The 72,089-nt window shown below is 38.2% G+C and overlaps 1 non-coding gene across 1 annotated transcript; it reads left to right on the forward strand.

Moving 5' to 3' along the window:
- Window positions 1-25,952: 25,952 nt before the first annotated feature.
- Window positions 25,953-26,058, forward strand: LOC132298072 (small nucleolar RNA R71). Its single transcript, XR_009479508.1, has one exon. It is a non-coding gene; the product is annotated as a small nucleolar RNA R71 (small nucleolar RNA).
- The last annotated feature ends 46,031 nt before the right edge of the window (window positions 26,059-72,089 follow it).

Consider the following 72,089-nt stretch of genomic DNA (forward strand, 5'->3'; position numbering starts at 1 on the left):
ATATTTATGAAAAACACTCCAAGAAAAGAAAAAGATTCTAAAGAACTGTGCATCCATGCCCCTATGGATACCGGGAGCAACTAGAGTACTTTTTTGCAAAAGTAAAGATACGTATTTCATGGAAACCACTTAGGATGAAGATACGTGAAGTCAAAAATCAACTCCGAACACAAGGAGTGAGGTTATGTCAACAAAGTGACAAATGGGAAAAAGACAAAATAGGAAAAAGGACGAAAAGTGAATAGTGTCAAAAAATGAAAAGTGTGGAAATGACTCGGTCCTCAAAGAAAGTTGTCAATCCAAAGAAAAGAGTCTCAGAAACCATTTCCGAGCACTCGAGACGATACTAAGCGACGAGAAACTAAACTCAGAAAAGAAATTTCAACGAAAAAAATTCATCCATAAAATTCTGAGGAAAAAAGAAAGGAAGGAAATGACCGGACCATTACAGCTATAGTGCTATCCCTACAGGGGTTGAGTTAGTTTGAAGAGATTGCTTGCAGGATCTGGTGTGCCCGAGGTGTGGGTTGGACGTTGAGGATATCCTTCACATTTTTTTCCGGTGCACTCACTCTGTCCAAGTATGGAAGCTCACGCCTCTTCGCTGGGATTTTTCTCAGCATTCTCCTTTGTCTTTTATTGGTTGGTGGGAGAGTATTTCGAGAGTTTCTTTGATTTCCATAGAAAATAACAATGTAGTGGGAGGGTTGGCTGCTTTTTGTGTGTGGATGATTTGGAAGGCTAGAAATAAAATGGTGTTTGAAAAGGAAGTTTGAGATCCTTTGGTGGTGGCTAATCTAGCTACGGATCGGATGTGGGAATTTGTACGTGTGCAGAAAAAATGACAAGCGTTTGTTTCTTCTATAAATTGTTTTGTGTCCTCTAACCATTAGACACACCCGCCGCCTGGTCTGATTAAATGTAATGTGGATGCCAACTTTAAAAAGGCCTTGTTATTAGGTGGTGAAGGGGTGCTTTTTCGGAGATCTGATGGATTGTTTCTTCAAGCAGTGATATTTAAATCGGTCTCTTCATTTTCCGTAAGCGAAGCTGAGGCTTTTGCTTTGTCTCGTGTTGTGTATTGGGCCAAATCTTTTAACTTTCATGATGTCTGCTTTGAGACGGATGCTAAGGTGGTGGTGGAAGCTATTGCGGGAGTGCGATATAGTGATGGTGTGATACCCCCTAATTTCAAAACAGGGGTTGATGAAATCCGCGCACACAATCAAGAGATATCAAAACAATTAAAGTATTTCAAATAAGTACAGAGTACAAAAAGAAAATAAAAAGAATAAATAACTCGCTGAAGGAAAATCTATTAAATAATAAATTCATTAATAATTCTCCAACGGATACAACTCGGGAATCCCATAATTCAAGGACCCCTAAAAACATTATCCAATAAATAACAATATTACTTAAAAGTACACAAGATGAATAGATGAATGACAGTCACCCAGCTGCAGATCCTCAACTTCGAGACTGGATCTTCTAATAACTTGAAAAATAAATCGTGGGTTAAATCCTATGAGAAAGTTCTCTCTACCAGGCCTTTGAAAACCAATAAGCAGATCATCTTTGATCAAAACCAAACCTAATAAAGTTTTATTTTTAACATACAATGATACGCATATATATAAATAATTATAATACTACAATAATCATACCCATTAATATGTTCACTAAATTCAAAACCATTAGATGATGATTAAAACATAATCATACCAAAACCAATCCACAATATCCTTTTCTTTTAAAGAGAAACTCTTTTAACCTTAATTCCATTTTAAATAATTATTTAATCATTTAAATAATAAATCATAATCCAATAATTCCTTTAATCCAAAAACCGACAACCACTAATGAATGATTTTATTTATTTAAATTATAAAGCAAAGATTTATGCTTTGGTAATTTATTATAATTTATTAGTATAATAAAGTAAATTATTAACCTGTAAGTACTAAATTATTCTAATCTAAGAATATCTAATCCTAATCCAACTTACAAATACAATAATCATAGATGAAATTTTAATCATCTAACACATAGCGATTTAATTATGCTTTAGCAAATTAACCATGCCATTATAAATATATTTATTTATATATTGACAACTCAACCATGCCTCCTTAAGTATATTTATTAATATATTGGCAATTCAACCATGCCTCCACAAGTATATTTACTTATTTATACCTTGGCAATTTAAACTTAACGATGAACTAAATCACACATAGACATCATATGCATATTATAAGCATAATATTAATTTAACAACCAGCCTATCCGGATATATCAAATATGAATAATTAATATTAATCATCTTAAATGATATATACATATACACATATATTATTTAATATATATATATGTATAACACATTCCTTAATAATCCTTGATTATTTAAAATCATATATACATATATATCAATAATTATATATATATATACATATATATATATATCCATCCATACAAAACATACATTAATAAACCCATATGTACATGTGTGTGTATATATATATATATACACCTTCTCCCATCATTAATTATTAATTAATTATATATACACATATTAAATACCGTAGTGATATTCTATGACTCAGAATACTAAGAACGCATTCTCTAATGGTTGGTTCCAACCCTAACAGGCTTAAAATCAATTCTGGGACATCACCGGACTCCATAGGAACTTTTCGGGACCCTGCACGCATTCCCACGCGCCTCCACACAGGCCCAGAATGTCCCCACGCACTTGGACGTGCTTCCCTTCACTTGCAGGCGCGTCCACACCCGCCTGATTGGGCATTCTGCGTGTGTTGTCTTATTTTGGTTGGTTGACTTCTGCATGCTTGTGCACTCACCCACACCAGATTACTCTTCTGCTGACCATACCCACTTCATGGTCCAAATCTACTGCGCACCTATTTTCCATGGAACTCCACCACATCGGATCAACTCCCTTATACTAAATTAAACCAAGGGCCTAGATCAGCGTGTGTATCCTCTCCCCATGCACACGCCTACACTGGAACATAAAACAAACATTAGGACTATGGAATGGTCCTGATTTGGGCACACCAAAACTTAGTGAGCCGCGCCGCATAGGATTGTACTCCTTTATAGACACACCGTTGTATATATAACAGCCTCTGGTGTGTATTATGTTAATTAAAATAAGTCCAATTTAATTATGAAACCAATTATAATAATTTTAGAAAAATATAAAACAAATCCAGAAAATTACAGAAAACTTCCAAAAATTTTATAAACCCTAATTAATCCTCTTGGGTCACAGATCAAGTATAACAGTTGAATATAAAAATAAATACAACACATACATCAACAATTTAAAATTCAAAGTTAAAAGAAAACAAAATATAATAATTCATTATTTTAATTAATCCGATCTAACCATGATTTAATCAAATAAATTAAATTAATGCTTTTGATTAATCCGTTCTAACCATGATTTAAATTAATAATTTAATTAAAGTCTTGATACTCAAGGTGAAATCCTTATGGGTTCTAAGAGGAAAGTTAGAGAAGAACTCGCCTGAAGGTTTCAAAACGAAACCGACGCTTCAAGCTTTGATTGTTTCTTTCAATCCCAACATCCTCCTTCTCAGATCTGGCCTCCTCTTTGTCAGCCCTTCTTCTTCCTCTTTCTCTACTTTTCTTATTTTTCTAACGTGTAAAACTTTTAACCCTAAAGCCTCATGTGTATATTTATACACATTAGAATTCGAATCCTATTCCTACTAGGACTACAAAATAAAATAATATAATAATAATCTTTAAATAATATAATATATATAAACATATATTATATTACATTCATATATATATATATATATATATATATAGATATCTTCCATAATTAACCATTGGTTAATTAAATAATATATCCTATATATATCCATAAATATATATCTATATATATATATCCTTCCATAACACTTATTAATTAATTATATTTATATATTATTAAATATATATATTTATAATTATACAAAAATGATCATTTTAATAATCAAATAACCATGGGCCTTTATTAATTAACCCAATAAGGCTTCATACAAGCCCAAGACCACATCTTTTGGTCCAACTTCCCTTAAGCCCAAATTCAATTAATTTAAATAAATCAAATAATTAAATAAATACTTAAATTAAAATAACTAATTACATGAAACACATAAAAACAAAACAAGAAATTACAATCAAGTCATACTATATCAATAAAATCAGCACATCAATAATTCAATCAATAATTAAACACACACACAACAATCATCATATCAATCACAAAATATAATTTAATTAAAATAAGACAATTAATCTAAGCACTCAATTTAAATAACAAAAATTATTTTTTAAAAAAATAAAAACAATTAATCATAATTAAATCAAACAAACCATTTCAAAATATAATAAAATTAATTAATCCCAATTAATAAATCCTTTAAAATATTGGGGTATTACAGATGGTGCGTGTTTGCCTTTGGTGTCTGAGCTTTGGAAGGAGTTGCACACTTACTCTTTGTTTACTTTTGCGCATGTTCGAAGGGTAATAAGGTAGCTTATTGTCACGCCCCGCCTATGGAGGTTGTACCATGCAGGCGACACGCAGACGCTGAGGAGGACGCTGCATGGCAACTGCATGGCAAGTGGAGTTTCTAGAGTCTTCCGGAGTAGTCTAGAGTTGTGTGGAAGATTCTAGATATGTGTAGTATATTCTAGAAGTGTGTGGAAGGTTCTAGAATTCTCCAGAATTGTGTGGAGTAGTATGGAGGGTTCTAGAATGTTGTAGATATGTATGGAGATGTGTAGAAGGTGGAAGAAGATTCTAGAGAATCAATCTCCACCGTTAGTTAGAATGCATCCTAGCCATCCATTAGGGATGGGGATGCTTATAAATAGGAGTAGGACTTCATTTTGCAACCAACAAGTCCTAGAGTGAGTCTTGAGAGCCTTGTAGAGAGCTTGAGTGTTAGCCTTGTACAAAGCATTCTTTGAAGTAATAGAAGTGTTCTTTCCTTGCCAACTTAAGTGCCTTAGTGTGTGTGAGTGTGCAAGCCAAGTGAGGAGAGGGCGAGGGCAACTACAACACTAGTAAGCGCACGAGGGGAGTGTGTTTGCTAAGGTGTGCACGGGAGTTAGGCTGACCAAATACTTGCGAGAGTGGAAGCAACGTCTTGGTGCCGCACGGGAGCAGCTAGAGTGGTGCTGAAACTCTAAGCCCGTGACAGTTGGTATCAGAGCCAGGTTCGTCAAGGGAGCTTTGTTGGAGTAGACATGGCTAGCGGAGGAGACCACCAAGTCCACATCTTAGAGCATAGCTTGGAGGAGAAGCTTGCCACACACTTGGTCCATACAGAGACCAAGTTTAATAGGCTTGAGAGAAGGATGGCGGAGCTCTACGAGCTGATTGATGGCATCGCCAACAAGGCGTAAGAGAAAGAAAGGGACTTGTATGATCGGGTAGACGACTTGCGCATGGAGATTGCCGAGTGTAAGAAGGAGTTCTCCCAGGCGCGTGAGGTCGTGGTGAAGCCAAGGAAGAAGAAGGCGCCGGAGCCCAAGGAGTACGATGGGGAAAGGAATGCGTGCCAGATTGACAACTTCTTCTGGCACATGGAGCGGTACTTCGAGTGCATGGAGATCGAGGATGATGAGGAGAAGGTGCAGACAAGCACTATGTACCTCACAGACACAGCCGCTCTATGGTGGAGGCAGCGCTTCACCGGTAGGGGCGCAAGAGCAGTTGATACATGGGAGGAGTTCAAGAGGCAGCTCAAGAGGCAGTTCTACCCTGAGTGCATTGAGGACCTCGCCATGATCAACCTAAGGCGCCTGAAGTAGAAGGGCGGCATAAGGGAGTATGTGAAGGAGTACTCCAATTTGATGCTGGAGATCCCAGAGATGCCGGAGCGACAACGCGTATGCTTGTTCATTGATGGGTTGCAGTCTTGGGGAGCCACAGAGCTGAGAAGGAGGGAGCCTAGAGACTTGGCATCTGCAATGGCTATAGCGGAGCACCTTGAAGACTTTAGGCGCGATGACAAGAGGGCCACGTCTCCCAGGAGGGACCATGGCAAAGGTGGGGGAGACCGTCGCTTCAAGAAAAGGGACTCGCCCAAGTCAAGTGATGATGAGCACAGCAATGAGGAGAGACGCCCACACCATGATAAGGGCAAGGACCATGGAGAGAGGTCTAAGGCTAGTGACAAAGGGGAGCGCCGCGATAAGGGCAAGTGGGAGCCAAAGTGCTACTTGTGCGAAGGGCCGCACATATTGCGACACTGCCCCAACAAGAAGACCATGAGCGCCCTTGTGAAAGATAAGGGCAAGGGCAAGGTGGACGATACGGGCAGCGACGAAGATAGGTGCATGGAGGCAATGCAGATGCTAAGTAGCATGGCGCATGACACCAAGAAGAAGGGCAAGGCGAAGAAAGTAGCTGGGGTGCGCTATGTGGATGGGCAGGTTGGTGGCAAAGCCATCAAGCGTTGGTGGACACGGGCGCCACACACAACTTCATTACCCCAGAGGAGGCGCAACAACTTGGCTTGGAGATGCGCAAGACGGAGGGATAGATCAAGGCCGTCAACTCCGAGGAGGCACGCGTGAGTAGAGTGTGCAAGGAGGTGGAGCTATGCATGCAAGGATGGAAGGGCAAGGCCGACTTCCAGGTTGCGGAGATGGACGACCATGACATGGTGCTGGGGTTGGAGTTCATGGACAGGAACAACGCCGCGCCACTACCATGCCTTGGTGCGTTAATGATACTTGGAGGTGAAGAAGGCAAGGTCGCATGCATGGTGCAGCTCATGGGCAGGAAGGAGAGTCCAGAGGTGGCAGTCAACACGATGGAGCTCGTGAAGACCTCACATCTCCCAAAGGGCGCTCGTACGTTTGGGCCAAGGACATATGCACAAGTGCTGATGACCTGCGAGAGGCTGGGTCAGCTGAAGAAACCGTGACGAGGGCGTCACGGAAATGGGTGAGGGAGAATGTCACGCCCCGCCTATGGAGGTTGTACCACGCAGGCGACACGCAGACGCTGAGGAGGACGCTGCATGGCAACTGCATGGCAAGTGGAGTTTCTAGAGTCTTCCGGAGTAGTCTAGAGTTGTGTGGAAGATTCTAGATATGTGTAGTATATTCTAGAAGTGTGTGGAAGGTTCTAGAATTCTCCAGAATTGTGTGGAGTAGTATGGAGGGTTCTAGAATGTTATAAATATGTATGGAGATGTGTAGAAGGTGGAAGAAGATTCTAGAGAATCAATCTCCACCGTTAGTTAGAATGCATCCTAGCCATCCATTAGGGATGGGGATGCCTATAAATAGGAGTAGGACTTTATTTTGCAACCAACAAGTCCTAGAGTGAGTCTTGAGAGCCTTGTAGAGAGCTTAAGTGTTAGCCTTGTACAAAGCATTCTTTGAAGTAATAGAAGTGTTCTTTCCTTGCCAACTTAAGTGCCTTAGTGTGTGTGAGTGTGCAAGCCAAGTGAGGAGAGGGCGAGGGCAACTACAACACTAGTAAGCGCACGAGGGGAGTATGTTGGCTAAGGTGTGCACGGGAGTTAGGCTGACCAAGTACTTGCGAGAGTGGAAGCAACGTCTTGGTGCCGCACGGGAGCAGCTAGAGTGGTGATGAAACTCTAAGCCCGTGACACTATGCTCTAGCTAGTCTTTCGTGTGTTGACATGGAGAAGGATTTGGTGCTCCATTCGATCCCTCCTTTCCCATCTCAGCTTTTGGCAGATGATGCTTCAAGTTCAGTTTGAGGGTTGGTTTGTTTTTTTTCGTGTGGTTATTGTCAGGAAAAAAAAAAGATGAATTTTTAGTACAATATATATATATATATATATATATATATATATATATATATATATATATATATATTAACAAGACAAAGAGTTACAAACAACAAAGAAACAGAAACAAAAACAACCCCTCAATCAGGAGGAGGCAAAAAATCCCTATCAAGAACAGAGAGAAGCCATATCGGCCAGACATCCCAAATCAGATCAAAGGAGCTAGATCGAAGGGAGAAATGACTGATGGCGTGCGCCATACCGTTGCCAGACCGAGGGGTCCAAACCAACCTACACTACACTAAGGAAGCCAATAAGAGCTTAATATCTTGAAGAACAACAGAAAGAGAGGAGGACCGAGGAGATAAAGTCATCACTGAAAAGCAGTCCCCTTCAATATCCACATTAGAAAAACCCCAGCTACGAAGAAAAGAGAGACTTTCGAGAAGAATCACAGCTTCTGCCATCTCGGCTGAACAGATGAAATGTTTAAAGAGAAAGGGGACTTTCAAGGGGTGGCCTAAAGATCTCTAAGGACTAAACCACCTCCACACCCTAAACTGCCACCTAAAAAAGATGAATCAAAATTAAGCTTCACCCTTCCCTCAAGAGGAGGAGAGCAGCAAGAAGGGAGAGAATGATAAGGATTCGGGGGTCTAGAAAGCAAAGCCCGTTGCGCCACAATCTCAGAGAATTCCTAGAAAGAAAAAATTACGCTATGGACGGCCTCTAAAACATTAGGACCAGTATGGTTAAAGAGAAAATCATTCCGAGCAAGCCAAGTATGCCAACAAATAGAGGCCCCCAAGCTGCAAATGTCATTGAACATAGAACTCTGAGACCACGAAGACATAAGGGAGGACCAGAATTGAGACTAAGACCCATCCTCTGCATCTCTGAAAATGACCCTGAGGGCGAGGCCTTCCACACCATCCTAGAAAAAGGGCAGGTGAAAATCAAATGCCCACCAGATTCTACATAGAGACCACACATCTTGCAAATAATATCCACATCCACCTCTCTAACTTTTAGCTTAGATAGGACTGGGATTCTTTCATGAAAACATTGCCACAGGAAAAAAAGACACTTACGAGGAGCCTTAATTTTCCAAATGGATTTCTAAAGAGACAAACGGTCATGAGAATGACTAGAGGATGGACTATGAGAACAATCAACCACACCAAGAGAGCGAGCCAACCTGTAAGCAGACGTAACTGAAAAATTGCCGTCCGGAGAAGGAGACCAAATACGATGATCTAAAACCCTCAAGAGGTCGAGGTGAACCTGCAAAATAAGCCGAGAATCTCTAAGGTTGAAGTGTTGGCTGATCAAGTCACGTTTCCAAGATCTAGTGTCATGATCAATGAGCGCTTCGACTTTCTGGAGACTGGGATTAATCGAGGGAGTGGAAATAAAAGGCTTAGAGGGATCCAATAGCCAGATATCCGCCCGGATATGGTCGGAAGAACCATCCCCAACAACCCAAGAAATACCTTTTCTGAGAAGGTTTTTAAATGCCAAAATACTTCTCCAACCCCATGAAGCATGGGATGGACATTTTGAAGCTAAGAAAGAGGAATCACAAAAATACTTTTGCTTGAAAACTGTTTAAAAAAGAGAGGTATCATTAAACTCCAAACCCATCTCTATACGCCAACCAAATTGGGCTAAGAGATCAGTGTTAAAATCTTCCAAATCTCTGAACCCCAGGCCCCCAATACCCTTGGGACTACATAACGAATCCTATTTCACCTAATTAATAGGATTCCCATCCTCTTTACCAGACCACCAAAAGGTGCGCAAACTACTGGTAATATCCTTAGCAACAGAGTAGGGAATTTTGTAGCATTAAAGGGCATAGGTGGGGAGAGCGGCCAACACTGACTTAAGCATAGTTTATCTCCCATCCCCAGAGAGCATCTCACCTTTTAAGGATTTGACCTTAGCAACCAAGAGCTCTTTTATAAATTTGAAAGCTTTAGATTTGGAGCGATGAATCAGCGAAGGAAGACCCAGATACTTGTTAGCCCAATTAGAGAGTTGTATACGCATGATAGCGCACAGAGAGCGATGCAAAGACATAAGGGTATTTTTACTAAAAACACTCCAGATTTTGCAAAATTCTCCCGCTGGCTTGAAAGAGCAGAGTAATGATCTAACAAACTCATGAGATCGGAAACTTCCGCAGCTTCGGCTCTGCAAAAGAGGATAGCATCATCCGTAAAAAGCATATGACTAACTGGCGGGACAGATTGGCCAATTTTAACACCATGGATAGATTGATTACTTTCTGCTCGTTTTAACAAAAAACTTAGGCCTTCAGAACATAAAAGATATAGGAAGAAAGACGGGATCGCCCCGACGAAGGCCCCTAGATGGTTGAAAGCAACCCCAGATTTACCATTAATAACAATTAAAAAAGAGACTGAAGTAACACAAGACATGATCACTGAAACCCATCTAGGATGAAAGCCAAACCCTTTAAGCATCCCTTCAAGGAAACTCCACTCGCTTGAAGGCCAGGAACCCCCTCTTCCCACTTGACTTAGACTTGAGGTAATGCATGAACTCGTGGACCAATAGGATATTTTCATGGATAAGATGGTTGGGAACAAAAGCAGATTGGTGATCGGAAATAAGGAGCTACATGAGAGGCCGGAGGCAATTTGCTAAAGCTTTAGAGAAAATCTTGTAAATAACATTACAAAGGCTGATCGGCTGGAATTGCAACATTCTCGTTGGGTGTTTAACTTTAGGGATAAGCACAAGATTAGTGTGGTTAATGCTGTGGAGCATGTGGCTAGAGTCCAAAAAGGCATTGAAACCATCCAAAAGACCAGCTTTGAAGACTTCCCAATTCTGTTGAAAGAAGAGGGGAGTGAACCCATCAGGACCAGGAGCTTTGAATGGCCCCATGGAAGATATAGAAAACTTTAATTCCTCTTCAAAACCAGGCTTCAATAACTCACTGTTCATACCATCTGAAATAACATTAGGAACCAGACCCCAAAAACCTGAAACAAGGTCTGAAGGAGATGATGTGAAAAGGCTCTGATAATACTGCACAGCAATGCCACGTACAATGTCTTTTGAATCCTGCGAAATGCCTTTATCATCCTCGATGCTAGAAATCTTTTTTTTACGACGCCGAATATGGGTTTTGCAATGGAAAAAAGCCGAATTTGGTCTCCGAGACTTAACCAAGAGAGTCTCGATTTTTGTTTCCAAAAGATTTCTTCATTTCGTCATGCCTCTACCAACTCCTGTTCAAGATGAAAAATTTCTGAACGATTAAAAAGATTACAATTAGATTTAAGGGAAATCAATTGGGCCTGTAAGTGCTGGATTTGGAGATGAGAATTGAGCTTTCGACCACTATTCTAACTCTTAAGATTCGCTTTGCAAGATTTGAGCTTTTCTTTGAGACAAAATAACTTGGATCCCTGCACATGGGTACTCCAAGAGGAAGAAATAATCTTGGAACAATCGGAAACTTCAACTAGCGAGCATCAAAATGGAACTGGCGCGAGCTTTGGTGATATTGAGCATTTAAATCGAGCAAAAGGGCTGCATGATCAGAGCCTGAAACTTGAAGATGGAGAAGAGAATAAAAAAGGATAGTCTTTCAACTAGTCCTGGGAATAAGACCTCTATCAATTCGAGTCCAGATAGTATGAGGAGCCTCCCTATTATTGCACTAAGTGTAAGGAAAGCCCTTAAAACCTGTATCCGATAAGTTGCATTTGATTAAAAATTGGCGAAAATCTAGAAGAGTCCAGGCCTGAGAGAAAGAGCCCCTCACTTTTCATCGGGATAAAGCATGGCATTAAAATCCCCGAGCAACAACCACTGAGGATAGAGGCGAGGTTGAATGGCTTGAAGGTTCCACCATTGTCTAGCTCTGGTTGGATCATCCCAAGAAGCATACACTACAGTGAAAGCCCAAGAGCCAGAAGAAAGGCCCTCATTGATCACACAAGAAACTTGGAAATCATTGAAGTCTGCCACTGTAACGTCGAGGTCTCTGTCAAAAAAGAGGGCAAGGCCTCCCGCTGTGCAGCGCGGAGGAATGACAAACACTTTATAGTGATAAAAAATTCTATGGATACGATCAATCTCGTAATCTTTATTCTTAGTTTCTAAAAGACAAAAGATGTGTAGAGAATGGAGGGTGATGAGCCTCCTCAGCTGGGAAATTTTTAGGGGTTTCCCTACACTGTAATGACCCGGTCGTTTTCCTTCCTTTTTTTTTTCTTAGATTTTTTTTTTTTTTTGATCTTTTTCCTTCCTGGGTTCAGTTCCTCGTCGCTTAGTGTCGTCTTGAGTGCTCTGGAGTGAGTTCTGAGACTCTTTTCTTTAGATTGACAACTTCATTTGAGGACCGAGTCAATTCCACAATTTTTTTCGTTTTTTGACACTATTCACTTTTTGCCTTTTTCCCTATTTCATCATTTTCCCTATTTTGTCTTTTCTTCGTTTGTCACTTTGTTGGCATAACCTCACTTCTTGTGTTCGGAGTTGGTTTTTGACTTCACCTATCTTCATTCTAAGTGGTTTCCACGAAATACGTATCTCTACTTTTGTAAGAAAGTACTCTGGTTGCTCCCGGTGTCCATAGGGGTATGGATGTATAGTTTTTCAGAATCTTTTTCTTTTCTTGGGGTGTTTTTCGTAAATATATTTTGAAGATATTTATTTCAGGGGTTTTTAAAAAAATATTTTTGGAAGATATTTTTATTCTGGGTCAGTAGTGCAGTTTCACTTTTTGGAGGAGCCATTGTGCAATTAATGAAAGTTATTACTAAATGCCTTGTTTTGAGCCTGGACTTGGATCGAGCAATGTTAAAAGAGATAAAGCACAAGAATATTCTACCTGTTGAAGAAAAAGACGCTTCGGAAAATAGTTGAAGAAATTTGGCTAAGTGTCAAAGTGAAGATCAAGCACCAATTCTTGAAGCTAGAGCACCAATCCAAAGAAGCTCGAGCCTTGTTCCCAAAGCTCGAGCCCGAACCTTAAAGCTCGAGCCTTGTTCCTAAAGCTCGAGCCTTCCACGACATGTCAAATTTAAGTTGTGGGATTGTTCTCTTTACAAGTCGTATCTCATCCCAGATGGCCAGAAGACCTAAAAGCCCACCAAGCCTTTATTTTCTACTATAAAAGAAGGCATAGGACTTGATAGAAGAACTCCTTTTTTCTCGTATTATTTTAGAAGGATGATACTGTGGTGGAGGCTTTAAGGGTTTCCTTAACCTTAGACGGTGAAGATCTTGAGAAGAGAAGTGCCGTCCATGACGATGGAGACAACTCCAACACAGATGATATCCGGCATCGCCATGAGTAGCTAATTCCTCTTTTAGGGCACTAATGTAACCCAATCTAGTATTATGGTTTGATTGTTCTTAACTCTGGGATTTTTTAATGTATATTATATTTTTGATTATATGACTATGAACAATTGAGACAACTTAATTGGATTTAATGCTTTAAATAGATTACAAATTGTTATTACCTTGTCTTAGATATAACTGTTTGTTCTATATTCTCAACCTATTCTTACCGGACGGTATCTGGCGGAGCCCTACTGGACATCGGAATAGAGGTCATATAATGGCGTTCCAACGTTTTTATCAAAGAATGTTTTCATAGTCTATGCTTAGGAAAGATGGCTTATTTACAAAGTAGTTAAAGTAGGTAGGTGGATAGTCCATGCAAAATTTTCTCAATTTTCTCAAATTACCTTACCCCCAAACTTATTGTGCACATTGTCCTTAATGTGTGAGAATAAAAGAGAATTAGAAAGATATTATCAGATAAGCAAACCAGCAAAGATAGACCAAAATAATACTCAGAAGGGTAAATTGGGACATCACCCCCAAACCTAATCTGTAGCATCTGGCAAAATCAACCAACTCCAAAACATATCAGAGTATCAAGCATATGGAGTAATAATAGAGAAATATCATATGAAGTATAAATAATAACACAATGATAGTATAAGCAAAAAAACATCTATATAAATGATAATGAGTAGTACAATGCTTTCAAAATAACAAACTTAGGGCAGATATACATCATAAAGAAATAAATACATCAAAAGACTGCCCAAGTCTACAAAAGTGCCTATATAACAAAAGAAACTATAGAAAAGCCCTAGTCAGCTAATTTATCTTTGGGGGAGGATCTGAAGAAGTGGATGGAGCAGACAGAGTACGACGTAGTAACTCCTCTAATATGCTCTGTTGCGTAGTCAGCATCTACCGCAACACTACCTGGCCATCTTGCAGCTTTGTCACTTGTGCCTGTAGCACTCTAATCTCATCTCAGGCTGTGCTACAGGTACGGGTCTCCTCCTCGGCGGGGCCTGGCTATCGGAGAGATCTATCTCATCCTTTGTAGCCTCATTATCATCTGCCCTCCTAGTAGCAATTGCTATATATCCCTCATCACCAAACTCTACTGTATCATGGCGATGTGCCAGCATATGTGTCCACACTTTATTCCATTCCTTCATTCCAAACTTTGGAGATTCATCACATGATTCCTCTTTCGGACCTACCACAAAACCTTGTAGCTCTAACAGTCTAGTAATCATATATGGAAAAGGTAGCATATGTGTAGGAACAGTCTTGTGTGGTCCAATTTCTGACCAAAACTGCAATAGCTGACAGAAAATCATCCTAGGAAACGAATACCAATAATCAAACTGAATAGCATATAGTGCCTGGAGAAAATTAGTATTCCTAATATTCTTATGTCCAAGAGGATGGACATTAGCAGAGATAATAGAATCTAAAATCCATAACCTCTTAGGAATTTTGGCTTTGGTAGTACTACTACATTTTCTCCTAGCAAATCGACCATCACACAGCTTTTGAATTAAATTCTCTACAATCGGTACCCTAGGGAAAGGTGTGAAAGTTGGACAACTATGCCTCTCATCTACTACCTCAGGAAGTGTATGATAACATTCTAAAGCTACAACAATGACACAAGGATTGATAATCATCTCATACCCATCAATCATAGTCCTCATCTCCCAATAGCCATCCTCACTATAAGTAAGATTGAGATAAAATAAGCGAACAAGACGAGGATATGCAATGTTAGTTACATGGATCATAAGATGCAGAAGATGCCTATAACTGAAAGACTTCATAGCCCATCTAGTGTGAGGATCATTGATGAACGCCTGATAATCAAAGGTCGTCTCATAAGAAATTGAAATTTCTTTCCAAGCACTTGGCAAAACATCTTTGGTCACCCTAGCATGCTTAGAAGGAACAGGACGAACCATCGCTAGTTTCAATTAATAATATCTTGTAATAAAATCCCTTAAATCACCTAAAATTCCCCAAATCTGGCAATGTGAAAATTGAGGCTCGAGCTTTACTCTCTGGGCTCGAGCTTCGATCAATACTTGAGCTTAAAGTTGTAGAGCTTGAGCTTTACCAGGACTTCACCAAAACAGATCTCAAAAATAATTCATAAATCAAGCAAGAATTGATCTAAACAACTAGCATACGGTGATGATGTATAAAATTCTAAAGAATCACACATCCCCAACGAATCTTATGTTCTCCTATTATTGATCTAGAAAGTTAATTTTCTAAGGAGAAAACAATGGAAAGAGATAAAGAAGAATATCTTTACCTGAATGTTTCTTGTAGATCTAGATGGAGAATGTCGAGTATTATGCAATATAAACATGGGAAGAGAACTTGGAGAGATTTTATAGGGGAGGGATGTCCTTTATGAAATAAGGGACGGAGTACTCAATTTCCTAGTTTTAAACTTTTAGAACCTAAGGCTCGAGCTTAAAGGATTCGAGCTCGAGCCTACCGCCTCAAACCTTAAAGTTCACGATGACGGAGGGCTTGAGATTTGAGGTTCAAGCTCGAGCCTTTAGTAGCTAATGCTCGAGCTCCAAAGTTCAAGCTCGAGCATTGAGAGAAATTTTTTTAATTTTTTCTATTTTTTAATTTTAATTTTCTTTTTCTATTTTATCTAAACCTAAACTATTCCAATCATAAAATAAACCTAAAACCTAGAAAAAAAATAATTAAATCACAAACTAAAATAAATAAATAAAAATAAAACTATGGTACAACATACAAATGCTAAGTTTAACGTCGATAGCTCGACAGCATACTAAGTTTAACATCGATAGCTCGACAAAAACTGACCTCTCTAGTCTAAGTAAATAGGATCATGAAGTTCTATTGTCTCCACTGTGCCTCTCTGCAAACTACCCTCTATGTAGGGCTTAAGTCTCTATCTATTGACCTTGGACAGTTGTCCAGTCTTGCAATCTTGTATCTCAATCGCACCATAAGGGGTAACAGAAATGACCATATATAGACCTTCCCAATGTGACTTCAGTTTGCTAAGAAAAAGTTTCAGTCGTGTGTTAAACAACCAAACCTTTTTCCCAGGCTCAAAAGTCTTACACAAGATATGCTTGTTATGAAATGCCTTAGTCTTTGATTTGTAAACCTTAGCACTCTCATAAGCATCATTACACAACTCTTCGAGCTCTTTTAGTTGAAGCTTCCTATTAGATCCAGCAGAGTTCATATCAAAGTTGAGCTTTTTTATGGCCTAGAAAGCTCTATGCTCTAATTCTATAGGAAGATGACATCCTTTACCATAGACGAGACAGTAAGGTAACATACCAATCGGAGTCTTAAAAGTTGTTCGGTAAGCCCACAAAGCATCATTCAGTCTTGAAGACCAATCTTTACGTTCTGGCTTAACCATTTTTTCAAGAATTCTCTTAATTTCATGATTGGCTAATTCAACTTGGCCACTTGTTTGGGGATGATAGGGAGTAGCAACTTTATGAGTGATGGAGTATCTTTGTACCAAAGTACGAAAATACCTATTACAGAAGTGAGCACCTCCATCACTAATAATAGCTCGTGGCATACCAAACCGACTAAAAATGTTCGTTTAAATGAACTCAACCACGACTGCGTGATTGGCAGTTTTAGTAGCAACTACTTTAATCCATTTAGACACATAATCTACAGCCACAAGAATATATTCATTATGATTTGACTTAACAAAAGGACCCATAAAATCAATACCCCAGACATCAAAAACCTCAATGACTAAGATTGGATTTAAAGGCATCATGTCTCTTTTGGAAATTGATCCTAACTTCTGACATTGAACGCATGACCTACAGAACAAGTATGTATCCCGAAAGAGTGATGTCCAAAAGAAACCGCATTAAAGAATTTTAGCCGCAATTTTTTTTTGCACTGAAATGACCTCCACAAGCAAAACTGTGACAGAAGGTTAGAATACTATGAAATTCACTCTCAGGAACATATCTATGAATGATTTGATCAGCACAAAATTTGAAGAGTTGAGGATCTTCCCAATAATACATCTTAATCTGAGAGAAGAATCGATCTTTTTCGACCAAGACAAAGGAATTTTTCCTATTATGAGGTAATTCACAATATCAGCAAACCAAGGCAAATATGTATGAGAAACCCCACACAGTTGTTCATCCGGAAAGGATTCACAAGCTGGAAGTGAAATTGAGGTATCCTTAATAAGAATTCTAGAAAGATGGTTAGCTACCACATTCTCTGACCCTTTCTTATCCCGGATCTCATAATCAAACTCTTGAAGCAAGAGGATCCAATGAATCAAATGGGGTTTGGTTTTCTTTTTGGAGAAAAGATGTCTCAAAGCAGAATGATCAGAATAAACCACTACTTTAGAACCCAACATATAAGATTTGAATTTATCCAAAGCAAAGATCACTGCAAGCAACTATTTTTCAGTAGTGGTATGATTCAATTGTATTTCTGAAAGAGTTTTGCTTGTATAGTAGATAACATGAGGAAGCTTATTTACTCGTTGTCCTAAGACAACACTCATAGCATAATCAGATGCGTCACATAGGATCTCGAATGGAAGAGCCCGATTTGGAGGATTCATGATAGGAACTGAAGAAAGAAGAGAGCGAAGCTTGTGGAAAGCTTCTAGGCATGACTTATCAAAGACAAAAGGAACGTCCTTTGCAAGTAGATTACACAAAGGACGAGAAATTTTGCTGAAATCTTTAATGAAGCATCGATAGGCGTGCCCAAGAAATGATCGCACTCCCCTTACGGAGGTTGGAGGAGGCAATTTGGAGATCAAATTTACTTTGGCTCTATCAACTTCATTACCTCTCTCTGACATGATATGTCGTAAAATGATCCCCTCTTGAACCATAAGATGACTCTTTTCCCAACTAAGAATAAGATTGGTTTCCCTACAATGCTGAAGTACTAGGGACATATTTTGGAGACAAATCTCGAATGTGGATCAAAAAACAAAGAAGTCATCTGTAATGACCCGATCATTTCCTTCTTTTCTTTTTTCCTCAGAATTTTACGGATGAATTTTTTTTGTTGAAAAATTCTTTTCTGAGTTCAGTTTCTCGTCACTTAGTGTCATCTCTAGTGCTCGGAAATGGTTTCTGAGACTTTTTCCTTTGAATTGGCAACTTCCTTTGAAGATCGAGTCATTTCCACATTTTTTTTTTTTTGACACTATTCACTTTTCGTCCTTTTCCCTATTTTGTCTTTTCCCTGTTTGTCACTTTGTTGGCATAACCTCACTCTTGTGTTCGGAGTTGGTTTTGACTTCATGTACCTTCATCCTTAGTGGTTTCCATGAAATAAGTATCTTTACTTTTGTAGGAAAGTACTCTGGTTGCTCCCGATGTCTATAGGGGCATGGATACAAGGTTCTTCAGAAACATTTTTGTTTCTTGGGGTATTTTTCGTAAATATCTTTTGAACATATTTTATTTCAGGGGTTTTTAAGAAAATATTTTTGGAAGATATTCTCATTCTGGGTCTTAGTGCAGTTTTCACTTTTTAGAGGGGCCATTGTGCAATTAATGAAAGTTATTGCTAAATGCCTTATTTTGAGCATGGATTCTTGTACGGGATTTATTTTCACTTTTCGTTGAGTCATGTACTCTTAGAATTGCCTTCTGGTCATTTTTCTCTAGTTTTAGGGTTTCTGGCCCTAGTTAGCGCCCAACTTGTTTGGGGCATATCTATCTGATCGGGACTCAGTTTTTGATATCGTTTATTCTATTATTCATATTTTCTCATTTTGAATCTTTTTTGTTCACGGAGTTTCGCCATTTGAGCGCGTTTTCTCAAATTCCACTTTTCCAGACCCGGCGGGACCCTTTCGGGGCACTTTTAGGGTTTTTCTATAAATAAGGGACTTAAAGATGAAAAATTAGATTTTTCTCTCTCTCTCCTCTATCTTGGCCGGCAGCCATGGCAGCCAAGGGGCTGCCACCCTTCTTCTTCATTTTCTGGCCACTTCCCTTTGTTAAAACATCGTAGTGCCTTAGCGTTTAATGCTTGTCTTGACGACGTGCATCTTTCACCCTTATTAGAACTCATTTCTGACCATTTTTCGAGTTCGGATTTGAGGTCAAGTTAGGATTTTGGTAGGTCCTCTTTGGAGTTTAATGTTCACCGTATTGTCCCTAACAAAACCCCAGAGTATCGTCGGATTCTGAACGGTTTTATTTTGGTGGCTTTTGAGATTTTCACCTCAAATTGAGGTAGAGGATGTATTAGGATTTTATATGTGTTATATTGATTGTTTTATGAACTTATACAACTTGTATGCATGCTTTGTATAAATCCTAAAATTTAATTTAATTATTTTCTTGTATAGGATTTAATTCTAATGGATGTATGTGGCTTAGAATTGAATTGTGGCATGCTAGGAAATTAAGCCTTGATAAATTGAGTAACATATATTAAATTTGGAGCATTTGAATAAGAATTGCAAAACTTGTAATGTGAGATTAAAATAGGCATTGGCATGTTCTTTAACCTATGTTAAATTGAGAGTATTTCGATAAGTTTAGAAATCTAGAGATTTTAAATTAAATGAATTAATTAAAACTCTAATTAATGGTTCCACTAGTTTGATTGAGTTTTTAACTTGATAATGGTAATGACTTGGGCTTGTTCACTTGTATATACCAATTTGGGGCTATTTGGAAATGCTTTAGAGTCTTGAGATTTAATTACCGCATTTTAATTAAACTTTATTTTGTTGTCTTAATGATCCAATTTAGTTTTGAGTTGGTTTATTTAGTGACCATACCATGTTGTTTAACATATTTAAATTAGGGATCGTTTGGATGAGATTACATTTTAATTTTGAAATGAAATTGTCATAGCATGTAACGAATCGCACACTGAAGATTCGACATTGTAGATGTCATTGTAGACTTGAACTCTAGGACATGGTTTGTGTGGATTCAACCTTACTTGTGCATGTAAATTGATTCCTAGACATTATTTGAGATGTATAAGTTAGGTTTAACTTATTGATTTTGCATAAGTTTTGAACTTATTATTTTTGGAGGCTTGTAAGGATCATGTTTATGTGATGGCTAGGGTTTGGCCCTAGTATGGATTCGAGAGTTTCCTAAGTCATATGAAGTGCGTAGTAGGTAGTACCTTGTGGGTCATAATTACCCGGAATCACTTATACACGTGTGCACTAGGTACTACCTTACGGGCTAGTAACTCAGAATAACTCGATTGGTCTGCAGCCAAGGATCCTAGTCTTTCCACTATTTAATTTCGCATTTAATTTCAAGTTGTTAATCATGGATTACTTGTAGCTTGAGAATTGATGCTTACTTTGGGTATTTGAATCCTATTTAGTATACTTGAACCTGTATACTTGCTCCATGTTTCATTTTAGTATACTTGTACCATGTATACTTGTTTTATGCGTATTTGTTCAGCTTAGTATACTCGTGTTTGTATACTTGATTTCTGAGTACTCTATATGTATATCGAATACTTGTGTATGTATGTTGGATATTGCTTTTCTTGTTTAACATGATTTGGGGTACTTGAACATATATGCTTGTATGTCGTGAATTATGTTTTAATACGGTTTAGTGTACTTAAGTATGTATACTTGTATGTCATTGTTCATTTCAATTGCATGAGTAGTTTAGGATGATCCCTGAGTCTCATTTTGACATAGACGCTAGGTGGCATAAGCCCCTTTAACATGTTTCACCTTAAGGTGATAAAATCGTAAAATGCTGGGTCTATGCATGCTCATCTCCTACGAGTAGCTTTATGTTACTCACCCACGTAGTGGGGACATTTTTTAGGTACATGAATCAAGGTTCGAGATTCTCATATTGCTTGGATGATTTGTAAACTTGAAGTTCTCATTTCTTGTAAAAAGGTTGGCTTGAAATGCCACTTGTAGCCATATTTGTTGAATGTGCATATTTGATTCCAAACTTGTAATGTGTGCCTAAGCATACTTTTTGATGCTTATTTCATGTATATGATATGAGGCTAAGGGCTGAACTTCATTTGAAATTCATGTAGATTCATAAATGTTGAATTTTGCCTTTAATGAGAATTTTATGAAAATTATGTGTTTTAGTATGCTATTTTGCACCGGAGTATGCATTATGTATGAAATTCATTATTTGCCATTCATTTACTATGTATGAGGTGTGGCCAAGGGCCAAACACTATTTAGTTTTCATTTTTGCACTTTAGTTTCATATTTTTCATTTTAGGCTAAAATAGTAAAATCCGAGCCTTTAAGGGTTCATTTTCAAATTGGGTGGTGCAAAGTGTGATCCGGCACATCCACTAGGACCTATTTGGTATGCATGAAGTGTGGCCAAAGGCCAAACGGCCTTTTGAAAGCATTTAAGTCCGGTTGATGCATGGTTTGTCCTTAAAAGGCATTTTTCTCGCATTTGAGGTTTGAGAGGTCAAATTTTGCATCGGTAGTATTTTTAAACCATGGATCCCTATAGTGCATCCTAATAGGTAAGTTACTTCTGCGTGCATGATCGTTTTCGAGAAAAACCTCTTCCTTGGTGAAATAAGCCCCCTTTGGATTCATTTCACATTTTACTTGCATATTAGGGTTTAAGGGCATTTTGGGGTTTTCCTTTAGGAAATAAATTCCGGTCTTGACTCTACCACATAGAAAATGTGATTTTAGAGGTAGTTTCTTCACGGCATTTTTCTAGAAAATGTCGTCTCGGCCTCGAAAATCCCAAATGTCCTTTCATTTTTCTGTTTCGGCTATTTTTTTTCTAAAAAGCTGTTGCAGTATGCCCTCAGCCCAAAAGAGCCAGCTTGGTTCCAAAAGAGCCAACTCTTTCATTAACTCAGCTGATTGGGTTCACAAAAGAGCCGACTGAGTTCATCTGGGCATCATTTTTATGCTCTCGGCCTAACTCAGTCAACTAAGTTCTCAACTGAGCCGACTAAGTTTGGTTGCAGCGATGACATGTTTTCAAATGGTCATAACTTGCTCATCCAAGGTCCAAATTAGGTCATTTATGAGTCTAAACTTAAGAGCTTGAAGTCAGATTTCCAATGGTACCAACCACACCCTAAAACTCCAACCATAGTGAGAGTTATGATGGTTTTAGTGAGATAGGTTCCCGGTGTCGCTTAGTTGCAGGATGCCGCTTTGTTCTATCTTCATATCTTTGTCATCCGGACTCCGAATCAAGTAATTCTTGAGTCTATCCTTATTGTTTTTTGTTGTCTTTCCAACGGTGTGCATGGTGGCACCCATTTCAATGTGAAATGATAATTTTGCCCTTGGTTCATTTTTTTTTCGGGTTTGGCATTCTTACTTTATTGCTTGGCTCATTTGAGTCCCATGGCTTCATGTGGAGTTATTTTGGTGCCTTAGGAATGACGTACATCTCTAAAGGTTAGCTTTCTTCTTTTGCTTTCGCATTTCGGATCCGTTTCAGGTCATCACAGGACACACTGGGTTGAAAAATCCAGGGTCATCACATCATCCATAAGGACCTCAAGAAACTTTTCAACCATATCCAAAAAGATAGACATCATACACCTCTAGAATGTTGCTAGCGCTTTACACAATTCGAAAGGCATCCGTCTATATGCAAATGTACCGATTGGACAAGTGAAAATAGTTTTCTCTTGATCCTTAGGATCAATGGCTACCTAATTATAGCCGAAATATCCATCTAAAAAGCAATAATAGCTCTAGCCAGGCAATTGGTCTAGAATCTAATCAATAAATGGAAGAGGAAAATGATCTTTTCTAGTAGCGGAGTTGAGTTTTCGGTAATCAATACACACACGCTATCCAGTGGTGGTGCATTGTGGAACTAATTCTCCCTCAGAATTCTCAACTACTGTAATACCTGTCTTCTTAGGTACTACCTGAGTAGGATTCACCCACTTGTTATCTGAGATATGGTAGATTATTCCCGCATCTAGCAACTTCACAACTTCCTTCAACACCACCTCCTTCATATTAGGATTCAATCTTTTTGGAGTTCCCGAGATGTTCAGGAATCCTGCTCTAAATGAATTTGATGCATGCAAATCGTGGGGCTAATTCCTTTCAAATAAGCCACACTCCACCCAATAGCCTCTTTCTAGGGATGGCAACAGAGCAGGGCGGGGCGAGGATTCCATTCCTCATCCCCATCCCTGATGAATTTTTCAATCCCCATCCCCACCCCCATCCTCGCTTAAAATTTTTCCATATTCCCTATACCCGCCCCCGCCCCCGTCCCCGACTCCTTATCCCCATCCCCGCCCCACCCCGCCCCGCCCCGGCCCCGGCCCCGGCCTCATAATTTTTTTTATTAAAAAAAAAACACATTTTTTCTTATTTTTATATATAAAATAAATCTAATTTAGTAATAGATTATTATATGTAAGGGTATATTAGTAACTTCACACTTAATCGGGGTGGGGCGGGGCGGGTTTACCCCATCCCCACCCCCGGCACCGGCCCCGCCGGGGATTCGTAAGTTGCCCCCATCCCCATCCCCATTTAGCTAAAAGGATCCCCATCCCCGCTATAAACGGGGTGGGGTCGGGCGGGGCCCCGGCGGGGATGGGGAATTTGCCATCCCTACCTCTTTATTTTGCTCAAGAACTTTTAAGAGACCACTTTCTTGGGAACTTGTAAGATTGGAAGCAACGATCACCGGGAGGGTGTCATTCAAACCCAAGAAAGCATACTTGAGCTTGTCCGGAAGTGCCTTAAGCTCAAGCTTAGGTGGAGACTCTAAAGGAGGAATAGGCGGAGTACTAGAAAGTGGAGGAAGAGGCTCAAGTCTAGATTTTCATGGAGAAAAATCTATGATAGGAGTGGAATTGAGTAAAGAATTGACTTCATCTATTAAAGATTCGACATCAAAATCTTCATAATTGAAGTGATTCAGATAAGCTTCTAAAGGATTCTTGGATAAAATTGTTGGGAGTGATTCCTCAACCAACTTATCAATAACATCAAGGAAGAAGCATTCACTATCATCGTGGGCATGATGAATAGCATTGAAGATGTTTAGCTTGACTTTCATATTTTTACAAGATAAATCCATTGCTACAGTCCTACAGTTAATGCAAGCATTCACTATGGCTAAAAAAGGATGCCCAAGAATAACTGGAATATACTGTTTGGAATCGTGGACCGGTTCTATATCAAGAACTAAGAAATCGACCGGAAAGAAGAACTTGTCCACTTTTATGAGTACATCTTCAACAATACCTCGTGGTTGTCTGACAGAACGGTTAGCAAGTTGTAGAACAACCGACGTAGGGTTTAACTCACCCAGACCTAACTTCTTATACACCGAGTAAGGAATAAGATTAACACTTGCTCCAAGATCAAGAAGTGCTCACTCTATCACATTGTTTCCAATGATGCAAGAAATTGTAGGAACACTAGGATCTTTAACCTTAAGAGGAGTGTTATACTTTAGAATAACACTGACTTGCTCGGTGAGATAAATTTTCTTAGGAACTTGGCTTTTGGATTTCCTTTTTAAAGTGCATAAGTCCTTTAAAATTTTGGAGTATGCTGGAATTTGCTTTATAGCATCGAGCAGAGGAAGATTAATTTTGACCTGTTTAAAGACCTCCATCGTATCTTAAATATTCTCCCCTTGTTTACCAAAGTGGGAGGGTTCCTTGAGATATTCAGGATAAGGTGCTCTTGTCTTATAAGCTGTCTCAGGAATAGGAGCAGATAAAGAAGGGACTCCACCTTCAACTCCTGTGGTGGATTGTGGAATAGAACTTGAGGAAACATCCTTGGGATGTGGATTATGAATGATAGGAATAATGGGAACCCTAAGCCTTTCTTTTTCTTCCTGTCCCTTTTCAACTTGATTATCAACCACTCAACCACTCCTCAATTTAGTAATAGCCTAAACTTGCTCATGATGAATACCTGAGGAATTAGTTTCATCAATCATGTAATTTTGCCCTTTCGGGTTAGCTACTGGTTGACTAGGTAGCTTTTCATCCTCTCTTCGAGATAGAGTACTCGTTATTTGCCTAACTTATGCCTCTAGCTTTGCTATGGCTTGTGAATGAGAATTAAGAAGTTGGGTATTGGCTTTAAAATCAACAAAAACATTAAGTGTTTGATCCTTAAAAGCAGAATTTCTAGGAGGATGTGGAAGATTAAGAGTTTGAGTAGGTTGATTCCTAAACTGAGGTGGACAATAGATACCAAATTGGTTGAAAGAATTATTTTGTGACATAGGATTGGATGAATTTTGATACTGTCCCTGAGATTGAGGAACAATGGTTCCTTGGTTTTGATAACGCCATGATAGATTTGGATGATCCCTCCAACCAGAGTTATGTTTAGAAACATATGGATTGTATGCTGGTCTAAAGAATGCAACATTCACTTGCTCCTGTGGGATCTCAGATGATTGTCCCATCATAGGGCAAGTGTCAACAAAATGGGAAGGATTAGCACAGATTGAACAAACTTCCTTTAGCAAGGTAGTTTATAAATTAGCAATAGGAGCAAAGCCAGATGATAGAATTTGATCAAACCTATGGTTCAAGGCTTCTATTTGAGCAGCTAATTCACTAGATTTGTCTACCTCAAAAAGTTTTTTAACTTTATGCATTCTAGGTGAAAACCTAGACCTAGAGGAAAACACATGCTGCGTTGAATTTTCACTTAGGGCCTTAAACAGTTCCCAAGCTCCATTACTAGATGCATTAACCATGTTTCTATAAGAATCGGAGAGACTATCATAGAAAATATGTTTTAAGTGCCATTGAGCAATATCATGGTGTGGACACTTTCTTAGAAGATCATTATATCTTTCCCATGCATCATGGAACTGTTCTTCCGGGATTTGGGAAAATGCCATGATTTCACTTCTCATTCGACAGGTTTTACCTACTGTGTAGTACTTTTTCAAGAACTCTTGTTGTAATATCTCCCATATAGATATGGAATTTGGTGGAAGGGAATGCAACCAAGTTCTTGCTTTATTCTTGAGAGAGAATTGGAAAAGTCACATCCTAATTGAATCATTGGTAAGAGTGGTTAACTTGGTAGTTGAACACAATTCCAAAAATACATCCAAGTGCATATAGAGATCCTCTGTTGCATACCCATAGAAGGTAGGAAGCATTTGGATCATAGCAGGCTTGATCTCAAAATGGGATGCATCAACATCTGTAAATATAAAGCACAAAGGAAAAGTGTATGTGGTAGGAATAAAATGGTCCCTCAATTGTGGTTGTGGAGGGACAGGTAGAACCCGTCCTCCATTAACATTGCCATTACCCGGTGCATCACGATTATCAGCCATGTTATTAGAGAAACTACCTATTATATTCAAATGTTTTTTAAGCTTTCTTAATTGACTAAGAGTTCTCTCTATTTCAGGATCATACACTAAAGGTTTTGACCGAGAATGACGAGTTAACATGCATGAATTCCACTAATCCTAAAAAGTGACAAAAATAAAATTTCTTAAGTAAAAGAAAACAGTAAAAACTCACAGAAGGTTTAATAAACTGAAGTTTTTATCCCTTAAGCGTATTTGCCCTCACTGCTAATTTCCTGTACCTGAAAAGAAAAAGAATTAAGGTAAGATATCAGAAAGTCCGAAGACTGGTAAACTAAAAATAACTAATTAAAAACTAAACTAAATAGCAAATCTCCCCTGTAACAGCGCCAAAAATTGATGTGTGTATAAATTTTACTACTGGCAATAGAACGAATCCTTGTAGGATAGCACTATTGAGAGGATGTCGAACCCACAGGGTGATGAGAATTTATGTTCAGCCTTTAATTAATTTCTATTGGTTCACAGGTAACAGGTTGAAGTGTTTAATTGGTTATCATGATTAAACACTAAAATTAAACTAAAATTAATCTAAATTAAACTAAGTGATCTGGAAGAAAGATCTTAGGGCTTTGACTTCACCACAATCATCATACAATGGTTAATTGTTTCAACTCTGGGGATTTAATAAATTATGTTTTAAATGAATTGAACTCAAAAACATTTGTTCAATTCGGGTTTTAAAGAAAGATGTTTTATAAAATTCAGTTAACTATAACCTATCTATGGTTAGTATTGACTATCCACTTACCTACTCTAACTATTTTAACTACTTTGTAAATAATCCATCTTTCCTAAACATAGACTATGAAAATATTCTTTTATAAAAACGTTGGAACACCATTATATGACCTCTATTCTTGTATCCAGCAGGGCTCCGCCAGATACCATCCAATAAGATAGGTTGAGAATAGAGAACAAACATTTATATCTAAGACAAGGTAATAACAATTTGTAATCTATTTAAAGCATGAAATCCAATTGAGTTTTGAGGTTCGGGCTCGAGCTTTGGCAAGGCTCGAGCTTTGGGGTTCTGGCTCGAGCTTCTTTGGATTGGTGCTCGAGCTCCAAGGATTGGTGCTCGATCTTCACTTTGACACTTAGCCAAATTTCTTTAACTATTTTCTGAAGCGTCTTTTTCTTCAACATTTAGAATATTCTCGGGCTTTATCTCTTTTAACATTGCTCGATCCAAGCTTCATGGGCTCGAGCACTAGGTACCAGGCTCGAGCTTTAGGTACTTAAGGCTCGAGCTTTAGGTAATGGTGCTTGATCCTTGAGGTTAGGCACGAGGCCCTAGGAGCTTGTTTCTTCATTAAATCAACTCTTTAAATTTGACGCCTTGTACTCGAGCTTGAGGGTCAAAACTCGAGCACCCTATGGTCAGGCTCGAACACCCTTTGTTAAGGCTCGAGCCTGAAGGTGCAAGGCTCGAGCTTCAATGCCTTGTTGACTTTTCTTCTTTGACTTGTAGGGCTCGAGCTTTAAATCTTGAATTCTTCCAAACTTCACCATTTAAGCTCTCGACTTGCTCTGGATGACCGGCAACGACTCTGTGAGCTTCGATATCAGTCTTTTCATCATAAAATCCTGGTTTTAACTGTTTTTCTAAGAAATACCTATAAACACACATTATACATAAATCAGTCTAACAATGGATAGAAGTATCACTTTAGGCCTTAACATAAGGGCTTGAATATACAAATATTCAGCACTCATCAGCTATTCATCATCCCCACGATGATAGTGAATGCTTTTTCCTTGAAGTTATTGATGAATTAGTTGAGGAATCACTCCCAACTATTTTATTCAAGGAACCTTTACAAGCTTGTCTGAATCACTTCAATTATGAAGATTCGATATCAAATCTTCGATAGCTGAAGTAAATTCTTTGCTCAATTCCACTCCTATCTCAGATTTTCCTCCATGGAAATCTAGACTTGAGCCTCTTCCTCCACTTTGTAATACTCTACCTATTCCATCTTTAGAGTCTCCACCTAAGCTTGAGCTTAAGCCACTTCCAGACAAGCTCAAGTATGCTTTCTTGTGTTTAAATGACACCCTTCCGGTGATCATTGCTTCCAATCTTACAAGTTCCCAAGAAGGTAGTCTCTTAACAGTTCTTGAGCAAAATAAAGAGGCTATTGGGTGGAGTGTAGCTAATTTGAAAGGAATTAGTCCCACAATTTGCATGCATCAGATTCATTTGGAGGAGGATTCCCGAACATCTCGGGAACTCCAAAGAAGATTGAATCCTAATATGATGGAGGTTGTGTTGAAGGAAATTATGAAGTTGCTAGATGCGGGAATAATCTACCCCATCTCATATAACAAGTGGATGAGTCCTACTCAGGTAGTGCCTAAGAAAACAGGTATTACCGTAGTTGAGAATTCCGAGGGAGAATTAGTTCCACAATGCATCACCACTAGATGGCGTGTGTGTATTGATAAGCGCCAAATATTGCATATTCAAGCACCTTTACTTGCATTAGTTAAGTCCATTAGTTAATTATATTATACATATTAGCTTCATTTGCATGTTTTTGTTTACTTTCAAGTTAGTTTTCCAAAGATAGTTAAAGGTGAGGCTTTGATGAATTCTCGAAGAATCAAAGCATGCCATTGCTGAGGACCTTCATTTTGGCCAAGCCAATGATCCATTGAACTCATGGTTATCCCTGTAAAAAGCACTAAAGAGGATGATTGCGTCTTCTGGCCGAGCCAAATTATTTTAAGTAGCAAGGTGGTGCTCTGCAGCCTTGCGGGCGCTCGCCATGCACCTGTGGGCGCCAGCCAAATGGTTTAAAAAGATTACAAAATTGCAGGGCCCCGCCATACAATACGGGCCCTCGCCTAGTGCCACGCCCAAGCCATTTTGACACCCCGCGGGCGCCCGCTAATCTGCAGATAAGAGGGCGTGGGCTGCTTTATTTTACCTAATGTTATCCCCTTGATTCAAGGGATTGCTCTGCACTTCTCTAAGGATTTTGGACCATGAAAATAGAGTTGTTGGAAGGCTATGGTTGTTTATTAGAGGCTTGATACAATGTAATAAACATATCTCATGTTGTAAGGCTATTTTCTAGAGAGTGAAATATTGTTCTTGAGGGCTTTTGGGTTGGAGCTTGCTCTAGGTGCGAAAATGGAGGGGTTGGCCATCTCCACTCCTTCCTCCCTTGCTTCTATGGTTAACTAACTTCTTTCTTAGGGAGGTGATAAAGCTCTTCCTTGTAAGCATGCCTTAGTTTTGGTTTATTTTGGGAAATGAAATATATATGGGCCAAGTTTCATAATCTAGAGTTATACACATGTTGAAATGAATATTAATGTTTATAAATGATCATTTTGAGTTTATTATCTTGTCTTAGATTGTTTTCTCTCATGATCATATGGCTTACATTTTTATAGTGACAATGAAAATGAGATTGTGAAATGGTTTTAATGGCATGTTGTTTAAGAAGTTTGATAGTCCATAGCTTAGGGCCTTCCTTTGATGGACTATTCTTGGTTTTTAACTTCATGTGCTCTTATCATTTGATTGAGGGTTTGATAATCTCTAGCTTAGTGAGCATGTCTAAGGCTACACCCTAGTTTAAGTAGTTCAAGCATGTGAAACTTTGATAGATTATTCTTGCCTATTGATTTCATGAATCTCTTGAAGATAATGTAGCAATTTCGTGTTGTTACATATCATGGACATATATATATGTTGTTTCCCATATTAATCACAAGCTAGCATGTTTATAGGGTCGGTAGTTGATTCATTTCCCTAGTCCTTTTTATATATTTTTCCTCTTGTTTTTAATCTCCTTCAATTTATTGTTTTATGCACATTTTAATTCCAAAGTACCAAGTGACAAACCAAACAAAACTCTACACCTCTTTCATCAAACTAAGTGATTTTAAAGACCTTGGTTGCCATAAACTTGCAGTCCTTGTGGTTCAACTTACCCCTATAATAGCCCTATTTTACAATGATTTGTGTTATTAGAAAGGTTGATTATAATTGACATCCACCAATTTTTGGCGCCGTTGCCGAGGACTGCAAACGGTTTCGTAACTAAGGTTCAAGGATTAACTTTGGTTTGATTGTGAGTACTGTGTTTTGTGAATATTTTCTTGTTTAGTTTTAGTGACATTGTGTTTTAAGTATTCTTGTGAGTTTCTAGGGACTCAAGACTTGCCGAGGGAAAGCTGAAAAATTTATAAGTCTAGAGGACTCCCGGTAAGTTTTTCAAAGTTCCAGTCTCAAACATTGTGAATATTTTGCATGTGTTTAACTTAGTGATATTTAACTTATGAAGCCCTTGTCGAGGCTATACCTGTTTTACTGTTTTACAAAGCATTGGTCCTTATCGTGGCCATTTATTTTCTGTCTTGTTGATAATTGAGGAGAAAGGGAATATTGTATGTGGATGTTATGGAGAAGAAGTGTTATGCTTGTTGTGAATTGTGTTGTTGTTATTGGGACATAGGTTATTATTTTTGCCAACTTTTAAAGCCCCAATTGATATAAATTCACTTGAAAGGACTCTTAGAAGAAACCTTAGGGAATCTAAAAATATAAGGGGAATTGAACCTGAATTTAATACAATGGCCGGAAATGAAAAAAATATCGGGAATAAGGTAATCAATAATGATAGGGCTGAAATTCCAAATGTGGTACCTATGACATTAGGGACCATTTCATCCCTACCACTTATGCCTCTCCATCTTGCATAGCGATGCCAAACATCGATGCAGCCCAATATGAGATCAAATCTAGTACAATTCAAATGCTTCCATCCTTTTATAGCTTTGAAAATGAAGACCCCTATAAGCATCTTGATGAGTTCCTTGAAATCTGTTCTACCATCAAACTGAGGGGCTTCCTTGAATATGCTCTCCATTTGCGTCTCTTCCCATTCGCCTTAAAAAATAGGGCAAAATATTGGTTGAACTCCCTTGTTGTAAATTCCATCACTACATAGGCACAATTGCAACAAGAATTCTTAAAGAAATACTATCTTATGAGTAAGACCAACCAAATGAGGCATTCCATTCTTAACTTTTCACAAATCGATGGGGAACAACTACATAAGACTTGGGAAAGACTTCAAGACCTCCTTAGGAAATGTCCGTACCACCTAATTCAAAAATGGCAATTGGTGTAAGCTTTTTATGGTGGTTTAACCGAACCATATAGACTCATGGTTAACTCTTCATGTGGAGGGATGTTCATGTCAAAAAATCCGGATGAGGCTTGGACTTTACTTGAGAATTTGAGTGAAAACTCATTGCAACATAATTCTCGTAGGGCTCCAACCTTAACTAATGCAAAGAACACCAATCTATGTCAACCAAAGACAATGAGGGAAGAATCTTCTCAAGTGGATGCCAGAGCTCACAAATTCTATCAATTAATGGCACCACATCTCTCTCCTTCCTTGTCTCAAAATTCAGTAAGTGTAGTGTGCGCATCATGCACTAGCCCATTCCATCTCTCGGAAGATTGCCCCTGATCGGTTGATCAACTATACATCAACCTTCGCAATAGCACGAATCATTGTAAAATAGGGCTTTTGGTCGGGTAAGTCGAACCACTGGGACTGCGCTAGTCTAAGGCAACCTAAATGTTTAGAATCATTCTAGAGTGATGAGGGGTTTATGAAGGGTTTGTGTGTTTGTCACTAAACTAAGAAATTAAAATGCATAAAACAATAGATTGCAATGAAATTGAAGAAGTGAGATACAAGTAGAAAAGACTAGGGAGATGAATCCACACTACACCCTAAGTACATGCTAGATTAGGTCTAAATTTGGGGATAAATAGCATATATGCAATGGTCAAGAAATATGAAGCAACTCCGTTGCTTAATAATCATCAAGAAGTTCACTTAATCAAAACAAGAATGATCCATCAAAAGCTACCATAGTTGAACTACTTAAACTAAGGTGTAGAATCAAATACAATATCTCAAGCAAAAGACCATCAAGCTTTCAATCAAATGGTGAAGCACATGAAGGTAGGAATCAAGTATAAACCATCAAAGGAGGTACCTAAGCAATGGAATATCAAGTTTCAAAATCAGCATGCCTTGAAAAACATTCATAGTCTTTATTTTCATTGTCACTATGAAAATAAAAGCAAAAATATTAATACAAGACATCACCTAACATAAGATAATGAGCTTGAAGAAATCATCCATACATATATAAACATTCATTACACCAAATGAAGTGCTCTTAGCTATGAAAAAGACCATAAATATACATTGCAATCCCCCAATATAGACTACCCTAGGACATGCTTACAAGGGAGGGACTTCATCACCTCCCTAGAGAAAAAGTTAGTTACCCATTGCTAAGCTAGAAGAACGAAGAAGCTCCATCTTCATGGCCATTTTCGTGCAACCTTCTTGGAGCTTGTAGAATATATGATAATGTTTTGTGTGGTCCTTCCTCTCTCTTATCAAGCTCAAGTCAAGGCTCTCTCTCCTCCAAGGAACACCTCCAACCACTTCATAAAGAAGGAAGATGGCATTGAGGAAACCAATGTGCAAGTGGCTGAAATTGAGCCATTTCTGAGTGCAATCTGCCTGATTTTTGAGCACTCGAAGAGTGGTCTCGAGCACTCTAAATTAGTGTAATGTGCAACATGCTCTTCTTGCTCAGCACTGACCTACTTTGGTAAAACTGTTATAACTTTGTGCCCTGAACTCCGAATGATGATCTGTTTGAAGATTTGGAGAGCTAATTCAGTGCTTTAAAACCTTCATGTTTTGATGAAGACCCAATTCTCAAGTCCGAATGACAGTACTTCAGTGCTGCCAGGCAGTTCTGCGCACCTCTGTTAAGAATATCATAACTCTCTGCTCCAAACTCCGAATGACAAACCGCTTGAAGATTTGGAAAGATGGTTTAGAGCTATAAATCTTTCATGTTATGATGGAAGTCCAGTTCTTGAGTTTACTAGGTCAAAATGGTGAACAAAGTTCGGACTTCACTGCTGCCAGAAATTCAGCTTTTGAGCACATTGTTGATCAAAAATCCACAAGGGCTTATTTTTGCTCCCTTTTTGCAATTAAACCTGAAAATGCATAAAAACACACAAATGAAGATAATATATAGAATTAAACAAACAACAGACTTAACTAATGCAATTTAGGGCGCTTGAATATACAGTATTCGGCGCTTATCACACCCCCAAACTTACATTTTGCTAGTCCCTTAGCAAAACCAAAATGAAAAACTTGATGGAATGAAAAACATGGGAATGCTAAAACAAAAATATCAACCATAGCAAAAAATAAATATATACATAGCTCAAATACAACTTGAAACAGACAAAGAGCTGGAGACGGGGTCATTGGGAAAACTACCATGCATTTATGAAGCTTTGATACAAAAATTTACAAAAACCATTTCAACATGCATGCATCAACATCATCGTCCATATAAATAACTCAATTGTCATCTCTTAAATGGAAATCAACTCTACTTCAGTGAAAGTGAATTGGATTCTCAACATGCGGCTTTTACTTTCTTTTCCAATTCCAAGGCACAAGTTTTCAAATCATTGAATTCCCCTTTAAATGAGGTCCCTAAGGCATGATTTTATTTACAAGACAACTTTTGTTGCTTGTTGACAATTTATTGTAACTCATAAGCGAAACATAGAATGGTTGTGCAATGCTGAAGTCCCTTAAGCTTTCTAACCAACCCATGTAGCAAGCATTAGGCCAACAACTCCCAAACCAGACAGCTTTAGGGTGCTAAGTGTAGAGACACTCCATAGGGCTTAATAGCTCGAGTTCGAAAGGCTCCGAACTCCAGCGAACCATGCTTATTACAATTTTTTTTGAATGACCGTGCAATGTTTAAGTCCTTTAAGCTTTCTAACCAACCCTTGTAGCAAGCGTTAGGCCAACAACTCCCAAACCAGACGGCTTTAGGGTGCTAAGTGTAGAGACACTCCTAGGGCTTAATAGCTCGAGTTGGAAAGGCTACGAACGTCAACTGGTCATTTTTTTCTTTCTTTCTTGGTGTTTTTTTTTTTTTTTTTTTTTTTTAGACAACTTAAATCATGCCAAAGATATTCATCTATCAGGTTTATCAAATCAAATTAACTAGGCCAAGGTCAAGGTCGATCAAGTTGCATGCCTCAATGTTAAGTTTCCAATGTGCATCTGTGCATTGTGAAGCTTAAAAGAGTGTCAAATCCAGCGAGAATTTAATTGAGACATTTATACAGACTAATTTGAATCTACATGATCATTTCAACTCAAATTTTTATTTATTTTCAAAAATGTCAATTGCTTCTATACATAAGGTATTAAACATATGCTTCGTCTCCGACAAGTTCCAAGTTACACTATCATTGCTTAGCAAAAATTATGAAACCAAAAATGCAGAAATGCACCCCCAAACTTAAACTACACAGTGTCCTCAATGTGGGACATGGATGTAAGTTAGAGACAAAAATGACAAAGAGTATAAAAAGGAACAAAATACCCAGGGGGAGGAAACGGCATGGTGAAACAAAACCCCCAAACTTGAATTGGACAGCGCAACCTGGAGAGCATCACGAAGAACAAAAAGAAACAACCACAAAAAGCATTAATAGTACAAGCATAAGTACATAAAAATAATGTACATAAAGTTAACAGAAAAGAGAGAATTTGCATTTCAAAAAGAGTTTTTACATGATTACAAAAGAGCTGTACATATATCATATCTACAAGAGCAACCTATACATAGCAAATTCTGAAAGTTCAAAAGGAAAACAAAAGACACAAGAGAAATATGTACATATGAAACAAAAAGATAAGGTCCAACACTCGCAACAAGCTACGGTCCCGAGGGTAAACGGGCGAGGATGGAATAGAGGAGAGATTGAGTCTTACGCCGTTCGGCGGAAACCAAACGACGTTCTTCAGCTGCGACACGGCAGTCTTCAGCAGCAAGACGACGATCTTCTTCAGCACGTGAAGAAGTCTCACACATAGTCCGAGTGTACGCGGACAAAGTATTCTTAAAACGATCCATCCGCTCATGAATACCGGCAATGCTAACCCGAATGAAAGCCTGGTCCTGCTGAGAGGCGACCGGAGGCTCTATCCTTGCAGCGGCTGCTGCGGTGGAAGCATCCTCAGAAGGAGGAGGAGGTGGAGCTTGGATAAACAGGGGGGCAGCAGGCTGAGGGGTACTAAAATGGCTAAGAACATTGATCCACCGGCGCTTGGTAAAATTTTTAATCTTTTCGCCTTTTGGTTCATGGGGAGGAACAACGAAACCCTTGTGCTGAAGGAGCCGAGTGATGAAAAATGGCAAAGGCAATTTCCGATTTTCAACTCGCGAAACCCGTGCATTATGAGCGTCATGCCAAAACTTCATAAATGTGGTCCAAATGAGCTCCGGGATGGAAAACCATTAGCCTTGGTCCATGGCATATAAGACTTGCAAAAGGAGGCCCCTACGCTCGGTGCTATGCACCAAAGGGCAGACATTGTGCTTAAAAACAGTGTCAATGAACCAGAGGCATTCCGGAAGATTGGTTTTGCGGATAAAAGGCCGGGGCCTATTAGGATCGTCAACATTGCAAATGGTAGCGACAATCTGCTCCACAGTTAATGTATCCGGCTCCTCATATAAAGGGAGATTCTCATGATTGACAGCACGGGCACCCGCAGAGGGTCTAGGAGGGCGAGAAGGACCGGCACGAGACATTTAGAGAGGTGGACTTTGTTGAGGACTTTCAGCGAACACCTGGCGTGCACCACAAAAAAGGAGAAGGTGAAAATGAGTGGGATGGAGGATGAAACCCAAAAATTTTTGGCAAGAAAACAAGCTCTAGCATAGAGCTATCATCAACAACAAGCAACACAAGCATCAACAAAATCGCCAACATGCAATCCCATCCTCCTTATGATGAAAATAAAGACAAGGAAATGAGAATAATAGGAAGCTCACATACCTTGGGAAAGAATAGGAAATGGGGAATTGCAGACATGCATGGGTGGTGGAATGTTGGTTGGCTGGTGGTGGATGAGAGAGGAAGGTTGGGTTGGGTGAGTGAGAGTTGGATTGGTTTTGTTTGGTTTGGATGGAGAGGAGGTGGGGATGGTGTAGTGCCGAGAGGTAAGTGGCGAGGTGAAGAGGTTGATGGCATGCATGGGTGCACATGGGTTTATGGGTTTATGGGTTGGTTGGGTTGATTCATGGTGCATGGTTTAGGGTTGCATTGAGAGTGGGTTGATGGAGGGATGAAGAAGATGAGGGAAGGGTGTGAGATGGGTGTGTTGGTTTTAAAAGAGAGAGAGAGGCTTGGTTCGAGCACTCGAAGGTGGACTTCGAGTGCTCTAGAATGGGGCAGTGGGCTCGGTTGGCTTAGGTGAGAGAGCTTGGGCAATGGCGAGCACTCGAAGCTTGGCTTCGAGTGCTCTAGAATTTGGCAGAGAGGGTTTGGTTTGGTGTTTGGTTGAGGGTTGCAGAGAGATGGTGTTGGATGGTGGGAGATAAGTGAAGATGGAGGTGCATGCATGCATGGGGCTTACATGCATGCATGCAGGTCTGCATGGTGGCTGAGAGGTGAGGTGGTTTGCATGGGTTGGGTTGGGTTTGGGTGTTGTGAGCATGCATGGGTAAGGAGGGGTTTGTGGTGGGTTTGTGTGGTGAGATGGCCGAGAGAGAGAGTGTTGTGTGTGCAAGGTCGTGGGGTTAGGGAGAGTTGGTTGAGAGTGTTCGAGCATGGTGCTGTGTGGGGTGTGCATGGTGAGTTGTGGTGAGGGTTGGAAGGTTGGGGTTTGTGGTCTATGCATGGTGCACTCGGCATGGTGGGTTGGTGGAGAGGTTTTGAGGTGGCCGAGTGGTGGAGGTTGGCTGCGTGGGCTTTCATGCATGGGCATGCAGGGTTGATGGGCATGCATGAAGTGAGGAAGTGGGTGGGTTGTGAGATGCAGAGGAGGTGTGTATTAGTGCATGCAAGGGGTAGGGTTGGGTTTACATGCAAGATGGGCATGCAGGAGGGGCTGCATGGGAAGGGAAGTTGATGGTTTGGGTTGAGGTTTTGGATAGCAGGTCGTGGAGTTGGTTTGGTTGGTGCCGAAGTGGGGTAAAGGTTGAGATGCTGTGCAAAGCTGTGGAGGTTGTGAGTTGGTGTGGTGGTTGCATGGTCGTTTAGAGAGAGAGAGAGAGATGGTGGGTGAAGTCATGCATGGGGTGTGGTTTGGTGGTGATGTGTCATGCATGGTGAAGTTCGAGCACTCTAAATAGGCTCGGCGAGTGCTCGAACTGAGAGCAGTGAGTTGGGTGTTGGGTGTAAGCAATGTCGAGCACTCTAAGTGGTATTGCGAGTGCTCAAATTGAGAGCAGTAGGTTCAGTGGTTTAATGTATGGACCACGAGCACTCCAAATTGGAGCTTAGATTGCTCGAAATGAAGCCAGAGAGTTCGAGGAAAAATGCAAGGAAGCTCGAGCACTCCAAATTGGAGTTTGAGTGCTCGAAAGTGGGTCAGTAGGCTCAAAATGTTGTGGTTTAAAAGAGGTTGTGCTTGAGCTTGATCTTGAAACCATGAAACCATTGATGAGCTTGCAGGGATAGAAGATGAGTGCATGGAACCATCCATCCATGGATTGAAGCTTGCAAGGATGGACTTGCAGGGATGGTAGATGAGTGCATGGATGAGCCTGCATGGATGGATGGTAATTGCATGGATTGGCATGGCTGGTGCAATGCCTATGAGTTGCAGCCAATTTGAATGCAAGGAGCTTGCATGAGGATTTAAGCAACATTGACTGAGCTTGTGCACTCCAAAAATGAGGATTTAAGCAGCATTGACTGAGCTTGTGCACTCCAAAAATGAGCTTGTGCACTCCAAAAATGAGGATTTTCAAACCTTTGCAACATCACACAATGCATGAATGAAATTTCCAGAGAAAATTTTAAACTTGCAAATTCATTCCATTCCAATGCATGGGAAATTTTGAAAGTTCTGTTTTGAAACCTTCCAATTTTTCAACTTTTTAATTATCTCAATTGCATGAAGAATTTTGAGAAAATTTTCAGACTTTTCATTAAAAATGAGAAAATATGCACATGAGTCGCATTTGAAAAATCTAATGAAATTGCTAGAAAGCGATGGAGACTTCCGGGAATGAAAATTAGAGTTGAGAAGGTGTAAGAAAAATCAAATTTTTGGCTTTTCTAAACCATTTCCCAGAAAATTTGCAAGGCACGAGCAATTTCAAAGAGAAGGAAGCTTGGAAATTAAAAGAATTGCTTCCCTTGAGTTGCTAAATTTAATGTCGATAGCTAGACAAAGCTAGAGCAGACACTAATCCTCATAAATTGGATCCGTCAAGAGGACTTCCTTAACTCTTCGGGTTAGGATTGTGCCGTCAATGCAAGGCTTAAGTCGTTGGCCATTTACCTTGAAGAGTGATCCACTTGCAGGATCACGAAGTTCGATTGCTCCATGAGGAAAGACGGTAGTGACAATGTATGGACCATCCCATCTTGACCGGAGTTTACCGGGAAAGAGTTTCAAGCGGGAATTGAAAAGCCAAACCTTTTGTTCGGGGGCAAAAGACTTCTTGACGATGTGTTTGTCATGAAAAGTTTTAGTCTTTGCCTTGTAAATTTTTGCGCTTTCATACGCGTCATTACGCAATTCCTCAAGTTCATTTAATTGCAACGCACGATTAGAGCTGGCTTGTTTGAGATCAAAATTGAACCTTTTTATGGCCCAATAAGCACGGTGCTCTAATTCTACTGGGAGATGACATGCTTTGCCAAAGACAAGTCGATATGGTGACATGCCAATGGGTGTCTTATAAGCTGTCCGGTAAGCCCAAAGCGCATCATTTAGCCTTAATGACCAATCTTTGCGGTCCGGTCTAACCATTTTTTCCAAAATGTGCTTAATCTCCCAGTTAGAAATCTCTACTTGACCACTCGTTTGAGGGTGGTAAGGTGTAGCAACCTTATGAATGACGGAATACTTAGCAAGGACGGATTTTAGATAACGATTTCGGAAATGAGATCCACCATCACTAACGATTGCTCGGGGCGTACCAAAACGACTAAAGATGTGAGACTGAATGAAATGGATCACGACTTTATGATCATCGGTTTTGGTAACCTCGGCTTCAACCCATTTAGACACATAATCCACCGCTACAAGGATGTACTCATAGCCATAAGAAGATGGAAATGGTCCCATGAAGTCAATCCCCCACACATCAAAAATTTCAACAATTAAAATGTTGGTGAGGGGCATCATGTCTCTTCGGGACATGGATCCAAATTTTTGACATCGTTCACACGATTTGCAAAAATTGTATGCATCCTGAAATAAGGTAGGCTAAAAGAATCCGCTTTGAAGAACTTTGTTAGCGGTCTTTTTGGCACTGAAATGGCCTCCACAAGCGAGAGTATGGCAAAAATTTAGAATGCTTGTGGCCTCGGTTTCAGGAATGCATCGCCGGATGATTTGGTCCGGGCAATACTTGAATAGTTCTGGATCTTCCCAAAAGAAATGCTTGACTTGGGAGAAAAATCGGTCCCTTTCTTGTTTGGACCAATGAGCTGGAATTTTGCCAACCGCAAGATAATTGACAATATCCGTAAACCATGGAAGAGTAGAATGTGAAACTTGAAGAAGTTGCTCATCTAGAAAGGAATCATGGATGGCTGCTAATTCTGAAGATTTCTCAATAAGTAAGCGAGAGAGATGATTAGCGACAACATTGTCGGTCCCTTTTTTGTCCCGGATTTTAATGTCAAACTCTTGAAGTAAGAGGATCCATCGAATTAAACGGGGTTTTGTCTCTTTTTTCACTAATAAATGCCTAAGAGCGGCATGATCCGAAAAGACGATGACCTTGGAGCCAAGAAGATAAGAGCGAAATTTATCCAAGGCGTACACCACAGCTAGTAATTCTTTTTCAGTGGTGGTGTAGTTCAATTGGGCATCGCAGAGAGTTTTGCTAGCATAATAAATGACATGCGGAAGTTTATCCACACGTTGGCCCAAAATCGCCCCTAATGCATAGTCGGATGCATCACACATGATCTCAAAGGGAAGAGACCAATTAGGGGGTTTCATGATTGGGGCGGATGAGAGGAGAGTGCGAAGTTTGATGAAAGCTTCCATGCAAGCGTCATCAAAATTGAACGGAACATCCTTGGCTAAGAGATTACACAAGGGCCATGAAATTTTGCTAAAATCTTTGATGAAGCGACGATAGAATCCGGCATGGCCAAGAAAAGAATGGATTTGACGGACGAAATTCGGAGGAGGAAGATTAGAGATTAACTCAACTTTTGCCTTGTTTACCTCGATTCCCCGCTGAGAAATGACATGTCCTAAAACAATGCCTTCTTGGACCATGAAGTGGCTTTTCTCCCAACTTAGAATGAGATTCGTCTCTTTGCATCTTTGGAGCACAAGAGATAAATTTTTGAGACACGAGTCAAAGGAGGAGCCAAATACTGAAAAATCGTCCATGAAAACTTCCAAGAACTTTTCAACCATATCGGAGAATATGGACATCATGCACCTTTGGAACGTTGCCGGCGCATTGCATAGACCAAAAGGCATGCGTCGATAGGCAAAAGTACCAAAGGGACATGTGAATGTTGTTTTGTCTTGATCTTGGGGGGCGATTGCCACTTGGTTATAGCCGGAATAACCATCAAGAAAACAATAGAAGCTTTGGCCGGCTAACCTTTCTAGGATTTGATCTATATGAATGGAAGTGGAAAATGATCCTTTCTAGTTAACGAATTGAGTTTCCGGTAATCAATGCACACACGCCACCCGGTGGTAGTCCGTTGTGGCACGAGCTCACCCGCTGAATTTTCAACAACGGTGAGACCGGATTTCTTGGGCACAACTTGTGTGGGGCTCACCCACTTGCTATCAGAGATAGGGTAGATGATTCCCGCATCTAGCAATTTGATCACCTCTTTCATAACCACTTCCTTCATATTTGGATTTAACCGGCGCTGGACCTCTCTAGTAGGCTTTGCGCCATCCTCCATATGAATGCAGTGCATACAAATGGAGGGTCAATTCCTTTCAAATCTGCCACTGTCCAACCAATAGCTTCTTTATGCTCTTGGAGCACCGCTAAAAGGTTGGTCTCTTGGTCTTTTTGAAAGTCCGAGGCAATGATGACCGGAAGGGTTTGCTTTAGACCAAGGAACATATACTTGAGATGGGCCGGGAGTGGCTTAAGCTCAAGTTGTGGCGGAGATAGCAATGATGGGACCGGAGGAGTGGTGGAAAGTTAGGGAAGTGGTTCTTTTGGAATTTTCCAAGGAGGTACATCCATGAGAGCATTAATATCAAGCAAGGAATTGACTTCTTGAATGGCCTGATCAACATCAAAGTTTGAGAAGTCAAAATGAGACATGCAAGTTTCAAGAGGATCTTTGCTTAGAATGAAGGGGAGAGATTCTTCGACCACTTCATCAATGACATCCACAAGAAAACAATCATCCTCATTGGAGGGATGTTGAGTTGCATGAAAGATGTGGAGTTTGACTTGCATGTTTCCAAAAGCAATGTCCATCACCCCGGTTCGGCAATTAATTGATGCATTAGCCGTGGCTAAAAATGGCCTACCAAGGATCACGGGAATGTGCTTTTTTGGGTCATGGACCGGTTCCGTATCAAGAACCACAAAGTCTACTGGGAAGTAGAATTTGTCCACTTTGATGATAACATCCTCAAGAATGCCTCGTGGATGCTTGACCGATCTATCGACAAGTTGCAAAACCACGGAAGTCGGCTTAAGATCTCCCAAACCAAGTTGTAGGTAGACTGAATATGGAATTAAATTCACACTAGCTCCTAAGTCAAGGAGGGCCCTCTCGATTTTGCTGTTACCAATGACGCAAGAGATTGTGGGGGCACCCGGATCCTTATACTTTGGAGGAGTGCTGTGCTGAATGATAGCACTAACATTTTCAGTCAACCTCACTTTTTTTGGCAAATGATTTTTAGAAGTGCGCTTTTGAGTGCACAAATCTTTGAGAAATTTTGCATAGGGAGGGATTTGCTTGATAGCATCCAAGAGGGGCAAGTTAATCTTCACTTGCTTGAAAACTTCCCACATGTCTTGAATTTTACAATTCTTGTTCCCAAAATGTGTCGACTCTTGAAGACGTTGAGGAAACGGAGCTTTTGACTCATAAGTAGTTTCCACATTTGGGGTGACATGTGTGGGATTTCCGTGAATGGTATTTGGACAAGAATTTGGATTAGAAGAGCTTGAATTTGGATTTGAAGAGCTTGGATTTGGATTTTTCAAAGGAGGGTTTTTCTCACTTGTGTCTCCATCAACCTTGTTGTCAACCACTCTACCATTCCGAAGGGTGGTGATAGCTTGAACTTGTTCATGAGTCGGCCCACTCGGAGGAGGGGTTTCATCAATCACATGCATTCCTCTAGGATTTTCAAAAGGTTGAGAGGGAAGCTTGCCCTTGTCCTTTTGAAGCAATTGATTCACCGAGTTAGCTATTTGGCCCACTTAATTTTCGAGATTAGCTATGGATTGAGTATGAGAGTGAACCATTTGGAGAGTAGGCTGCAAGGATGTCAAGAGTTGCTTGTTGGCATCCATTATTTGCTTATTTAATGATTCCATCATTTGTTTGTTTACAGCTACTATCTCGTCAGTTGGACACACAGGAGGTTGATTGGAGACATTTGGATTGTAAAGAGGACGGTAGCTTGAAGAGGCTTGGAAAGGTCTACCTTGATATCGAGAAGATGGCTGATTTTGCCGCCCTTGGTTTTGGAATTGGGAATTTTGTGGGGCTTGTTGCCGCCACGAGAAATTCGGATGATCTCGCCAACCCGGATTGTAGGTATTGGAATATGGGTTGTTCCCAGGCCGCGAGAACATGGCATTAGCTTGCTCTTGGTTGGGATTGGGAAATTGCTCCGGTGTGGGGCAATCTTCCGAAAGATGGAATGGACTAGTACATGAAGCACAAACTGAACTTGCCGAATTTTGAGACAATGAAGGAGGAAGATGTGGTTCCATTAATTGGTAGAATTTATGAGCGATGGCGTCCACTTGAGATAATTCCTCCCTTATTGATTTTGGTTGACAAGGGTTGGTGTTCTTTGCAATGGTTGCGGTCGGAGCCCTACGGGAATTATGTTGAAGTGAATTTTCGCTTAAATTCTCAAGTAGGGTCCAAGCCTCATCCGCATTCTTGGACATGAACATCCCACCACAAGAAGAATCAACCATGAATCTATGGGTTTCGGTCAAGCCGGCATAGAAAGCTTGCACTAATTGCCATTTTGGGATCAAATGATGAGGACATTTTCGAAGAAGATCTTGTAGCCTTTCCCAAGTCTCATGGAGTTGTTCTCCATCAACTTGAGAACAACTTAGAATGGAACGCCTCATTTGGTTGGTTTTACTCACCGGATAATACTTCTTAAGGAATTCTTGTTGCAATTGAGCCCAAGAAGTAATGGAATTGGGAGCGAGGGAGTTCAACCAATATTTTGCCCTATCCTTTAGGGAGAATGGGAAAAGATGGAGATGGAGTGCATTGTCTGGAAAACCTCTCAACCGGATGGTCGAACAGATTTCAAGGAACTCATCAAGATGCTTATATGGATCTTCATTATCAAAGCCGTGAAATGATGGAAGCATTTGGATGGTGTTTGATTTGATCTCATATTGAGCTGCATCGATGTTTGGCATTACTATGCAAGAAGGAAAAGCATAGGTGGTAGGGATGAAATGATCTCTAAGAGTCATTGGTTCTACATTAGGAATTTCAGCCCTTTCATTCCCCGGATTTCCTACGTTATCCCCCATTGTATTGAATTCAGTTTCAAGATCCCTTGTAAGAGTGGGTTCCCTAAGGTTCCTTCTAAGAGTTCTTTCAAGTGAATTTATATCGATAGGCGAGTCAAGTGTGGGTAGAGAGAGTGACCTACGGCCAAACATCAACAACAAAGCATATATTCAACAACACAATTCATCATCAATACTCCACATACGATGTTCCCTTTCTCCTCAATTATCAAGACAGAAAATAAATGGCCACGACAAGGACCGATGCTTATACACAAAATTAAACAAGATAATAGCCTCTACAAGGGCTTCACAACTAAATTAACTACTTCTAAAATTAACACATGTACTGTATCTACAAGTTGAAACTAGAAGTCAAGAGACTTACCTGGGGCCCTCTAGACTTACAATTTGCTAGCGTTCCCACGGCGCTTCAAGTCCCTAGAATCTTACAACACGAAAATGGTTAAACCACACGAAAAATATGCACAAAACACAATATGCACAATCAATGACCCCAAATGTGGAGACTTCTTATGAGCCTAAGGCTCCATTTCCTCAACGTTTCCAAGAGTCGACACATTTTGGGAACAAAAGTTGTAAAATTTAGGACATGTATGAGGTTTTTAAGCAAGTAAAGATTAACCTACCTCTCTTGGATGCTATCAAGCAAATTCCTCCATATGCCAAGTTCCTTAAGGATTTATGCACTCAAATGCGCACTTCCAAAAGTCATTTACCGAAGAAGGTAAAGCTAACTGAACAAGTGAGTGCGATAATTCAGCACAGCACTCCTCCAAAGTATAAGGATCCAAGTGCCCCGACAATCTCGTGTGTCATTGGTGACAACAAGATAGAGAGGGCCCTCCTTGACTTAGAAGCGAGTTACTTACAACTTGGGTTAGGAGATCTTAAGCCAACCTCCGTGATCTTGCAGCTTGTCGACAGATCGGTCAAGCACCCATGGGGCATTCTTGAAGATGTCATAATCAAAGTGGACAAATTCTACTTCCTGGTAGACTTTGTGGTTCTTGACATGGAACCGGTATATGATCCAAAGAAACATATTCCTGTGATCCTCGGTAGACCTTTCTTAGCTACGACTAATGCTTCGATAAATTGCCGAACCGGGGTGATGGATATCGCCTTTGGAAATATACAAGTCAAACTCCACATTTTCCATGCAACTCAACATCCTTCCGAAGAGGATGATTGTTTTCTCATTGATGTGATATATGAAGTGGTCGAAGAATCTCTCCCCTTCATTCTAAGCAAAGATCCTCTTGAAACTTGCATGTCTCACTTTGATTTTGCGAACTTTGATATCAATCAATCAATCCATGAAGTAAATTCTTTGCTTGACATTAGTGCTATCATGGACTTTCCTCCTTGGAAAGTGCTAAGAGAACCACTTCCTAAACTTTCCACTACTCCTTCGGTCCCTTCCTTGAAATCTCCATGACAACTTGAGTTAAAGCCGCTCCCGGTCCACCTCAAGTATGTGTTTCTTGGTTCAAATAAAACTCTTCCAGTCATCATTGCATCGGACCTTTTAAAAAACCAAGAAAACAGCCTTTTAGCGGTGCTATAAGAGCACAAAGAAGCTATTGGCTGGGCAGTGGCTGATTTGAAAGGAATCAACTCTTCTATTTATATGCATCACATTTATATGGAGGATGACGCTAAACCTTCTAGAAAGGTACAGCGCCGGTTGAATCCAAACATGAAAGAAGTGGTCATGAAAGAAGTGATCAAGCTACTAGATGCCGGAATCGTCTACCCCATCTCTGATAGCAAGTGGGTAAGCCCCACTCAAGTTGTTCCCAAGAAATCTGGCCTCACTATTGTTGAAAATTCAGCGGGAGAGCTCGTGTTACAACGCACCACCACAGGGTGGCATGTGTGCATTGACTACCGGAAACTTAATTCTACCACTAGGAAGGATCATTTACCACTCCCATTCATTGATCAAATCCTAGAAAGGCTTGCCGGCCAAAGTTACTACTGTTTCCTTGATGGTTTTTTCGGCTATAACTAAGTGACAATTGATCCTCAAGATCAAGAGAAGACCACATTCACATGTCCCTTTGAAATATTTACCTATAGACACATACCCTTTGGGCTATGCAATGCACCAACAACTTTCCAAAGGTGCATGATGTCCATATTTTCTAATATGGTTGAAAAGTTTTTGGAAATATTCATGGATGATTTCTCCATCTTTGGATCTTCCTTTGACTCATGTCTCCACAATTTATCCCTTATGCTTCAAAGATGCAAGGAGACAAATCTGATTCTAAGTTGGGAAAAGAGTCATTTTATGGTCCAAGAAGGCATTGTCTCGGGATGTGTTATTTTTAAAAGGGGAATTGTGGTCGACAAGGCCAAAGTCAAATTGATCTCTAATATTCCTCCTCCAAATTCTGTTCGAAAAATCCGTTCCTTTCATGGTCATGCTGGCTTTTATTGTCGCTTCATCAAAGATTTTAGCAAAATATCCCAGCCCTTGTGTAATCTTCTTGCGAAGGATATTCCCTTCAATTTTGATGAAGCCTGTTGGGAAGTTTTTAGGAAACTGCGTACTCTTCTCTCATCAGCCCCAATCATGAAACTGCCTAACTGGTCTCTTCCATTTGAGATCATGTGTGATGCATCCGATTATGCATTGGGTGCAGTTTTAGGCCAGCGTATGGACAAGCTTCCGCATGCTATCTATTACGCTAGCAAAACTCTCTCTGATGCTCAATTGAATTACACCACCACTGAAAAAAAGTTGCTAGCTATGGTGTATGTAATGACCCGGTCATTTTCCTTCCTTTCCTTTTCCTTTGATTTTTACAGATATTTTTTTTTTCTTTTTTTTCGTTGATCTTTCTTTTTTTGGGTTTGGCTTCTCGTCACTTAGTGTCATCTTGAGTGCTCGGGAATGGTTTCCGATACTCTTTCCTTTGGTTTGACGACTTCCTTTGAGGACTGAGTCATTTTAACGTTTTCACTTTTGTGACACTATTCACTTTTCGTCTTTTTTTCGGTTGTCACTTTGTTAAAATAACCTCATTTTTCATGTTTGGATTTGATTCCAGTTTTGCATGCATCCACGATATTTAAATTCCATGCTATGTGTATTTTTACTTTTGTAGAAAAGCATGCTAGTTGTAGTCTTTCTTTCTTAAGGGTGTGGATGCACACTTCTTTGTAATTTTTCTTTCTTTTGGGGTCATTTGTGTAATTACTGTAAAGTAATTATTTTTTGTCTTAGGAACCATTTTGCAATATTTTTAAAAAGGACCTTTTTGTAATTTTTGAAAAGTGTGACAAGTGTCATACTCTCATTGGTCCACTTGTTGACATTTGTGTGGAAACACTTTGATGCCTTAGATGATGACATGTGGAGGGTGGAGATTCAACCACTTGTTGGCTTGGATGGTTGACAAGTGTAGGCTTGAGATTAAGCCTAAGATGGAGCCTTGGATGAGTGACAAGTGTATGCTCCAAATTAAGTCTTGCAATTTATTTTTGGGCCACTTTGGAATTATGTTGTTAAGAGGGGTTTTTGTGCAATTGACCAAAACTTGTGTGTGTTGACCTTGGTGTAAGACCACATAGTGAGTGGAGGATTTCTATTTCCTCCACTCACATTCTTTCACACTTAATTTCTATCCCTTCCTTCTCTTGTAAAGAAAACCCTAGCCTCCATGGATGGAGCTTGAAACATTAGGCCTTGACCTTGATTTTTGATGGCCTTCCACACACTTTAGACCTTGAAGCTTGGAACATTTTTTGTTCCTCTCATCCTCTTCTACATAACCCTAGAAGGGTCTGCCATTTTGTGTTGATTTGTCTTGGATTCTAGAGAGACTCTTCTCTAGTGAGGTAGGGGATGTTATAGGGTTATATTTTTGTTTCTTGCATGCTATTGATGTTTTTATAAGTTGTATGCATGTCTTTTGTTAATTTGAGAAATTAGTGATTTATTATATCTTGCATATAACTCATTTTAGACTTGGTAAATGGCATGGCCATGAGTTGATCTTTGATATATATTAATTTGGGATGATTTAGATGAATTTTCAAATCTAGAGATTAAATGGATTTAATTTGATTTAAATTCTAGTAAATTATATTTTACTTGTATTCCATTTTAGACTTGAGATATGGTATGACCATGATTTGGTGCTTGATATATATTAATTAGGGATCATTTGAATAACTTTTGAAATCTAGAAATTTGATTAATTTAAATTAATTAAATTCTATATGATGCTATCTTGCTCATTTGACACTTTTGATTTGATATATGTAATGACCATGCTATGTTGTTTAACATATATTAATTTGAGATTATTCAAATTTGATTTGAAATCTAGAGAATTTGATTATCTTGTTTAATTAAATTCTATCTAATGGCTCCATGTATCTATTGGTATTTTAGAAGTTGTTTCTATATTTAAATCATGGACTTGAACTTGTTATATATTCACTTTGTTGTGTTTTGAGCATTGGACAACCTTGTTGTTATATTTATATTCATGAGAACATGTTTTCTTTATGGAATATATTGATGCCATGTGTAATGAATTGCACACTTTGTAATTGACATTATATATATCATTTTAGAATTGAAACTCTAAGGCATAGATTGTGTGGTTTCAACCTACTTGTGCATGGAAGGTGATTTTTGTGCATTATATAAATTACGTATAAGTTGTGAACTTATTTGGTTTATTTTGGAATCTTGAGACATTGTTACAAGTGATATGGCTAGAGTTTGGCTCTAGTGCGGGAGGTATGAGTTCTCCCCAATTGAGATAGTGCGCACTAGGGTAGTCTTCCCAGCGGGTTAATGCCCGGAATAACCATTTAGTTCTTGGCAGAAATCCGAGACGTGATGTCCAAGTCTTCCACTATTTGATTTCGCATTCAATTCCAAGTTGACAATCATGTTTAATTGTGACTTGTGGTTTTGGCTATTGGTGATTGATGTTGTTAAGTACATCCATACTAAATTGTTATATTTAGTTGTTTCACACTTTTAGATTTCAAGTTGATAACTTAGAGAATCTATGTCTTAAGGTGTGGTATTTGAAATTCTAATTGTATTAAATTGTTATATTTAGTTGTTATTGCATTTTAGATTTCAAGATGGTAACCTTGAGAATCTATATCTTGATACTTGTATAGCATGCTTCTATGTTGATTAACTACGTAAATATTGTGATTTATGCTTTGTTGTTCAAATGTGACTTTGGAATGATTATATAGATTCATTTGGAACATAGACTTTAGGTGGCACGATCCACTATAATTGTTTTAGCATTTTAGATTTCAAGTTAATGACCTTGAGAATCTACATCTTGTTGCTTTGTATAGCATGCTCCTATGTTACTTGAATTGCACGAATGATGTGATTTGTGCTAGAAATGATCTTAGGTAGCTTAGGATACTCCCTGGGTCACATTTTGACATAGACGTTAGGTGGCATGAGCCCCTTTAACATGTTTCAACTTAAGGTGACAAAATTGTAAAAAGTTAGGTCGATGCATGCTCATCTCCTACGAGTAGCTTTATGTTACTCACCCACGTCGTGGGAACATTTTTCAGGTACAGGAATTAAAGTTGAGACTCTCATTATGCTTGGATGGTTTGTGGACTTAGAGGTTTCCATCTTTGTGAAGGTTGGCTTAGAATGCCATTTGTAACCTTATTTGTCACAATGTGTATATTTGATTCCATATATGTAGTGTATACATGAGTGCACTCCTTACAATGTATTCAACATGTATAAGATGAGGCTAAAGGCCAATGTCATGTATTTTGTATCCTATGAGACTTATGATTTCATGACATATTATGAAAATATTGAAAAATGCCAAGTAATAGTTTCACCATGTTTGCATCGGGTGTGGGAATTCCATTTTTTATTCTTTCATAGGGTTTCATTAATCATATACGAAGTGTGGCCAAGGGCCAAACGGTCATTCGAAGTCATTTGTTGATTTGGTTTTCAAAGTTTCCATTTTAAGTTCATTTTCGTCTTTTTGGCCGTCGGGGGGTCGGATTTTGACTCGGCCATTTCCGGGAGCCACGGACCATTCCCGCAAGCTCAAAATCACTATTTATGTTTGCGTGAATGATCGTTTTCATAAAAACCCCTTTCGTTTGTGTTTTGAGCCTCCTATGGACTCATTTCACCTTTTTTGTTTAAAAATTCAGCTTAAGGGTATTTTGGAAATTTTATTTGGGAAATAAATTCCGTTCTTGACTTTGTCACATAGAAAATGTGATTTTAGGGGGAGTTTCTTCACGACATTTTTCCGAAAAATGTCATCTTGACCTCAAAAACCGTGTCGCAAACTCATTTTTCTGCTAAAACACTATTTCTGCTGCATTTTGGGTGTTCTGTTCAAGTTGAACCGGTTCAAGAATAGTTGAACCGGTTTAAGGTGTCCTTTTGGTTCAGATTGGGCATACTACCAATGTTGAACCAGTTCAAGAATGTTGAACCGGTTCAAGTCTTCCAGAGTTTTCAGTTTTGGACTTCCAACTTCAAACTGATGTAACTTCTTCGTTTTAACTCCGAATTGGTCCGTTCTTAAGTCTAAACTGACCATGTCAAAATAAGCTTTCCAATGGTATAAATTTTAGTTTTATATTCTTTTCCTAGCTCATGATATCCTTGTTTTAGTGAGAGGGTTTCGGATTTGGTTCGAACCGGGATAGGGTTCTTCTGGGATTTCATTTCCTTTGGCCTTGAGACTTCATGTGAAGTTACCAAAGGATATTTTTGGATGTTTTTGATCTTATTTGACTTGTTGGGATTCAAATTCCTTCCTCTTAGGGTAAAATGACTATTTTACCCTTGGTCCTTCTTTTGGTAGGGTTTTGATACCCTTGTCTTCATTTTGCTTCCGCTGAGTCTCAAAATTCCTTGAAGAGCCATTCTTGTGTCCTAAGGATAATGTACATCTCTATGGACTTGTTTTCATTTTGCTTCCGCATTCTGGATCCACTTCGGGTCATCACAGGATACACTGGGTTGAAAAATCCAGGGTCGTCACAGTGTATGCCTTGGATAAATTTCGTTCTTACCTTCTTGGATCCAAGGTCATTGCTTTTTTAGACCATGCCGCTCTAAGGCATTTGCTCGCTAAAAAAGAGACCAAACCCCGTCTAATTCGATGGATACTCTTACTCTAAGAGTATGACATTGAAATTCGGGACAAAAAAGGGACAAACAATGTCGTCGCTGACCATCTCTCTTGTTTACTCATTAAGAAATCTTCTGAATTTGCTGTAGTTCGTGATTCCTTTCCGGATGAGCAACTGTTTCAAATTTCTCATTCAAATCTCCCATGGTTTGCGGATATTGTCAACTACCTTGTGATAGGAAAAATTTCGTCCAAATGGTTAAAACGAGAGAAATACCGGTACTTCTCCCAAGTCAAAAATTTCTTCTGGGAAGATCCAGAATTATTTAAGTATTACGGATCAAACCATCCGGCAATGCATTCCCGAAACCGAATTCTCAAGTGTTCTAAATTTCTGCCACACTCTTGCATGTGGAGGACACTTCAGTGCCAAGAAAACTATTGACAAAGTCCTTCAAAGTGGATTTTATTGGCCCTCTTATTTCGGGATGCTTACAATTTTTGCGGGATGCTTACAATTTTTGCAAGTCTTGTGAACATTACCAAAAGCTCAGATCCATGTCCAGAAAAGACATGATGCCCCTTACCCCCATCTTAATCATAGATATTTTCGATGTGTGGGGAATTGACTTTATGGGACTGTTTCCATCCTCTTATGGGTATGAGTACATTCTCATAGTGGTGGATTACGTGTCTAAATAGTTTAAGGCGAAAGCTACCAAAGCCAATGATCATAAAGTTGTGGTCAAGTTCGTTCAATCGAACATCTTCAGTCGATTTGGTATGCCCAGGGCCATCATCAGTGACGGCGGTTCTCATTTCTATAATCGCTATCTCAAATCCGTCCTTCTAAAGTATTCTGTCACTCATAAGGTTGCCACACCTTGCCACCGTTAAACAAGTGGTCAAGTGGAAGTATCTAATCGTGAGATCAAGCGTATTCTGGAAAAAACGGTTCGACCAGACCACAAAGATTGGTCATTAAGACTAAACGATGCGTTTTGGGCCTACCGGACAGTGTATAAGACGTCCATCGGCATGTCACCATATCGACCTGTCTTTGGCAAAGCTTGTCATCTCCCAGTGGAGTTAAACACCGCGCTTTTTGGGCCATAAAATGGTTCAACTTTGATCTTAAGCAAGCCAGTTCTACTCGCAAATTGCAGCTCATTGAGTTTGAGGAAATTCGAAATGATGCGTATGAAAGTGCCAAAATCTATAAGGTAAAGACTAAAGCATTTCATGACAAGCACATTGTCAACAAGTCTTTTGCCCCCGGACAGAAAGTTTAGCTTTTCAATTCTCGCTTACGACTTTTTCTCGGTAAACTCCGTTCGCGGTGGGATGGTCCATATATTATCTCATCCGTCTTTCCTTGTGGTGCCATTGAACTTCATAATCTCATAAATGGATCTCTCTTTAAGGTTAATGGCCAACGGCTTAAGCCTTATGTTGATGGCATCGTCCCGATCCGAAAAGTAGAGAAAGTCTTATTGACGGACCCAATTTACGAGGACTGATGCGACATCATGGTTCGTCTAGCTATCGACTTTAAATTTAGCACTCTTGGGAAGCAATTCTTCCAACTCCAAAGCTTCCCTCTTTCAAGTTGCCTTAGCCAAGATTTTCCAAAAATTAGCTAAGTGTAGCCAAAATGTGAACTTTTCCAGAACTGTCTCAAATTGCGTTCCAAAAGTCACTTTATCCTTACTTTTCCGGAATTGTCTCGGTACCATTTTCGGAATTTTTCAAGGTCATTTCGGCAATTTTCTCTAAAATCCAAAAAATCACGAGAAATTCGGACCCCAAAATTAGCACTTTTGCAAATGAGTTCTGAATCCCGTTCCGAGAGCTATACAAGGTGTCTAGGGTCCATAGAAGCTTACGTTTCTAATTAGAGAATTTTTAGACCCTGGCCTGGCCTCCGTTCATCCAAAATGCCAAGGCAGATTCTGGCCAAAGTTGTGGGTGCGCACCAATCCATGTGGGCCCTCACGTAGAGCAACAGGCCCCCTCAGCTAGCTAAGCTTGACAACCTGCGGGCGCCCACCATGCTTCAGGTTTTATTAAAACCAATGAACCTAGGCCCATTTCAAATTTTATAACTCTCCCTCCTCTCTCTCCTTCGACATAGCCTCCCTATTTCCATCATTCTTCCTCACTTCCATCTCTTCTTCTCCCATTTCCATCATCCTTCTATCAAGCCCTCACCTCTCACCCTCATCATTCCATCCCCTTACCACCAAACAAAGGGGCAGTTTGCTTCCCCATTATGGGTAAGTATCTAACCCTCTTGTTCTTTCAATTTTTGATCATATGGAGGATGGGATTGTTTGTCTAGAGGAGTAGTATTTGTTTGGGCCTGTGTTTTGTCAGTTGCAGGTAAAATTTTGGGGTTTTCTTCAATCTAATCACTTCCTTGCCTTTTGCAATTTTTTCTTGCACACTAAGTGTTCGATAAATTGCCTAAGCCAACTTCTTCTTCCTAATGGCGTCCAAAACCTCTTCCAAGTGCACTCGCTCCTCCGAGGGGCCGTCCGAGGAAGCTCCCACGCTAAATTGGGCTGAGTAGCCCATTGAAACCGAAGCCAAATTTGTCATTAAAGATGGGTTCGAAGAAAATCCGAAAACGGCGTGGGCGGTCTAATAATTGAAGAACCGTGGCCTAAAAGCTCTATTCAAACCACTCGCTAGCTCTTTCTATCCGCGCATAGTCCGCCAATTCTACTCCAATATGTTTTTTTCATGTGCAAAGCCGGAGGTCATTAAGACCACCATTGATGGTGCACCTTTTGAATTCACCATTCATGACCTTGCTACGGCTTTGGAATGTCCATTAGTATCTCCTTTGGATGAGGACGACCAGCCTCTGTACGGTGCCCCTCCAGTTGATCTTAGATTGTCAGAATTTGTTGAGGAAATATGCCACAACATGTATACCGGCAGTCGTAAATCAAGTATGAATAAGTCATTCCTCCCATACCGGCTATGGTTCTTGGACTCTATCCTTGCCAACAATGTCCTTCCCGTTCCTAAGCATTCTAAGCGTAAAGGGGTTTTTCTGCACACCCTTTATGCCGCTGAGAAGGGATATTGGTTTTGTGTCTCGCAGCTCATCTGGGACCAGCTTCTCAAGGTCTACAATGATCTTTTTGTGACACAGTCGGATAATGCCCTCACTTGGGCACTTCCTTTCCCGTATTTGGTCACCAAGCTGCTTAAGAATAAGAAGTTTAAGGTTCCCCAAAGAGAAGAGAAGAGCACTGAGGTATTCCTTTTTGACATTGGTGCATGGAAGTTAAGCACTGTCCAGCTTAAGACTTCTTGTCAAGCCCGCATTGGTGGTGTGTTTGATTCGGGAGGTCCAGCTGTTCTTGTTGCTCCTGCGCCGACTGCTCCTGCACCAGTTGCGCCACCACCACCTGCTATGTCCCGTGCCGATTACGACTCTCTCAGCACTCGTCTTGATACCCTTCAGCTGTGAGTTGACACCATAGAGGGCACCCTTACGGACTTCCGTAAGGAGACTCAAGAGGGACAGCAGGTATTGCAGACCATGCTACAGTCTCTGATTGACCGAGCTCCAGGTGCTCGAGCCTTGTACCTTAAAGCTCGAGCCTTACCTTCAAGGTGCTCGAGCCTAACTCAGGCTGCTCGAGCCTTGACTCTCAAGCTCGAGCACAAGGCGTCGAAATTTAAAGAGTTGATTTCCATAGAAGAACCAAGCTCCTAGGGCCTTATGCCTAACCTCAAGGATCGAGCACTATTACCCAAAGCTCGAGCCTTGAGTACCTAAAGCTCGAGCCTAGTACCTAGTGCTCAAGCCCATGAAGCTTGGATCGAGCAATGTTAAAAGAGATGAAGCCCAAGAATATTCTAAGTGATGAAAAAAAGGACGCTTCGAAAAATAGTGAAAGAAATTTGGCTAAGTGTCAAAGTGAAGATCGAGTACCAATTCTTGAAGCTCGAGCACTAATCCAAAGAAGCTCAAGCCTTGTTCCCAAAGCTCGAGCCCGAACCTTAAAGCCCAAGCACTTGTTCTTAAAGCTCGAGCCTTCCATGACATGTCAGATTTAAGTTGTGGGATTATTCTCTTTACAAGTCGTATCTCATCCTAGATGGGCCAGAAGACCTAAAAGTCCACCAAGCCTTTATTTTCTATAAAAGAAGGCATAGGCCTTGATAGAAAAAGTCCCTTTTTCTCGTATTATTTTAGAAGGCTGATACTGTGGTGGCGGATTTGAGGGTTTCCACAACCTTAGAAGGTGAAGATCCTGAGAAGAGAATTGCCGTCCATGACGATGGAGATAACTCCAACACAAATGGTATCCGGCATCGTCATGAGTAACTAATTCCTCTCTTAGGGCACTGATGTAACCCAATCTAGTATTATGGTTTAATTGTTCTTAACTCTGGGATTATTTAATGTATATTATGTTTTTTATTATATGACTATGAGCAATTGAGACAATTCAATTGGATTTAATGCTTTAAATAGATTACAAATTGTTATTACCTTGTCTTAAATATAACTGTTTGCTCTCTATTCTCAACCTATTCTTACTGGACGGTAACTGGCGGAGCACTGCCGGATATAAGAATAGAGGTCATATAATGGTGTTCCAACGTTTTTGTAAAAGAATGTTTTCATTGTTTATGCTTAGGAAAGATGGCTTATTTACAAAGTAGTTAAAATAGTTAGAGTAGGTAAATGGATAGTCCATGCTAACCACAGATAGGTTATAGTTAACTGAATTTTATAAAACATCTTTCTTTAATACCCGAATTGAACGAATGTTATTGAGTTCAATTCATTTAAAATATAATTTGTTGAATCCCCAGAGTGGAAACAATTAATCATAGTATGATGATTGTGGTGAAGTCAAAGCCCTAAGATCTCTCTCTCTGATCACTTTAGCTTAATTTTAATTTAATTTCAGTTTTTAATCGTGACAACCAATCAAACACTTCAACCAGTTACTTGTGAACCAATAGAAATTAATTAAAGGCTGAACATAAATTCTCATCTCCCTGTGGGTTCGACACCCTCTCTATAGTGCTATCCTATAAGGATTCGTTCTATCGCGAGTGATAAAATTTACACACAACAACCACCATTTGTAAGTACATTTCACTACCATTTATAAGTATCTTCACCATATCAAATTAAGGTATGCACATAAATTGTGATGTTACTTTTAGACTCCTGTGATGTTACTTATAAATAATGTTACTTATAAATGATAATGAAATGTTACTTATAAATGGTGATGTAATTGCCAAATACGATCTCAGTTGTCAAATGATGGTGAATGACATGGCGAAATATAAATCACATAGGAACTCACTACTGGAAACCGCATGGTGATGTAATTGCCAAATACGATCTCAGTTGTCGAATGATGGTGAATGACATGGCGAAATATAAATCACATAGGAACTCACTACTAGAAACCGCATGGGAATCCACAGCAGAAAATTTGCGCTCCTTCACATATGCACGTGTGTATAGGTGGCGTGTTCCAACTTTGGACTAGTTAAGTCTATATATAATATATATTGTATTCTTAAGTTAAGGATTGGCATGTAGACAATAGAATTGTCTTCTTAGGTCAAGGGCATCTAGATATATATGTATATATCCAAACCGTTCGCAAGTAGGGGTACAAATGAACTTGTTCAGAATTGACTTATTTAAAGTTTGAATTCCAACTAGTGGTTCCACCGAGTTAGAAACGAATGCATTACACTCATAAAGTAGAATATGAATATAAACATAAATAATTACGATCACCAATTACATATAAATCAAGAAACCTAGTTCACCAAAATTACATGAGTAAAAATAAAGCAGATTCCGGCATTTGGAAGAAAAAAATTCAAATTTAATTTAATCTAAATGTATATGATCACTAGCTTTGCAGGGTATACACAATCCCTAACAACTATATGATTGGTATATATATTTTTTTCATAAATCTCATTCTCCTTCTTTGATATGTTTCAGTTGTCAGAGGCTAAGAGCTGCATAGAGAGTAAAAGCCCGACTCGTGGAATTTCTATCTTAAACCATGAATTTGAAGCATTTAAGAAAACATACAATTGATTTCATAAGGAAAGTTGGGAATATTTTCTAAGTAAAAAGGGGAGGGGGAAATTGTGGAGTTACGATATAGACACAATTTGAAGTAGAGAACTATACTAAATAAGGCCAATTAAACAATTCATACGTTATTCACAACAATCGGATTTTTGTCGAAACATAATCAAAGGTTCTATGCGTGTTCAAAGACGTAAAATGATTTTGCTATGAAGCCAATCGGACTAAATATGAAGTTGGGGCATATTTCTCTCTTACCAGTCCACTGAACTATATATTCCCATGTCATCTTATTCATGACCTAATCATCCATCTAACACTGTAATATTAGGTAAAGCAAACTTTTAACTATTATTTTATATTTAAAAGAAGTAAATTGTTAATTTAGTAAAACTGATGAATCCCTCCTAAAGCGTTAGTTGCAAAGCTTGCTAGCTGAACACCGCCAATCATTTTAGTTCACTAGTTCACTTGAAAAGGAATTATATATGAAATTAATGACAGGTCACTTTGGACTTCGAGGAATCGATAGTAGACTTAGATGTGAGCGTTTATTTGTATTTATCTAACAAAAAATAAAATAAATTTATAATTAGAGGTGGTAAATGGGTAGGTTGGATTGGGTTAAAAATGAACGGATTAAATATGAGTTAAGATCCATATTTAACACGTTCAGAATGGGTTAAAAATGAACGGGTGAAAAATATATAATGTTAACCCGTTATGACCGATGGACTAATTAATTATTATTATTTTTTTTTAACTATTCTTATTAAATATTTTTAAAATTATTTTTTGTTTTAAATTTTTTTAATTATTTTTTTAAAATTTTCAATTTTTTTTTTCCGAAAAGTTTTAAAATTTTATTTAATAACAAATAAAAAAAACAATCACAAACTTAGCAATATTTAACTACTCGTTTTAGAGAAAGAGAAATGAAGGAAAGAAAAGAAATTTCTAGAGAGAGAAACTTAAAAAGAGGAAATTGATGAGAGACAAATTTAGAGAGAGAAATGAGTTGAGTGCAACATAGAATAAATGTGTGTTGTGTATTTATTATGTGATGAGTAAAATATGGGTTGAATATGAGTATCCATATTCAACCTATCTTGACCCTCGAATTAAGTGGTTAAGAATTATCCAACTTATTTTTTGACTCATATTAAATATGATTCACCCAAAATTATTAAAAAATAGACGAATATGAGCAGATTGATGGGTTGTGATTCGTTTTGTCACCCCTAATTATAATAAAGGTTCAAATTTTAAATCTCATAATTCTTTTAAATGAGATTATGCTCTCATGTTTTGTGCACTCTCGTAACTTAAATTTTGTCCTCATCTCAAACTAAAAAGGGTAAAAATGTTCAAAACTGCCATGAAACCAAACCAGTATGGAGTAAGGAAAAACGGCGCATGCCTTGCCATACAAACATGTTATTATCATGAATGGTTGATTTTTGCATTAAAAACAATACTTCGATTGTTTGATGTCTATATATTAAATTAAATGATTTTCAATTATATATATATATTTTCTTAAAAACCACTTTACTTGTATTAAATTAGAAAAGGCTTAAAAGGTCAATTTGAAATCCAAATTACTAATTTGACGCTTTAGGCAAAAACATAAAAGTGACCTTTAAATATATAATATACTAAAATTAAATAATAATTAATACGGAGTAATATTTACTTAAAGATCATTATTCATACTTTTTGAAATCCAAATTACTAATTAGATTTTTATATTCAAGATTTCATTATTGTGGAAATAGAATATGTTTATTTTATTAAAATCTTCATTTTTTTTTTTTTTTTTTTGTATTGTTTTTTTTTTTCTTCATAATTTTTTTTCCTAGTTCTTCATACAAAATTTTTTTTTTTTTTTTTTTTGAAAGGCAATTCAATTATATAAACCAACAGGCCTATGACTTAGCAATATCAGCCTGTTACTTTCCAAGGGGAGGTCAGGGATTCAAGTCTCATAAGAGACAAGTGTGTGTAAATACCAACTAAGAAAAAAAAAAACAAAATTTAATTATGTAATCTTCTAATTCTTATAGATAATTTGGTTGTTCATTTGTTAAATTTTTACTTTTTTATTTTTTTATTTTTATGTTTTGATTATAATTGTTACAAATTTATCAAGAACTTTTTTATTTTATATCGAATTAGTTTTTCATATCCCAATTTATACTGTCTACTACGCAAATTCAATAGTATAAAAGGAAAAAATCACATAACCCCCTGTACTAGCGTTTTCGTCCAAAATGCCCCCACTAAAATTAAATACCCCCCTCAACTATAAACCGTCATCACATTACCCCATTTCCGTTCAAACCCGTTAACTTGCCATTTGGATAGTAGAGCGTGACCAACACGCGCTTATAAAATAAAAAAAAATTCCCTAAAATACCCCTTTCCCTGTCCTCTGTGTTATATATATATATATAAACTTATATACTGTTGTGTAAGGAAATGGAAGGGGGAGGTCACAAAGCTCTGAAGATCTAAAAAGAAAGGGAAGGGGGAGGCCGCGAAGCTCTGAAGCTCTAAAAGGAAAGGAAATCCTTTTACCTGTGCAATCGTTCCCTTTTACTGTGTGCAATCGAAGCCCTAAAAGGAAAGGACACTCTGCAATCGAAGGACTAAAAGGAAAGCTTCGTAATCCATTTTCGTATCATTCAACACCATAATTAATGGTACAAAAATTTATTCTCAATGCATATAATTTATATATATTCATATATTTAAATTTAATTTTGGTAGGATTTGTAAATTTTGGTACAAAAATTTATTATCAATGCATAATATTTATATATATATTCATATAGAAAATTTTAATTTTGGTATGATTTGTAGATTTGAATCACGTAATGTCATCCTTAAGCATTCGATCTGGTAGTGGTCAAGATCTGAGGTATAAGAATCTTTATTGTGATTGTCGGGAATTGGCTGAAATATTGGTAACAGGGAAGAACGATAATAACAATTTGGGAAAGTTGTATTATAAATGTCGCAACAAAGAATGTGGATTTTGGAGATGGTGTTATCCAATTTCATCAGAAACCATTCAGAGTGAAGGCAACTTATTTGAGACTCGGCAACATGTTGAAAGGGTTTTAAAATATGATATTATTCAGTTGAGGTTGCATGTAGAACCCATAGATTAAAGAGTGAAATTTATGATGGTTCTTATTGCAACCTGAATCATCTTATTTGTTTTTGCTGTGGTGTGTTTTTTGTTAAGGAGATAAAGAGTTATTTTGTTTATCTGGTGCTTCTGTTTTATTAAGTGGTGGAACTTCTATTTTTGTACTGTGTTTCATGTTTTATGAATGTAAGAGGTGGAATGAAATGGTTGCACTATGTTGTAATTGAATCATTTACATTGAATATGGCATTATTCTGTTCACATTACATATGGCATTGTTTCATTCACATTACAATAACCTGCTTAAAATGCACAATATAATTATAACATTTCATTCCATCCACATTGCAATAACCTGATCTGCATTCCATCTACATTGCAATAACCTGCTCAAAAGGACAATGTGATAATAACAATGCATTCTATCCACATTGCAATAACTTGCTGCTCAAAAAGACTATGCATCATACAAAGATAACATAATCCATTGTAAAGTTACAACCATCATTCATTGCAAAGTTACAACCACTTACGAGGTTCATAAAAATAACATCATCAATTGCAAAGTTACAACCATTACTTTAAGATCCTCATACAAATATTACATCAATCAAGGTTGATAAACAAAAAGACAGATTTGATGTTCCATCAACAACAACCTGAAAAAACATTAACAACAACCTGCAAAAAAATTAAAGGCAGCCATCAGTTGGTGTTCCATCAACAACAACCTGAAAAAACAGATTTGTCTTAAGGCACTTACTTACCTCATTCACAAAAAAAATCTTAATCACCAATCAATCTTGTGTGCCTTGTGTTGATGGGAAATCCATTTCAACCACTTGGTGTTGGTGGCTAGATGATGATGCCTATTAAAAAAAATTATAGAACAAGTTGAAAGTTACAGATTTGATAAAACATGATGATGCTACTAGAACAAGTTGATAGTTATTATATCTTATGCTACTAGAACAAGTTGATAGTTACAAATTTGATAGAACATGATGATGCCTACTAGAACAAGTTGATAGTTATCATATCTTATGGTAAAACAAAATTATATATCAAAGAAGTTGATAGTTGCTATTATAACCACCTCTTGCTGCCCTTAAACCACCTGCAGCCCTAACAGCAGCCATAATATCACTTATACCCCTTGTAGTATCCATAAATCCACCTGCATTCCTAGCAGCAGCCATGAAACCACTTGCAACCCTAAAACCACCTGCCCCATCACTTGTAGCCCTAGCTACAGCTTTAGCAGCATCAAAATCAACTGTAGCAGTGGCAACAACACCACTTTTACTTCTGCCACCCCTAGTAAGACCTTTACCTTTATCTTTACTAGCACCTCTACCACCCCTACCTCTACCACCCTTACTAGTACCAACAGAGTCACCTGCAACATTGGCACGACCTCTTCCAGCCCTAGTACTAAGAGTCTCATCCCTACCACCACTTATACCACCTGTATGCCTCAGAAGTGGGGGTCTTCCACCATTACTTTTATGTGGTCTTTTCACAGGTTCAGCTACCTTACAAGTTCTTACATTGTGTCCCTTTTGAAGACATCTAGTGCACCTCAACTTTTCTTTTTTCTTCCCTACAGCAGTAGTTTTAGGACCCTCAATTGGACCTCTCTTTCTGTTTTTTTTAGGTCTTCCTAGTTAAGGCTTAATAGGTGGTGGCAATATACAGGAAGTGCCAACTTCTCTTCTCATATTCCTCAATGAGACTGGTGTTATCACATGACCATAACACTTGAAGTAAGAGTCCCTGTAATAGTAAGGTTTAACATATGTTTGTGGATCCTCCCTTCTAAACATTGCCACAACAATTGCATGGGGGCATAGTATGCCACTAACATCCCAATACTTACATGAACAGGTTTTATCTAAGACATTCACATAATCACTAACCCCTGAATCTTGGTATGAAATATTTTCCACCTAATACTTGCCATTACCAGCAGCCTCAATATGCAATCTTTTTACATCTTCTGAATTCTTTTCTAACTTTTCCACAATCCTTGGGCATAACAATCCATTTACCTTATCCATCAGCTGCCTATTTTTTTCAAACCTTATCATTAGTTCTTTTCTAATATTCTCAAACATATACACTAAGGGTTTCAGCCTTGCTTTGCCAATGTAATTGTTGAAAGAGACACATGTTGTTAACACATAAGCTGTTCTTACTCTTCCAGTATATGATGACATTGCCTACATCTTCTTAGGTATTTTCATTAACCAGTCAAATGCATTCTTGTCAACAGCCTTCGTTTCTTGCATTGTAAGCTTAAACTAAGAGTCAGTGTATGCAGTGGCTGCATTCCAATACAAAGTCCTTAGTCTTGCACCACCTCTAAATCTGAGTTTGAATCATACAAATGCTTCAGACAAAACCTCAGATCTACTCCAGGGTACCTGTTTTCAAATGTTTCAACCAGTCCTTGAAAAAACATAAATCATTAAATAAATATATGCAAGAATATAATATATGATATTAAAACTATATGATATTAAAAATATATGATATGAAAATAACAAGTTGGATACCTTCTGTCTATCTGAGATAAATTTGAAGTCTTCATAGTTGCCAACCAAACCCATCAGTTCATTTAAGAACCATTCTCAAGAGTCTCTACATTCTAACTAACACAAGCAATTGCAATAGTGAAGAAACTATTATTGGCATTCCTACCAACTGCACACAACAGGTGGCCCTGGTAGGGTCCCTTAAGGAAACATCCATCCAGACCAATAAATGGTCTACATCCTTCTTTGAATCCTCTCCACATTGCCTCTAAGGAAAAAAAAAACATCCTATAGAATAAACAACCTTCATCACTATATGGCATTGTTCTTACATGAGCAACACTTCCAGGATTTGTTTCAAGAATCAACTTATAATAATCTCTAGCTCTTGCAAATTGTTCTTCATGGTTGCCCTCAATAATTTTTAAAGCCATCTTCTTTGCCCTTCCCACTTTCTGTCTACTCACAATATAATTAAGATCCTTTTGAACAATAAATTATATTCCATCTATTATGCAATTAGAATCAGCCCTAACTTTCCCCACATAATGCTTAGCTATGTAAGAATATGTCAATTGTATATTCTCCCTTACACCATTATAATTATGTTTATTATTGAATGTTCTTATTTCAAATGAGTAATCATCACTATTTACAGATCCATGAATCCTCCATCCACAGCCTCACTTGCATATCATAGTCACTCTATCTCTATCATTCTTCTTAAATTCCAAATCAAACTTTCCTTGTATTGCTACATACCTTACTGTTTCTCTAAATTCAGTTGCACAGCCAAACTTCTAACCAATCTCAAGTTTCTTCATTCCCAAATCCCTATTAACATCAAACTATTGATGAGAAGTTGCAGTACAGCTATAATCCTCCTCAGCACTTGAACTTGGTAAACTTAACAACTCCTCACTTGCAACATACTCAGAGTGTTTATCACTGTCTCTATCTTCAGCATTTTCATCATAAATAGGTATATATTCATCATCAACATAAAATTCATCTTCTAACATCTATTGCATCTTCCTCAAATTCATCTTCATTTGGTGCATAGTCAACATCAATCTCCATCTGTTGCATCTTCCTCATCCATCAAAAAAGTGCCATCATAAAAGTCAAAGAAATCAGCTTCAGTTATAGCATTAGCATTCCCTTCTTCAGTTGTAGCATTAGCATTCCCTTATTTAGTTGTAGCATTAGCATTCCCTTCATCACCATCTACTCCATTACCATTCCCTTAATCACCATCAACTTGTATAATTTCAACATCCCCATTTACTGCAGTTCGATCACTTTGTGGCATATGCTCATCTTCAGTTGGTGAAACCACAAAAAGCTTAATCAGTGAGAACCTTCTATACTTACTTGCCATGTCAGTAAAATCCTTATCAGTGGTTAATTTTGTCATAGTCCCATCAATGAACCATCAGTAGAACAAACCACTATTTCGAAGACAACCAGCCAACTCTGAAATGCATTTGAAATCTATCATTGACATGTGATCAAGATCTACTCCATTAATGTTAGTAACTGTAATACCCCTAATTTTAAAAAGATAGTCTCGATATTTTATTAATTTTTTTAATTGTGTTTTTAATTCTTTATTTGATTTCTTGTCTATTTGTTTAATTGTTTATATGAATTATTTGATTATGTATTTATTTGAAATACTTGTTTAGTTAAATTATGTGTTAGATGATGTGTATTTGTTTACTTAAATGTTAGGTGTTTTCTTGTAATTAATAGTTATGAATTAAATGTTTTAAATAGTTGTTTTATTTTATTTTATTTTATTCTAATGGGTATAGATAGTAGTCATGGGCCAATCAATTGGGTTCCATTAATTACTTGGATAAAGGGTTTAATGGGTACAGATAATTACCTATGGATAGTGTATATGTATATATATATATATATAAATAAATATATGCATATATATAAGGAAAGTCCTTTAGTGATAATCTGATGTACTTATTTTATTTATATAAAAAGTATATACAGATTATACGTAACATATATTTTAGTTACCTTTTTAATATTTTAATTTTAATATTTTCTTTATTATTTTCTTTATTAATTTGATGTGGATTGTGAAAAGGAGTTCGGTTAGTATTTAGCCTATAAATATATAACTATAGGGTTGAAAAGAGGACTAAAAATATATCACGTATTAAATTTTAGAGAGAGAGAGAGAAGAAGGAGGAAGAAAGAGGCTAGGGTTTTTATCAAATCTCTAAAGGCAAGTTCTTGTTCTACACTTCTACTTTGATCTGTGGAATTTATATCTCTAATATAATCTTAGGGTTATTTACAGAACAATTAAAACTGAAATTTATAATTTAATTGATCTAGGACGTATGTTTTACAAATAATATTTTTCATGGTTGTTCTTGTTATATAAATTGATAAAGTCATGGATTTGATTTGATTTCTTTATAAATTTATACATGTTTTAAATGATGTTTTTTCATATTTGTGTATTAATGGAATCGAGAAATATGCCTTAGAATCCTTAAACAATAAAGATTAGGTTCACAGTAAAATTCTAGGTTGAATCGTGTAAACAGTGTTTGATTCGTGTTTGATTCGTTGATACAATGCTCGAGCCTTGGAGGTAAAGCTCGAGCCTGAAAGGAAAAGCTCGAGCTATAGGTGAAAAGCACGAGCTATTGGTGCAAAGCTCGAGCCTGAAACATGAAGCTCGAGCCTGAAACAGGAAGCTCGAGCAATTAGGACAAAAGCTCGAACCTTACCTGGGGAAGTTTCGTAAATAGTGTTGAATTAATTTTAAATTGAATTTGATGGGTCCTAAACATCAAATAAGGACTAGATATGGGTTTAAATAAATTTTAAACAAACTTAAATATAACAATGCATGCTAAATGATTCTTTGAGGAATGAATGGATTTAATCTTTATTTTGTTCTAACAATTAAGATTAAATGTGTAGCATGAATTGTATTTGGAGAATGCTTTCTTGACTGTATAGTAAAATATCAGCATGTTTAAGATTCAGTTCGTGTAGGATATGTGATATAGGAAACTTAAATAAATGATAAGTCATTCCTATTTGGTGATAACATGATATTGTATTATTATGTTTATTTTTGGATTATTTGATGTACTTCTTTAATTTTTTTTCCTAAATGAAGAAAAATTTTATAGATTAAAACAATAAAGTACAAAGCATGAAGTGAGGAAGAACCTCACTGAAACAAAAACAAGAGAATAGAAACAAACTTCTATTCTCCTAGATTAAAGAAACACATCTTGGAGACACATACCAACAACATCTAACATATCCCACACAATACTTTTAACAAGATTGGAGGGAGTTCTCGAAATATCTCTATGAAGCCTACCATTCCTCTCATTCCACAAGTAATACATGGTAGCTGAAAAAACCATCCTAGAAATTTTGTTCCTCACAGACTTCACTTTAAAAAATTGTACCAAGACATTTGCAAAGTCCCCGCAGTTTGTTTGTTGAACCCTCCAATTGAACATACCATCTAATTCACTCCATAGCTGCCAAGAATAAGTACAATAAATAAAAGCATGATCAACTGATTCTTCATTCTTTCCACACAAATAGCATCTAGAAGCAAGAGAAATTCCCATTCGCTGTAGATTATCCCCAGTGAGTACTGCATTTTGTAAAACAACTAATGTACTTCTTTAATTGTTACATCAACTATTGAATTGTGTAGATGTAGTGCACCAGTATGGGATGGTGGCACTTTAGGGATGGATTAATTTATCAGTTAAGTCCTACCTATTTTATAAGGGAATGGATTAAATAAAATGTTAAGTCCTACTTATATTTGTGTCAGGTCAACTGAACAAGTTGGATGATACATAGTGGATTATTTTAGATTGGATAAAATAATATTTATATATATATATAGACATATGTCATGATATGAGCTTCAATCTCAGGATCAATGGATAGGGTGCGTATATTGTCAGGGATGTGTAGCTAGATATAATGTGGTTGTGTGCCCTAGTAAGTCTATGTACTCATGCCTACTATATATGCGTTCTGCATATTGCCTACTATTCAGGTTGAAGTAACCCTATAGTCTAATGAGTTTCCTTTAGTGTGTACATATATTAAGGACTGTATATGTAACGACCCGGTCATTTACCTCCCTTTCCTTTTTCCTGAAATTTTACGAATGAATTTTTTTTTTTTTTTTTTTTTCCGTTTAATTTTCCTTTCTGAACTCTGTTTCTTATAGCTTAGTGTCGTCTCGAGAGCCTGGAAATGATTTCTGAGACTCTTTTCCGTGGATTGACAACTTCCTTTAAGAACCGAGTCATTTCTGCATTTTCACTTTTTGGACACTATGCGTTATTTCGTCCTTTTCCCTATTCTGTCTTATCTCCGTTTGTCACTAGTTTGGCTAAACCTCACTTTTCATGCTCAGAGTTAGTTTTTGACTTCACGTACTTTCATCTTTAGTGGTTTTCTCGAAATACGTATCTTTACTTTTGCAAGAAAGTACTCTGGTTGCTCCTGGTGTCCACAGGGGCATAGATGCACAATTCTTCAGAATCTTTTTCATTTTTTTGGGTGTTTTTCGTAAATATCTTTTGAAGATATTTTATTTCAGGGGTATCTAAGAAAATATCTTTTGGAAGATATTTTCATTTCGGGGCAATTTCGCAGTTAACCCTTTTTGTAGGGGCCATTGTGCAATTAACGAAAGTTATTGCAAAATATCTCGTCTGGAGCCCGGATCCTCGTATGGGATTTATTTTCACATTTCATCGAGTCGTGTACTCTTAGAATTCCGTTCTAGTCGTTTTTCTCCAGTTTCGGAGCTTCTGACCCTAGTTACCGCCGAATTTGTTCGGGGCATATCTCTCTGCTCAGTACTCGGTTTTTGACGTCGTTTCTTCTATTGTTCATGCTTTCTCATTTAGAATCTTTTTTATTCATAGAGTTTTGCCGTTTGAGCGTGTTTACTCAAAATCCACTTTTCTAGACCTGGAGGAACCCTTTCGGGGCACTTTTAGGGTTTTTCTATAAATAGGAGACTTAAAGAGAAAAATCAGAATTTTCTTCTCTCTCTCCTCTCTCTTGGCCGGTAGCCATGGATGCCAAGGGGCTGCCATGCTTCTTCTTCATTTTTTGACCACTTCCCTCGAGTGAAAACTCTTCGGCCTTAACGTTTAATGCTTGTCTTGACGCCGCGCATCTTATGCCCTTATTAGAATCCATTTTCGATAATTTTTTGAGTTCGGGTTTGGAGTCAAGTTGAGATTTTCATGGGGTTTCTTACGGATTCTTGTTCACGGTGTTGTCCCCGACAAAACCTCTCAGTATCGTCGAATTTGGAGCACTTTTATTTTGGTGGGCCTTGAGATTTCGTCTCAAATTGAGGTAGGGGGTGTCATAATTTATTTTCTTGTTATATAGAATGCTTGTGATGCTTATATACTTCAATTACATGATTATGTATCAAATCTAGAAACTTTGATTTATTATTTCTTTGTGTAAGATTTAATTTTTCCGGTTGCTCATATCTTTGTTTAAACATGTAGCATGATATTAAATTACCCCTTGACATGATCATTGACATATATTAAATCTAGATCATTTGGACAAGTAACGAAGATTTTATTTAATATTTATCTTGAATAAAATATTAAATCACGTGGCCTTAATTAACTTGAAATCGATATGTGTTAGCATATTAAATTAGGCCCTAACATGCTCTTCAACATAGATTAATTTGAGAGTAAACGGTGATGTTTTAAAATCTAGAGAATAATTAATTATTTAATTAATTAATTTATTCCGGGTGTACTATTCACCCCATTGGAATTCCGACTTGACATTCATGATTTACATGCCATGTAGTTTCACATATATTAAATCTAGAATATTTGATTAGGTTTTAGAACTTTTCAATTATTATATTTCTAGTATTAAAGTTTAATACTCAAGGTAGTATCTTGTTTAGAACTTACTTGTATCATGGTTTTAAAACGAGTCTTGAAATGTTGTATAACATACTTTAATTTGAGGTCATTTGGATGACTTTTAAAATCTAGAGACTTTAATTAAATGAATTAATTTAAATCCATTCAATGGTTCCATGAGCTAGATTAAGTTTCTAACCTTGTATTCATGATTTATTTGATAAGTTCTTTCATGTGTATTACATTGAGCATAACCGGATAAGTTTCGAAGCTTATATTTCATTATTTCCCTTGTATGGAACTTAGCTCACATGGTCGCAACTTATACTTCATGAAGCTTCTAGCTTTTTGTCATGTATCTAGACCCTTTGTATCTTAGTTTCATTAGTATACTTCATAGACTTGTACATTTTTCTTGGAATGGTTTGATTTCACATGTATTATTTTGTAAGTAATTAAATCATGTATCTTATACTTGTGGTATATTTACTTCAATGGATTCTATGTGCTATATATCTTGGATTTAATCTATATAGATGAATACTGTGTTTTCTTGACATTTCACATGCCATTGTAGTTGTGAACTTAGGGCATGACTTGTGTGTTCCAAAATCTTGGTTGTGCATGAAACGTGGTTAATGCATTTCTTGTATTTAATACAATCTTGACTTACATAACTTGTTGATTTTGGGACTTAGAATATCAATCAAGAATTGTCATGGCTAGAACTTGGTTATAGTACAGGGGAAGGTACCCTTGGGTTGATAACCCTAAAGTAATCCTAAGAACAGGGGAAGGTACCCTTGGGTTGATAACCCTAAAGTGATCCCAAGAATAGGGGAAGGTACCCTTGGGTTGATAACCCTAAAGTGATCCGAAGACTAGGGGAAGGTACCCTTGGGTTGCTAGCCCTAAAGTGATTCCAAGAGTACGGTTTTAATCGGGGCGATATCCAAGTTTCCGCATTATTTGATTTCACTCTTTAAATTTCAAGTTGCTATTCCTTGAAGATTTAAACTTGTCGTGTATGTGAAATGCTCCAAACTTGCTAGACTGCATAGATATTATACCTTGTTCTTGGATTCATGTGTTTTCTTTATCGTGTTACTTGGAATATTCCAATCTTTTTTACTTGCATAGATATTATGCCTCGTCTTTGATTTCGTGTATTACTTCATGTCGTGCTAATTGATATGTTCCAATTATGTAAATTGCATTGATAATGTGATCCTTATATTCCCTTGTTTTCTTATCGTGTTGTATGGATTATCCCTAGCCTTGTTCAATTGCATAGATATTATGCCTTGTCCTTGACTTCATGTATAATCTCTTTTCGTATTTCAAGGAATGTCCCATCCTTGTTTAATCGCATAGATCATATGTCTCGTCCTTGATTTTAAGTATACTTCACGTCGTGTTAATTGGAATATCCCAATCTTGTTTACTTGCATAGACATTATGCCTTGTTCTTGATTCCATGCGTTATTCTTGTCGTGTTATTTAGATTGTCCCAATCTTGACTTGTTTCATATATGTATATATATCATGACTATTGTTGCTTATTCTCTATAGTAGCTTAGGATGATCCCTGAGTCTAATCTTTGACATAGACGTTAGGTGACATGATCCCTTTTGAAATGATTCATGTTGTCTAAATATCTTAAAGAAATCGAGTCATGCATGCTCATCCCCTACGAATAAACTTGTTAGTCTTGTTTATTCACCCTGAAGTTACTGGATGTTTCGCAGGTAAAAAAGCTTTGTTGTGGGATACATAACTCTCTTAGACAGGCTGGAAGTCTTGAAGTATTTTTGATGATATTGAATATGCACATGTTAGCATATCACGTTTACTTTTGTTTATTTTGACAAAACTTGTATTCTTTGATTCCACATATGTAAAGTGTACATAAGTACACTCCTTTTCATTGTATTGAACATGTATAAGATGAGGCCGGAGGCCAATATCATGTATCTTGTATTCTATACACTTGTGCTTTTAAAGTTCATATGGAAATATTGAAAATTCATGTGTTGTTATGTCATAACTTTTGCATCGGGCGTGGAAATTTCATTCTGATTCTTTTATAGGGTCTCATTAATCATGTATGAAGTGTGGCCAAGGGCCAAACGGTCATTTGAAGTCATTTGTTGATTTTGGTTTTCAAAATTCCCATTTCAAGTTCATTTTCGCCCTTTTGGCCGTTGGGGGGTCGAATTTTGACTCGGCCATTTTCGGGAGTCGTGGACCATTCCAGCGCACTCAAAATCATCATTTACGTTTGCGTGAATGATCATTTCCATGAAAAACCCTTTCGTTTGTGTTTTGAGCCTCCTATTGACTCATTTCACCTTTTTGTTGAAAAACTCGGCCCAAGGGCATTTTGGGGATTTTCTTTGGGAAACAAATTCCGTTCTTGATTCCGTCACATAGAAAATGTGATTTTATGGGGAGTTACCTCATGACATTTTTTCGAAAAATGTCATCTTGATCTCAAAAACCGTGTCGCAAACTCATTTTTTTACATTTTTACTGCTTCTGCTGTTTTTCTGCAACCTGGGTGGGTTGAACCGGTTCAAGAGGTGTCTTTTGGTCCAGCATGGGCGTTCTGTCCATGTTGAACTAGTTCAAGAAATGTTGAACCAGTTCAAGTCTTCCAGAACCTGTTTGCGGGTTCTGCTTTAGCCTTCCAACTTTAATCTAACGTAACTTCTTCGTTTCAGCTCTAAATTGGTCTGTTCTTGAGTCTAAACTGACCGCGTTGAAGTCAGCTTTCCAATGGTACCAATTTTAGCTTCAGATTCTTCTCCTAGCTCAAGATATCCTCATTTTAGTGAGAGGGTGTCGGATTTGGTTCGAACCGGGATAG

The sequence above is a fragment of the Cornus florida genome, unplaced genomic scaffold, assembly GCF_030987335.1.
Source record: "Cornus florida cultivar Cherokee Brave unplaced genomic scaffold, ASM3098733v1 CherokeeBrave_3.0.0_Hap2_Chr02, whole genome shotgun sequence".
Classification (NCBI taxonomy): Eukaryota; Viridiplantae; Streptophyta; class Magnoliopsida; order Cornales; family Cornaceae; genus Cornus; species Cornus florida.